At 38.7% G+C, this 72,089-nt stretch overlaps 2 protein-coding genes and 2 pseudogenes across 2 annotated transcripts; 2 read left to right on the top strand and 2 right to left on the bottom strand.

Annotated features, from left to right (window-relative positions):
• The first annotated feature begins 5,001 nt into the window (after nt 1-5,001).
• On the top strand, nt 5,002-5,582 carry LOC138308767 (activated RNA polymerase II transcriptional coactivator p15-like; annotated as a pseudogene).
• Nucleotides 5,583-10,033: 4,451 nt separating this feature from the next.
• LOC138309266 (uncharacterized) lies at nt 10,034-14,357 on the bottom strand. The gene is given in 2 exon segments (XM_069250427.1): nt 10,034-11,904; nt 11,906-14,357. Coding segments are annotated over 2 exon segments (2,244 nt in total). The 5' UTR covers nt 13,306-14,357; the 3' UTR covers nt 10,034-11,060.
• A 2,803-nt stretch (nt 14,358-17,160) lies between these two features.
• LOC138309255 (uncharacterized) lies at nt 17,161-20,621 on the top strand. The gene is made up of 2 exons (XM_069250411.1): nt 17,161-18,270; nt 19,376-20,621. The coding sequence occupies exons 1-2, from the start codon at nt 18,199-18,201 to the stop codon at nt 19,820-19,822; spliced, it is 519 nt and encodes a 172-aa protein (XP_069106512.1). The 5' UTR covers nt 17,161-18,198; the 3' UTR covers nt 19,823-20,621.
• Nucleotides 20,622-32,653: 12,032 nt separating this feature from the next.
• LOC138308766 (uncharacterized) lies at nt 32,654-49,348 on the bottom strand (annotated as a pseudogene).
• Between the last annotated feature and the right edge of the window lie 22,741 nt (nt 49,349-72,089).

Here is a 72,089-nt window from a genome sequence, read left to right as displayed (position 1 = left end):
TCATGCAAGTTTCAGCCAAATCGCACCAGTAGAACTTAAGAAGAAGTTCAAAGTATGTTTTCAAGATGGCGGCTGTGGCGACCATCTTGGATTTCGGATCGACCCGAAAAATAACAACACTTTGTCGGGACCATGTCAGGATCATTTCATGCAAGTTTCAGCCAAATCGCACCAGTAGAACTTGAGAAGAAGTTCAAAATGTGTTTTCAAAATGGCGGCTGTGGCGGCCATCTTGGATTTCGGATCGACCCGAAAAATAACAACACTTTGCCGGGACCATGTCAGGATCATTTCATGCAAGTTTCAGCCAAATCGCACCGGTAGAACTTGAGAAGAAGTTCAAAATGTGTTTTCAAAATGGCGGCTGTGGCGGCCATCTTGGATTTCGGATCGACCCGAAAAATAACAACACTTTGTCGGGACCATGTCAGGATCATTTCATGCAAGTTTCAGCCAAATCGCAACGGTAGAACTTGAGAAGAAGTTCAAAATGTGTTTTCAAGATGGCGGCTGTGGCGGCCATCTTGGATTTCGGATCGACCCGAAAAATAACAACACTTTGTCGGGACCATGTCAGGATCATTTCATGCAAGTTTCAGGCAAATCGCACCGGTAGAACTTGAGAAGAAGTTCAAAGTGTGTTTTCAAGATGGCGGCTGTGGCGGCCATCTTGGATTTCGGATCGACCCGAAAAATAACAACACTTTGTCGGGACCATGTCAGGATCATTTCATGCAAGTTTCAGCCAAATCGCACCAGTAGAACTTGAGAAGAAGTTCAAAATGTGTTTTCAAGATGGCGGCTGTGGCGGCCATCTTGGATTTCGGATCGACCCGAAAAATAACAACACTTTGTCGGGACCATGTCAGGATCATTTCATGCAAGTTTCAGCCAAATCGCACCAGTAGAACTTGAGAAGAAGTTCAAAATGTGTTTTCAAAATGGCGGCTGTGGCGGCCATCTTGGATTTCGGATCGACCCGAAAAATAACAACACTTTGCCGGGACCATGTCAGGATCATTTCATGCAAGTTTCAGCCAAATCGCACCGGTAGAACTTGAGAAGAAGTTCAAAATGTGTTTTCAAAATGGCGGCTGTGGCGGCCATCTTGGATTTCGGATCGACCCGAAAAATAACAACACTTTGTCGGGACCATGTCAGGATCATTTCATGCAAGTTTCAGCCAAATCGCAACGGTAGAACTTGAGAAGAAGTTCAAAATGTGTTTTCAAGATGGCGGCTGTGACGGCCATCTTGGATTTCGGTTCGACCCGAAAAATAACAACACTTTGTCGGGACCATGTCAGGATCATTTCATGCAAGTTTCAGCCAAATCGCACCGGTAGAACTTGAGAAGAAGTTCAAAATGTGTTTTCAAGATGGCGGCTGTGGCGGCCATCTTGGATTTCGGATCGACCCAAAAAATAACAACACTTTGTCGGGACCATGTCAGGATCATTTCATGCAAGTTTCAGCCAAATCGCACCAGTAGAACTTGAGAAGAAGTTCGAAATGTGTTTTCAAAATGGCGGCTGTGGCGGCCATCTTGGATTTTGGATCGACCCGAAAAATAACAACACTTTGTCGGGACCATGTCAGGATCATTTCATGCAAGTTTCAGCCGAATCGCACCGGTAGAACTTGAGAAGAAGTTCAAAATGTGTTTTCAAAATGGCGGCTGTGGCGGCCATCTTGGATTTCGGATCGACCCGAAAAATAACAACACTTTGTCGGGACCATCTCAGGATCATTTCAGGTAAGTTTCAGCTCAATCCCACTTGTCAAACTTGAGAAGAAGTTCAAAATGTGAAAAGTTAACGCACGGCGGACGGCGCACGGCGCACGGCGGACGGCGGACGACGACGGACGAAACATGATGACTATAGGTCATCCTGACCCTTCGGGTCAGATGACCTAAAAATGGAATTTACTATTTCATCTTAATTTTGAAATTTTCAGTTTAATTATAACTTATATGATATTGGACTATTAAAACAGTATAGAACCCCTCGGCTACAGACAAAGTGCTGTTGTACACATTTCTCTTTATTAAATACTTTCCTCCCAACTCAATCATCTTTTTCTCCAGAGCACAATAAGAACAATAAACAACAGAAAAGGAAAGTAATATACATATAGGCCTATGTGTTTTCTGTAAATATATATGATAGAACAGGCCTACATGAAAGTGAAGAATTAAATATTATCAATATTTGAGTGAATTTTCTAGTTGTAATTCTACAGCAGCAACATGAAATGTACGTTAAAGTTTACATGTACATTGTACAATACATATACATTATAAAAGTTTCTTTCCTTCTGGCTAAACATTCCTATCATCTCTCTACAGAACTTAAAAATTGTTTACAAAAAACAGAGACATAGATAATTGAATTAAATCTCTGTAAAAAACTACACAGAATAATTAAACACATGTGAATGGAATATATAAAATACATAGAGCTAATTTATTTTCACATCTTTGACAGCTACATGCATGACAGGAACGTTTTCGTGTGGTTTTAAATGGAAAATTATGTTACGATTATTTGTATTTAACCTTCATAATTCGGTTGATGTGAAATACGATGATTGCGATGCGGCAATAATTGCCCTTGCCGGGCCCCATCTCTGCATCGGCCGAATATTTGTGTCAATTTCCATGTCTAAAGATGCTTTTATCGAAAAATGATTACAAAGCATTGTTATTGTTATTAATGTAAGAGTGTTTCATTTGCATCAAATGTATCATCTCAAAACAGCAATTTACATACCGCATTAGTGGTTTATCACACGAAACGAAACTGACATGACTGAGAAACACATGTCCTTGTTGACATTTCCACGCAGCCTCGTTTTCAAAGAGTTTGGCGAATTTATATTTAGAACTGTGCTAAATTTACACGGGGCTTCCCCAAAATTTCAAAGGTCAAAACTGGACACCGTAAGCAGAACTTGACCATCATTATGGTATGTAATAACTTTTGGAAGGCCAAAGAATGCATTTAGACTGGTTTCCTTTGGGAACCTTCCTCTAACAGATATATTCAATTTGTTAACCGCAGATTTAATGTTTATAAGTAATATTTCTCAGATATCTATGAGTTAATATCCCAATCCTGTATTCTTGAAGTTACTGGACAAAATATCCATATGAGCGATACAGAAAGTTACGTTGATCTTGTTTTTCGTTGTGTTTTAGAATTTTTTTTTTCCTCCACACGACTGAGCATTCTTGAGGGAGGTTCGACAGCCGATTTTTTAGATAATCTTCTGCGGGATTCAAGAGAGTCGGAACACCTAGCGCATTTTGGTCTTGAGAGGACTGGTTTGCTGCAGGTAAATGTATACATGTTATATACGCGCTGTGCTGCCAGTCCGTAAACGTTATTAACGTCCTATTAATGACCATAGCTGTTAATAGGACGTTAATTAATCAAACAAACAAACCGTAAACGACAGCAACACCTTGCTTGACGCCAGCAAATATCCAATATATAAATTCTTCATGGTAAACTACACTATTTATTTCGCTTTATATACATCACTTATTTCTTCGCAGCGTTTTTTGAAATTTTGAAATGAAATAAACAATATGTTTATTTAGCCCCCCTGAGGAAGGGTTTAACAAAAGAATGCTCGAAGAAGCGACGTACAGAACTTTTGTTAAATACACCAGAGAAGTATTTGGTAAGTTATATACATGTTGTAGAATTATAAGTCGTTTTTTGTCTTTCCACCATCGGATTTGATATATACATAGTTTATTGCATTTGCAAATAGAAAATTGGAATGAACGAACATAACACATTACTTCGGAGTATTTTTCATGCAAAGTTTCCACATACAACTAAATTCATATCTTTATTTATAGCTGGAAGACGTTCTCCGATAACCTTGGAAAAAATACTGTCGTTTGCCACCTCCAGTGAAAAAGAACCCACACTTGGTTTCCCAATGAGGCCATCTCTACATCTTCACAGATTGAATTTTTGCGACTTCTAACACTCGCATATTTCGCATGTGTTTGCCGCTGCTTAATAAAGATAGAGGAGTGGATGATTACTTCGCGAAACTTGACTTAGCATTCGCAAACTCGTACTTTGGATTGCAATAATCACTTTTTTACCAAAACTGTAAAGTATAAATGTGAAGAATTCAGAGACCAAAAAGGACAGTTGACAGGTATTGTGTCCATCTGCTTTTTAAGTACCAGGTAATTGTATGATTCGTGATTGATAGACCTAGCTTAGTTTGGGACTTTTGGCAGTTGCTTGTACCCTTACAAGTGTTATTTTATTTAGATTTTACTGTAATTAGACTTCTGTTAATACCTACTTCTTTACAGTTTATTGTTTTATGGCACAAAGGTTTATAAAGGTACCATAGTTTACATAGAAAACTAGACACAGTGTACAAAGAAAATGGTTTTGTATCCTATACTCTTGTTTCTTATGTTGCACATACTTACTTTGGTAAAACCATGCACACATGAGGGCAGCCTTATAATTTATATTGCTTTACCTAAGGTCTGTTTTAACAATGATTTAAAAACATTATTTTAAGTTTCACAGAAAGAACATCCAATACGTTTACTTTATAACTCTCAGGTCTACAAGCCTTAAATAGTAAAATTTGAAATAAGACCAATTATCGAACACCGGCTACACTTACATTTGATCGGCATATTATGGGGCTACTAGAGCTCTATATTCAGCTCATGCGCCTGTGTCCAGGTTTCGTCCCGGCAATCCATGATAACGCAAAGTATAATCTGTTTGTGACATCCACCAATAACCCAATGTCCACACATGCCTTTAGGCGGGCTATGGCACAAATATGGGAAGAACTATCAACGGTAACAACGGCTGATCGGGTTGAGTCGGCTAAAGTCATACGTTACTAAATGAACACATCATTTTCTTTCTAAGGAAAAAACATAAGTTATCACTGACAAACATATAAGACACGGCAGAAAACGTTTTAGTGCGCTCTGGAAGCATGGACACAAAATGTGGAAACACTGACGAAAATGACCCTGTGAAATCATTTCAACAGGATAACACAGACATATCATCGAGACAATCCAATGGCTGGCGATTATTGCAGATTGGATATAGGAAACGACTGCTATGTACTCGCAAACAAATTCCGAGGGAAAATCCTTATTCACGTCAGGCTGTATGACACGTCAGAATCAGGGACAGTATTTCCTACAAATGAATGCGTGACTCTCGGTCCCCAACAATGGAAAAAACTACAGGTTTGGCACTGTAAAGACGTTGATGAAACCATAGAGATATACCTTAGGGGTGAAGACGTTGACTTAATGATACATCTGGGGCGTAATAATTGTGTGTCATTGAAGACTGGATATGCTCAGTTAACATCCGACGCTCATTCATGCTGAACTTTGACGACAATTCAAGAATTCAACCCACTAAATCGGGCGTGGTGTTAAATTTCAAACAATGGAGAAGATTGAAAGACTGCATGTTAATAATGCCTGAATTTGAGAAACTCTTGACAATGTTGAGTTTTGTGTAAAGAGAGATGACCATCAAAACCAAAAAGAATGTTAAGGTGTTTTGAATGCAATCCATATCAGGTTCTGAACCAGTGATTTTATCACAAATTTGATGTTTGTTTGTTTGTTTGTTTGATTAATTAACGTCCTATTAACAGCTATGGTCATGTAAGGACGGCCTCCCATGTATGCGGTTTGTTGCGTGTATGTTGTGCGAGGTGCGTGTTTCGGGAGACTGCGGTATATTCATGTTGTGTCTTCTTGTATAGTGGAACTGTTGCCCTTTGAATTATAAAAGAAAACGTTTATCACCCAATGGGACTAACATTAACTATGCCATATACGAGGTTTTTTTTACAAATGGAGTTACTTGCCAAATTACTACACGTACGAAGACTGGCATTACTGGATATGATCGAGTCGTCATAGAGGGATTTTTAATTCAAAATAACAAAAGAACTAGGGGCCACTCTTTGACATTGTTAAAACGACGATTTGTTTGTTTGTTTGTTTGATTAATTAACGTCCTGTTAACAGCTATGGTCATGCAAGGACGGCCTCCCATGTATGCGGTGTGTTGCGTGTATGTTATGCGAGGTGCGTGTCTTGGGAGACTGCGGTATATTCATGTTGTGTCTTCTTGTATAGTGGAACTTTTGCCCTTTTTATAGTGCTATATCACTGAAGCATGCCGCCGAAGACACCAAGCAACACACCCCACCCGGTCACATTATACTGACAACGGGCGAACCAGTCGTCCCACTCCCTTTTTGCTGAGCGCTAAGCTGGAGCAGAAACTACCACTTTTACAGACTTTGGTGTGTCTTGGCCAGGGGACAGAACCCAGAGCCTTCCTCACAGGGGCGAACGCTCAACTCAAGGCCAAAAGTGAGGCGGTGCCAAGGGAGGCATTAGGAAGGATAAAGTCAGTTAGGAAGAATAGAAAAGATAAGATCCTAAATTTAGTCGCCTTTTACGATCATGCAATAGGGGCAGCAGGTATAATTCTAACGCCCTACCTGCAGGGCCAAAGTCGTCTAAATTTAAGAAAGTATTCATTCAAGGAGCGGATCATCAATCATTGGAACTCTCTTCCCGAAGCCGTGGTTTCGTCACCATCAATAAAAACATTTGAATCTCGCCTGGATAAGCATTGGGGGCAGCAAGAATGCCACTTTAATCATGAGATAGATAATACTGAACTTATTAATAGTCGGGATGTAAAGTATGATTTGCGATCTGATTATATAGGCATTATGCCTGCGTCCAGTATTATTATTATTACATGTGTGTATATATTGTAGTCACTAGTAAATATTTTATAATGCCTGTCGAAATACAGTTTATATTTCATTGTTTTGATATTGGCAAGAGACGAATTTAATTGTGTCTTTGTTCTTTGTCACTTGTTTGTTTGTTTGATTAATTCACGTCCTATTAACAACTATGGTCGTGCAAGGATGGCCTCCCATGTATGAAGTGTGTTGTGTGTATGTTGTGCGAGGTGCGTGTCTTGGGAGACTGCGGTATATTCATGTTGTGTCTTCTTGTATAGTGGAACTTTTGCCCTTTTTATAGTGCTATATCACTGAAGCATGCCGCCGAAGACACCAAGCAACACACCCCACCCGGTCACATTATACTGACAACGGGCGAACCAGTCGTCCCACTCCCTGTATGCTGAACGCTAAGCAGGAGCAGAAACTACCACTTTCATAGACTTTGGTGTGTCTCGGCCAGGGGACAGAACCCAGAGCCTTCCTCACAGGGGCGAACGCTCAACTTAAGGCCAAAAGTGAGGCGGTGCCAAGGGAGGCATTAGGAAAGATAAAGTCAGTTAGGAAGAAGAGAAAAGATAAGGTCCTAAATTTAGTCGCCTTTTACGATCATGCAATAGGGGCAGCAGGTACAATTCTAACGCCCTACCTGCAGGGACGAGTCTCCCAAAACACACACTTCTCACAACATACACTCAAAACATCGCATACATGGGAGGCCGTCCTTACTTGACCATAGTTGTTATAATAGGACGTTAATTAATCAAACAAACAAACACAAAGTGAAGGTTTTAATTTTACACACACGAACATGAGCTCAAAAGGAATTTTGACAGTACTGTCTAAAACCATGTAATTTACATTGACAGTGCAGTCAAATGAGTACAGATTGTTGTACTATAACTTTAAATGCGTCTTTACAATGAGTTAGGATAAGTTGACAATGCAGGGAACACCTTTACGGCACATAACTTTTAATTTGCCTTTACAATGCAGGGATGGAAAATCAATCAACTTAATAAACACGAAGTAAACTTGTTTTTGGTATATAAAGAGGGTGAAATTAAACAAAACTTACTGCATTAAACAGAACCCGTTCTCCATGATATGCTGGCGATTCCGGGTTGACATGATAGGGGCTGATCTATGTCATCTGTATTCACCTGCAAATCAAGCCCCTCTGTCCCCATGATGGTCTATGCACGGTGATATCATGTCCAAATTATCCTGACCCTAAGGATTTCGCTATCAATTTGCACATAAAGTTTCACTGTTGTCATTTTTATTGTAACGTTAGAAGACAAGATGTAACGTAAACGGACAAGATGAATCTTGAGAAAGCGAGTCTTTTCATCCATTACCTCACTTATCAATATTAACCTTACGGTTCAACTATCTTCACCCCTACCCAACGCTAGAAATAATTGCATTGCTTTTGTTTAGAAGGTATAAAGCTCGAGGTTCCCCAAATATTTCTGCACTGACGAATATATCTCTTATCATATTCTTCAATTCTCTCACAAAATGGCACAGACATATATAGACTATGTGTAAGTATACGTGGTAAAGACGTAAGACTTTGGTGTGTCTCGGCCAGGGGACAGAACCCAGAGCCTTCCTCACAGGGGCGAACGCTCAACCCAAGGCCAAAAGTGAGGCGGTGCCAAGGGAGGCATTAGGAAACATAAAGTCAGTTAGGAAGAATAGAAAAGATAAGATCCTAAATTTAGTCGCCTTTACGATCATGCAATAGGGGCAGCAGGTACAATTCTAACGCCCTACCTGCAGGGTCAAACTGGGACACCAATGGTCTGTGCCCAACAAGCTGTATTGGACAGCAGAGGCCGTAGCTCAACATCTCAACTTCAAAGCAGTTTCTCTAAAGAACGTCAAGGTATTAGGTAACAAACGCCCAACAATTGTTTCAACAATAGGATACTCCATAAAGGACCTATAAAGGACGGGGTATCTCCTGTGTATTCTGCCAGGAGCGAGTCTATTCTAGGCTGCCCACTAATCATTGATACAAACACTCAATGTCGGGATTTTCTATCAGGCTGCATGTCAATTTTGTAGGACTCCTACCTTTAGTACGAAAGTGACTGCTAGAGATTTCATCTCGACCTCCCCTATTCTAGAGGAGTTACATTACCACGCTTTTAGTGTGCGGAGTCAGACTTTTGAAACTTGATCAACACATGGGAGAACCCTTATGATATCATTTCGACTACCCCCCAAAATGAATGACTTTCATCTTAAAGTTGGGAGGAATGAGCAGGGTTCACTTTTGGGCGCAATTTCGCGATATTCTCGCATTATTTTCATATAAATAGCATTAAAGTCTGATATAATGCGAGAAAAAATCGCGCTTTCAAAAATAACATAATATTTACCGATTGCAGTTCCGGAAATATAATCTAATCCTGTTTTACAGATCCTAATGATAGTGAGTCCCAATCAGTGTCTCCGCGGCGCTTGCCTCTGCATTCTCCCAATTAATTCAAACGCTTTATTAACCCTATACTGCTACAGTACATGTGACTATCGAAGTGATGAAGAACATGCACAACAGTTCTTTGCTAGCGATTTGTCAGATGTCGAAAGTAATTTTGAGGGGTCATATACTTTAGATTGGAACTAATAGATGACATCATTACATAAAATATTCCTATAAATGATTGTATGTCCAGAACATGAGGCAGACAACCACGCGGCCGGCTGCCGTGTTGACAGACGACGAAATTAACTTTCAGGGGGTGGAACGATTTACCCAAAAACACCCAAAAACACCCAAAAACTACCCAAAAACACCCAAAAACACCCAAAAACTACCCCAAAACACCCAAAAAACACACCAAACTACTGTAAGACAACCTAAGACAATGATATATATCTTGATATCGACATGCACATCTTAAATCGATCATGTTTAGCTGAATATGTAGGTAGGTCTAACGTTAGGTTTAGATTTGATGGCTTGGTCGGTATTCGAAGGGAAGTAACTCTAATTAACTTGGGCCGTTTTCGTTTATTCAGAACCGGTTCGAATGTTTGTTAGCTCATTATTTCAAGTATAAATCTTGGCAGACCAACAATTTTTATACAGCTTTGTCAAAGCTTGGCTGAAAACAATATAAAATCATCAGTTCCATTTTCAATTCATAAACGAAAACCAGTCAAACCGTATAATCGAAAACGACCCTGTGCAACAAGAAACAGAAACAACAAAGAAAATTTCATGTGACGTTTATTCAGTATAATATTCAATATTATGTATTACATCACCATTACATTAATGGTAATTTGACAATATTAACACACTTGGCTATTTAAAAACATTTGTCTCATTGATATAATCGAAATTCAACACACAGCAATATTTGCATGGGAATACCAGCATAAAACTAAATTAATTTCTATAAAGAATTTAAGATATAGAATATTATAAAATATTTACAAGAAGAAAACATTATAAAAACAACCGCCAAAGTTATCACATCTCTGGAAACAATAAATAAACCATATAGTGATATCCGTGTTAACAATATGAACATACAAAGTAAGTAAAAGTACATGTAGTTACAAAATCATCAAATTTTAAACAGTACTATAGTATACAGTTCATTGTTGTTTCAAATATGGTTATACAAAATGTGTACAAAAGTACATTGAAATATTTACAGTATTCTATTTAAATTAAATTTACACGATAACTAGAATAATATATTCAAGGCGTACAGCCTATATTATCAAAAGTATGGCTCAATATATTCAAGGCGTACAGCCTATATTATCAAAAGTATGGCTCCGACACTGCGTCAGAAAATATACACAGTATAGAAATTTAATAATAGATAAGTAATTTACATAAGAAATCAAGAAATAAATATAAACTTCTAAAATTCTTGCATATTATATTATGTATTAACAGTCTAAATCGCCATAACATATGGCTCAGACACTCAGAAACTGAAACGGAAAATATACACAATTTAGAAATATAGTTATAGACACAAAAGTTATTATGACATAAATTTAAAAAAATCTAAAAAAATAAATTGCATATTATATTATGTACATAACAGTCTAGATTACCATAAAAAATGGCTCCGACACGCGGAAACTGAGACTGTAAGTAATTAACAAACATAGGTAAAAAAAACAAGAAATGGTTCACACTATTATTTACATGTTGATGTTTGATGCAGAAACTATACAGGTAGGGTTTACTTTTTAGTGTGTGACTGTATGTCTGCCTATTCAATATTTCTAGTTTTTTCAGATCGTTGTCTCTTGCGCTGGCCTGGCTTTTTGCCGCAAGTTTGTTTTGGTCGTGAGCAGTGGAATTTTGAAGATGTTGCCGAAATAGTTTCAGTGTTGTTGTGTGTTTTTTTCACTTTTAAGAATTTGCGAAAATGATTGTCTTTTTCATAGTTTGATTTGATCTGCCAGTCGTCCTGATTTATTAGGAAGTGTGAAAATTTGGTTTCTAATTTGTAGTTTCCCCTACCATGTAAAGCTCTCCGTATATCTAACATATGTAATTTTGAAACAATAGATAGTTTTTCCACGAGAATTGGGAGTTTGTGCTGTTTAAAGTCTGCTACCTGTTTTATTCTATTGTTCATGGATTCGGCGTTATTGTTTGTCCACATTTGTTTGATTATGCCCAGTCTAAGTGGCGCGATGACATATGCCTTCAGTTTGGGTTCAAGAAACCTTTCCCAATATTTTCTAAACTTTGAATTGTCCAAATAGGTTTCCAAATCGACCCGTCGACTTAAATATTCATGATCATTTCTTGAAAAGACAAGGCCATCAGTCCCAAAAAGTATTCGAATTATTCTTTTTCTTTCAATTTCTGAAGTTCCTGTTTTTTCGAGATACCTAGTACAGTTTTCTTTAATGTGTCTGGTACATAGAAGAAAGTCTGAGTTCTTGAAGACGTCATGTAAGGCATTTGTCATCGCGCGTTCTTCATCGCTACCTATCGTCAATTTGACATCCCCAAGTTTTGACCGAATATGCTGAAAAAAGTATCTATATGTCCCTTCCTCCCCGTCCCAATGTAATAATAAAGGCCCTAACATGATTGGATTTTCCCGTCTTTTTCTTGACTACCCCTTGATTTTTGTACGTCATTGTTGTGACGAAACATTTCCCCAGATTAAATGTTCTGTCTATGCCAATTGGGCTTCTGCCTTCACCGATACAATTAGATTTCATGTCATTTAATTGTTCATCTGTGTATATGATAATATTGGGTAAGTTGTCTTCGCCAAATTCTACTCTTTTGATAGATGGGTTCGATTTTCTTTCTGACATAATCGTGAGAATTTCATCGGCCAAATTTGGATTAGAGTTAGATGTTTCTGTTGTTTGTTTTTTTTTGTCCCTATAAATTTTGTCGCTTATCTGTCTGGCACTGTTTGGTCCTAAATCACTATTGTCTAAATTTGCTGTCAAATATACTTGTGATGCGGATTTGGTTTTTGCTTGAGAAGCACATTTGGCCAATACTGCTGGGTCTGTCCTTTGATATTTCTCATTTGTTTTCGAATTGCCGTGACAGGATATTGTATCTTTCCGAATACCACTATACTCTACCAACGCAACGTTTTTTAATGCTTGCATATCTAGTGGGCATTGTGTTATTGTTGTGATTCTTTTTTTGTAAGTCTTGTCCCCTTTTAAATTTGTGTAGTATCTATGTAATTGTAACAATCTGTTTGGTTGTGGTGTACATGGTGCAAAAATGATGGAACCTTTTTCTCTTTTTTTCATACAAATTTTACCATTTTTTTCAAATACAGTTGTTAATTGGTGGTTTTCCGAAACAGAATATAATTGATTTGCCGTTGTACCTGACGAAGCACACCACACACCACGATCATCCGGAAAGTCTGATTTGGATTTGTTTGCGTTCCTTGAGTTGTCAACTACATAGAAAACATTGTTCTTTGCCCCCACAGGAATCGAGTTGAGTGGTTTAGTACAATGTAGAAGTTTTGATATGACCTCATTGTTCTGAAGGAAGCGACCTGAATTTGGTAGGCAGTTTGACGGAGATAGTTCAGGTGAGGAAATGGGTTCTGGAGTTGTACGAGTTGGTCCAACGGATAGTTCAGGTGAGGAGATAGGTTCTGGAGTTGTACAAGAAGGTCCAACGGATAGTTCAGGTGAGGAGATAGGTTCTGGAGTTGTACAAGAAGGTCCAACGGATGGTTCAGGTGAGGAGATAGGTTCTTGAGTTGTACGAGTAGGTCCAACGGATAGTTCAGGTGAGGAAATGGGTTCTGGAGTTGTACAAGTAAGTTCAAAGGATAGATCAGGTGAGGAAATGGGTTCTGATTGAGGTGACGGAGTTGAAGACCGAACAGTTTTTGGTTTCTTTTGTTTGGATGGCTTATACTGAGGCGAAGATATTTGCTCGTCTTCGCTTAGCTCCTCTACATCAAGGATGTCGAACCTATTGGGACTTTCAAAGGACTCTCTGGGCATTTTTCGTTTCTCCGGGAGCTGTATAACCTTCCGTTTACGCGGTACGTTCTTTGAAGTTTTCTTAATGGATATGTCACTCTGCAATTTCTGTCTTTTTTGTCTTTTTTCTGTAGCATTTCGCTGGGTTGGTGGAGACTGTGGATTGTTAGTTGGTGTTAGAGTTGGCGGTTTGTAGATCCGTTTTAAAGGTAGAATTGGTCTGTCTGTAGCATTTGGTGGAGACTGTGGTACATATATAGGAGTTGGTGTTGGAGTTGGCGGTGTGTAGATTCGTTCTGGAGGTAAAAGTGGGACAAAGTGGTTTGGAAACCATTCCCGGTCAGGTGTAGGGGGGGGAGACACTTGTCCATAACACTTTCAAGGTTTGTCTGCTGGATTGTGTGTTGATTGGGTTGAGTGTAGTGTTGAATTGTGTGAAATAGAAGTCTTTAACACCATTCACACATGGGTATATCGACATTATTGGATGGTCCACTACGTTGGCTAAAGCCATCATTGTCCATATTGACGAAAATCCATCCCCGTGGCCGGCACATTGTAGACATGCGTCATCGTACTCAGGGGAGATTAGCGAAAAACTTTCCTTTCGGGGATGGCTGAGAATTTTCTCTTTCCTGGTGATGAGTTCTAAGCATGTCCTATACCTTAACTGTACAGAAAGGGACTCGTTTCCTACCAATATTGTCGAAACAGAATTAAACAAGCAATCACCGTTGGTGCTAGATTTACCCGGTTTGAATGTTGGTTCAAATGTATATTTTTGCACAAGTTTGCTGGAAACGTGATCTATATCGACTTTGGTGGAATGGTTGGATGGAACTTCGCCAAGTCTATTTCTTATGAAGAAGAGCCTTTCTCTCTCAGCTACTGATTTCAGTTTGACGATACCGCTGTTAGAAGCCTGGAAGGAAATAAATGCAAAGATTAAAAAAATAATTCTGGTTTGATTACAAAAACTATCTGCTGAATAAATTCGGATATATATATATATCTCAATCTATTTGGCTGATCTTTTGTTTGGTTAAATATGCTTATCTTCTATGTTCATTAGATGTTAGGTTTATACATGTACTTTTATTCCGCTTAAATATTGCCTTGTTTGAAGATTACATATTAAATAGAATAATATTACGTTAATCTACATGTATCTATGTATATTTTATAGTAATTATAGGGATAAATTATGGATGGATATAGCCAATATTCCTGATTTTACTCCGTATATACCTTTTTAAGATATGAAGATGAAATGATATAAACTTTTTCGAAGCAAATTAGAATTCAGATTACGACAGAAAGATTTAGAAGATTTTAGAATTGTCTGTGTTATAAATATTTACAATATGTTCTGTATACAATAACTTATCTATTAGTTATTTATTCACCAAGTACTTGAATGTCATTACTATTCAAACTATAATCTTATTAAATCTAATATAAAATGATGTAATTACAACTACATGTTCAATAATAATTGCAAGTTTTCATCATTTTAATTTTCCATATTATAAAAATTATTATGAAATGGTATTGTAATCTTCAGTTAGGAGGAAATAAAGACTATTATTATAAATATATAATTTACATGTGTCTATGTATACATCTATATCAGTTGGCATTATATTTATCAAGTTCTACGTATATTTTAGTTGGAATGATAATCTACATGTATCTACAAAATTCTGTTGTCTGGGTCTATTGATTTTTCTCATGATACTAATGAAATGATATTACTTCATACAAGTAATTATATTTAAAAAAAAACTAAGAGATATCAATTGTACAAATAGTTTTATGATAATATTAAAATATATTCAAGTATTGATATATTTAAGGCCAGTGTGAGAGGGTGTGTATGTGTGTGGATGTGATATGTATAACTTAATTAATTTATTTTCTATAAAAGAGATTGCCTATTTATTACCTATTCATTTAAATATATATTTACTTATTTGTCTATCTGTTGTAAATAGTTATTTTCTTTTCTATGGCCCGCTTTGGTATGCTCCTATTATTATACTCTTTTCTTTTCATTTCTATTATATTTATATACTGAGACAACACTCTATATTTATTTATGAATAATTAATTAGTTTAGTAAAACCGGATTTCTGGAGAGGACCTATATAGACTTTGTTTAATAAAATATTTTGAAATGAAATGTATCTACAAAAAAAAATGTACGTATATTTCAGTTGGCATTAAAGTTATCACGTTCTACTTATATTTAAGTTGGCATTAAAGTTATCACGTTCTACATATATTTCAGTTGGCATTAAAGTTATCACGTTCTACATATATTTAAGTTGGCATTAAAGTTATCACGTTCTACATATATTTAATCGCGTTAACCGGCATGTATCTATGTATTTTAGTTCGCTAAATTATTATCACATTTGTTTCTGCGTTATTTCCAAAAAACGAGATCAAGCATGGTAATGAAATTACCCAGTATATAGCCTTTATTTCTTGGGCATGGGAAGTTACATACCATTATTGATCTCGACTTATGTACTTCTAGAAATAGAAGCTTTTAATTTATAATCAAATATTTCATAAAAAAGTTGTGTGGATGTATGCAATGACAGTGATAAACAAACAAAATGTTATAATTTACTATTATATATCATTAAATGAAGTGTTAACACATTGCAGTTCCACTCGAAGATACAGCTATCTGTGACTCTCGGATAATTGTCCGGGATTAATAAAACTTGTCCATGAAATGTTAGTAATTCCTATCGCCCTAACTCCTACTGTTAGTACCCCATTCTTGTAAACCACCCGCTGAGATTTGGATCCATGCAATGAGGATTGCCATCGACACCTGACTGCCGGACCGGAGCCCCGTCATGCCATGCCTAGTACCAAGGTTACGTCAAACTTGTTATACCAACTTTTTGGACAAATATGTCAAAATCGAAAATGTAAGATTAGTTTGACTACTACCCTCCTCGTGGATCCGCCTCCCAGACCCATGCGTTAACATGGACAGACAAAGTGATTAAAGCGAACGGGGGTGTAAAAGTGCGAATGGACAAATTTTACCTCACAGACAGCTAGTATCAATTATGTAGTCCGATTAACAATTAAAAAAAGATCGCAGAACAAATGCTTCAGGGAAATCAGTCACTAAATTAAACCTTTTATCATCCAAATAATTTTTAGAGTTTTATTATCTAAAAATATCACAATTATATATATTCGAAATATCTTATAACTAACCAGATTACTTATTAAATTAGCTCTTGATATATATATGTCCCGTAATACTTATCAAATTAACAACCTGATATATATATATGTCCCGTAATACTTATCAAATTAACAATCTTAAATATGTCCCGTAATACTTATCAAATTAACAATCTTAAATATGTCCCGTAATACTTATCAAATTAACAACCTGATATATGTCCCGTAATACTTATCAAATTAACAACCTGATATATGTCCCGTAATACTTATCAAATTAACAACCTGATATATGTCCCGTAATACTTATCAAATTAACAACCTGATATATGTCCCGTAATACTTATCAAATTAACAACCTGATATATGTCCCGTAATACTTATCAAATTAACAATCTTAAATATGTCCCGTAATACTTATCAAATTAACAACCTGATATATGTCCCGTAATACTTATCAAATTAACAACCTGATATATGTCCCGTAATACTTATCAAATTAACAATCTTAAATATGTCCCGTAATACTTATCAAATTAACAATCTTAATATGTTCCCGTAATACTTATCAAATTAACAACCTGATATATGTCCCGTAATACTTATCAAATTAACAATCTTATGCATATCAATTGGCATTTCAACTTAACATTATAATGTTTGATCGTAAATTATCTATTATCGAATCCAATGTAACAAAACATATAAGGAACATAGTTTTATAAATGTTATAGGAAGTGAAAAATTGAATTGCCACTTGATATGCATTTTTTCGTTTTCATTGTACTTACCGATTCGAGTCTGCTAAGGCCATGTAGAAAGTCAAATTCATCATCAGGACCGTTAGAGCGACACGTTTTACACAAGTAGGCTTCATCTGACGCCGTGAATTTCGATAACTTTGCAGCAGTGATCGATTCGCACTTAGCATGGAACCAAACGTCACAGGATTCGCACAACAAACTTTCAGTGTCATGGGTATCAAGTTTACACATACCACATGGCCATTTTGATTTTGTCAAACATTTACCACGCGCCATGGTTAGATTGTGGCGTTTGGTCCAGGTAAACGGGTTTATATTAGCACACCTACAGAACACAACAAATGCGATTGGTTGAGATAATATGTATCAGATTGTTTTCTTTATTTTTTAATTCATGTTTTATCAACTGTTTCTGAAAACAAGTTACGTAGTTTCAAAGCCATTACAGGTCTTCTTGAAATCACACAAACCAAGCCAGCCCCGGTTAATTAAAGTCGTGAAATCACACCCGCAGGCGATATCGATGACAAGGCTGTCATAAGTTCACACCTGTGAAACGGGTGGTCATTTAATTACTCCTCATGTCTGTTATATATACACAGCGATCGTAATTAGCGGCACGCGATCAATCGGGTAAACAAACAATGTTATCTGGCTGACACTCACGGCCTACTTTCAAGACACGTTGGCAATTAAAGAAATAAAATCATACTTTGCACACGATTAGGGTTTGAAAAGCAATCAGTAATATTCAAATTATTGATCACTTACCATTCCCAATTGATTAGATTGAAGTTCTGAGCATATCTATCTTAAGTTTTTCAGTCTATTTTATCAAGGACGTATAGACAACTGATAATTCTTTGAATTCATTAAATTGTTGTAAGTGTTATCCCGAATTTACCGATAAGCATCTGTATTATCAGCAATACGAATGGCGAAGTTTGCGATCCTCGGCAGCAGTTACATCTCAAGACTCAGGGACTTCTGTGAAGGTGACCTTAAGGTAAATTATCATATGCTTATTTTATGATTATGATTGACATTAAAGACAGTGCAGACAATTTCATTTCAAAAACAAAATTTATTACATGAAAACACATATAAATGGATTAGATAACAGACTTTAATCCTGTATAAATCTTCTCGGTAATGGTGTAGATAATTCAATTAATCAAATATTATTTTTTAGCTTATTAACTGCTCAAAAATACTCATTCATTCATTCTCCTTTCATTTCAACATATTTTATTAATAACAAATATTAAAGGGACTTGACAACAGGCAAGCCTATATAAGTCATCTCCCGTCCCGGAGGTTACATTGCATACATATTTACATACATAAATAGACAATATTACAGGATTAATGTAAGTGAATATATACATATAAACAATCACATACATACATGATGGCGCTAAAGTTATATCAATATCAAGTGAACTCGCATGACATCAGGAAAATAGCTATTACCGAAAATATTTGATGTGGTTAAAGCCATTACTAAATATATAATCCTTGGCATCAAATATTCAGTTCAATTTTCAATTTGGCTTTCTGACATTTAGGTCAAATAAAGCATCATAATCACATGTCTTTAACCTTTATTTCCAATGTTCTTTATGTAATAACCGTTTACTCGTTCTAAAAACAACTATTGGTTTTCCCAGTGTTAACAGTCAGACTCCATTTCTTGGTATAAGATTCCAGGCAATTCAAATTATTCTGTAGATCACCAACAACAGATGAACATAAAACGTGTGTGTCATCAGCGAACATTATAAGAAATAAATGTAGTAACTAATAACTCTGACAGTTAGAATTAATGAGATCGCTATCCATATCATAAGACCTCCCCTTGTAAAAATCAGACATGTATATCGAACATTGCATATATAATTTCCATGATCATAATTGACTATTAAATATTACTTACCCAATACCATTTCTCCAAAAATAAGGAAAAATAATCAAAGATACTCAGTTCATTTATTAACTTCACATGTTTATATGATTGCTACACATATATTCAGCAATATAATTTTGATTATTTATTCATAAAATCGTAGAAGAAATCGTTGATAATATTAGATACATTTGATTTCTTTTAGGTACCTGGGGAGTGTCGATTTTACGGCAAAGGTGGGATGAGGACGGACTCCATACCAACTAGAATGATGGTGAATCTGAAAGACTATGATGCAGATGTTGTTTTCATTCACCTTGGCGGCAACGACATTCAACAGGATTCGAACCCAAGGCACATTTTCCTCAACCTATGTACAATCGTGGAAACACTGACCGAGATGGGCGCAACAGTATACATAGCGGAGATCTGCAGACGAGGAGACTTTTCAAAGGCGCCAGGCCTAGACGAAAAATCATTCAACAAGCAGAGGAACGCCATCAACAGACTTCTTAAAGAAAAGTTTGGAAAATACATGATTAAAGTTCCACTTCAATATCCTGCCGATTATGACGATAAACTTGTACATTTCTCACACTTTGGACTTAGGAAATATTTCTTTATGGTTAGGAGAGTGTTTTTACGTCAATAGAACGATGTGATTAACCAATACAATCTGCTCTCTTCAACAAGGTTTTATACGAGACATCATATAAGACTTTTACGAAAATACTCGTTGTATGATACTTTTACTAATTATATTAAATCTGGTAGTTCTCCTGGTAAAGAATATTGGGGAACTTATGTCAAATGATATAGATTTTATTGGATTCAAATGTATTCACCTTGAAAATAGTTTGCACTTTCTTTGGAAACTCCTGTTTATTTACCGTAGTATAATAGTCATGTACATTGTATTTTGAATATTTGTGTAAACTCACGAATATCAAATTGTAGAATTATGTAATATTGTGGAATGCCCTTTAATGATCATGTTACCCATATTATTTTGCATTGTAAAAAAACAACGAAATTCGTGACGAGTACTTTTTTTGTGAATTATTTTGGATTAGAATTCATGTCATCGCTTCATAATTTACCAGATTTTATTATGTAACGCCTTTTCGGGTAAAGAATTTGCCTATGATTTTTCAAAAAGTGATTTAAAGGAACTTAGATAAGGAAATGTATTTTTTTGTGTATAGACTTGTTCATATTTTGTAAATATCAATTTACTGTTTTGTTGATTGTTTTCATGTTAAATGTCATTCGTTATGTATCTTCAATTTTGGAGGAAATAACTTGTGATTTCTTATATGTGTAATGCTAGCTATAGCCCATTATATACATGTGTACAAGTAAATTCTCAGCTTAACATACATTAGATATCTAAATTTGTTAATTGGTACTGTTTGTAACATCAAGACATGTATCGTAGTTTGTATGCACGTGGATAAACATAAAATGATTTAAAATTATGTTCACTAAAAATGATCTTTCAAAATAAATCATATATAAACTTAAACAACGAGTTGTGGTTTTTTATGATTTTTACCGTCTGTGTGTTTAAAAATGCTTAAATACTAAAGTGCAAAGTTATCAGGTACAGGCCTGGTATATATATCGCAAATATCTCCATGTGGTAAAACTTCAGAATTTGCATAATATAATTCTACATGTTATCAGTGGAATTAGACGATGGAGAATTAATCAATCAAATCCTAATATCATATTATATAAATACGTTATCAAAGTAACTGTACATGTATTATATGTATATATGCAATACCAATGCTAAAATTAAATACGATTTATATATCCCGTGAACGATGGGATTCCACGTATTTGCACTCACTTTATAAAATAACTTGAAGTTTAAGTTATTATGATATATATACGTGATCAAATCTCAAATTAAATATCCTGCCAACTATGACGACAAACTTGTGCATTTCTTTACTTGGGATATATTTCTGGTATATATTTTGATATATTATTCTGGTATATTATATATTCTGGTTATATTATATATTCTGGTATATTTAATATAATTAATCGATAATTAAAGATATGGGTGCTAACATAACTGTTCGGTAAATAAATTAACGAAATAATCTGAGATGCGACGTCCTCTAATAAATCATCTCTTAGAATTAAAGTTATATGATATCATGTAGAAATGACAACGATTGGGACTGACTTGTAAGGATTATCTCCCCTGTGGTCGAAAGCCGACGTGTCTACTGACATTTCAATTCCGATTTCATTTGAATTCATTGCTTATACACTGTTATGCATAATTTCTGTATGTTTATGAGAGTTTTTGGGTGTTTTTGGGTAGTTTTTGGGTGTTTTTGGGTGTTTTTGGGTAGTTTTTGGGTGTTTTTGGGTGTTTTTGGGTAAATCGTTCTGCCGCTTTCAGGCGAGTTGAAATTAATCCATGAATGAACAGTTTTAAATTGATTTTCAGAAGCACTTTTTGAAAGATTAAATTGTAGTCGATAATATAAATGTTCAAACAAAATAATATACTTGAAAGATATTGAAGTTTTACCGTCAATGACTGGCATGTTGAAAGAAAACCGACGGATGAAAAATGGCAATCTGTCACTTTAAATGAGATCTATGCATCATGCAGGCGTTTCTTTTACAACGACTGTGGCTAGTTTTATCCAAAATCCACCACCGTTGGTCAAATGATAATGCACTTGAAACACATTTTTTTCAGAAATAGTTTAATCAGGATCGTTTTCTATTGAGATTTTCTTGCCATTCGCCTTACTGACAATGACTTACCTACGTACATAAGAATATTGTAATTACTATGCATTTGACTTGAGCTAATTAAAATACTTTTTAAAGATAACATCAGCTTAGATAGAGATTATATGTGGTACATAATACAGATGCATATATTTGTTTGTTTGATTAATTAACGTCCTATTAACAGCTATGGTCATGCAAGGACGGCCTCCCATGTATGCGGTGTGTTGCGTGTATGTTGTGCGAGGTGCGTGTTTTGGGAGACTGCGGTGTATTCATGTTGTGTCTTCTTGTATAGTGGAACTGTTGCCCTTTGTATAGTGCTATATCACTGAAGCATGCCGCCGAAGACACCAAGCAACACACCCCACCCGGTCACATTATACTGACAACGGGCGAACTGGTCTAGACTGTGGGTTAACTAATAATTGATAAGACCAGAAATTCAGCAGGAAACCAGCTAACTTTCTTTCATGAACAACATTTGCAGAAAAAAATACAGTATACATACAATCGGCAGACAATAACAAACAATTTGCATATACCTTGTTATTTATTTTATTGACATAAAACTATGACACGCTTGTCATAATCAATCTTTAATAAGAGGACTTAACAATTAACATTGAAGATCTCTTGCAAAAAAGAAAGATAAATAAAGGAGCGATAAAAAAAAAATCCCATCCACATCTGAAAAATCTCATTGAAACAAAGTGAGGGAGATTTTTTTGTGCCAAAGGTCAAGGGTGAACCCTGAATGAGTGACAGTGCCTCCACATAAGTGGAGCCAGATTCTACTGATTCTATCAGAAGTATATATATGTGGTATACGCATATAGACGTTCTATCATCACCTATTCCTCATGACCAGTCCATCGTTTGCTACACTGGCCACGTGGTTCATACACAAGGTACCTAGTAATCCTGTGTTTTCAGGTCACCGGTTCAATTTACCATTAAACACCATTCAACCAAGTTTGCAATAGCTAAAATCCCTAAATCTACCTAATTAGTTTGTTGCTGGATATTTGGAAAAATAGTTTAACTGATTTTTTATTTTCCCCATACGCTAATGAAATCTGCATTCCATCACATACTGGGACGATTTGATTTGCGGTCAACAGTCACTTCGGCTGCACAAAAATGTGATATTATTACAACATGACTGAGTCCAATCTAGAGTAATATATTAGTAATCCCTTGGGGTATTGGTGACAAAAACTGTTGCATAAACTGTTGCTTTGTCACCGATCTCGTACACCTGAATTGCTGTAAAATTTGCATGGTCCGAATCAGTCACAAATGATGATCTGTCGTTAAACTTAAAACCATTTTGTAGTCTTACACGGTATCAGGTCGTTTCGGTAATATTGCTGAAGTCGTTTCGGTATCTTAATGGTAGAAACAAGTTGTAGTTCTGATTCCACCTAAACACATTTAATATGTAATGTTTTATTTATTGTAAAATAACATGTATTTTTAACCTGGTTTCTTGATTGTTGTGGTTTGCTCAGCTGGATAGCTTATAGCTATAGGTAGGGCTATAAGGCGACTAAATTTAACGTTTCGTTTCTTAGAAAAGCAAACTTACGTCACACTTCTTATATTTTAATTGTTTATTTATTGCCTTATCTTCATCAAATGCTAATCCTACCTAAATACAACATACATAATACATAAAATACACAGTCTATAAACCTAATCACTTTTGACAAAGACAACGTAAACGGTTTACGACGTTCGATGTTGTAAACCTGACTAACAATGTCGTAATCGTGTGACTACAGTTTCGTTTCTAAGAAAAACAAAGTTACGTCACACTTCTTGTGATTTCTAGTTGTTTATTTATTGCCTTCTATAGAGAAACATATTCCACTCTACATCAAAATCTTGAAATACGACTCACTATACGTCTTTCTAGACACAACCGAACTGAAGGTTTGAAGATGAAAAACATTGAAAATCTATCATCAAAATAATAACATGTCATACGAAACAAAATATCGCTGAAGTTAAAGTTCTAGCCTATTAATTGTGCAACACATGAAAGTACATTTCGTCAATATAACATGTCCTAATCATATTGTAAACCGGAAAAGCGTATAGCGTCCGATGTGAACTGAGAAGGGGCTATAGCATGGTCATAATGATCATAAAACATGTCTTTTGTTTTCCAGCGTCCCACATGCATAGCGGTTTCGGCGTCACAACCCGATTTAATCGCCGCATTAGCAGCCGACGGACGGAAACACTTTGATGTAAAACCTTTGTCACTTAAACCAGCCAGCGAGATTGACTCTGATAGGACCTTTATACTTACAGTGGTCGCGGTTATTCCTTTGTACGGTTTGTTCAACGAAATAAACACAGGACCTTTCTCAGTCGTTTGATCCTTAGTTCTGTTTAAGTATGTTTTGAGAGTATCAACCACATCATTGCGCGAAGGTGACGACTTGGGAATACAAACTTCAAAACCAGTTCTAGAGCTATCGTTCTTTATCCCAAAGAAAGTAACCGTTAAGGAACCGTCCTCATGAAACATAAGCTAATGCTACGAGAGGCATGACTGGGGTACATGTAGCCGGTTTCGTTGTACCCGATTTAACTAACGCTGTAGCGAGGTTTTTTATTGGTATACAGTTCATAGGGTTATTTCTCCCCAAAGAATCATACAAACAAGATAGCGAAGCTGATGCCATCTTTAACTGTGACTGCGGTCGTTCACTACTGTCCGAGATAGAACATAAGAAATCTGCGAAAACTCCCGAACTAGACGAGTCAGGTGGGAACTCGACACACTCCTTTTCACAAAATTTACAAAAACGTCTAGCATATCTATTATATTGTGCCATAGTAGATTTGGCCCAACAACGCATAAACTGTTCAATAGCTCTAGTTGACCACCCAAAATCACTTAGTCTATTGCGCCAGAGATTCTCCAGGCATAAATTTTCCACCGCCGATTTTTCAACGGTTCCGGTAATAAATTGATCGTCATGAACGTCTTTGTGTTGTTTTTTAACCGGATAGGCGGACACACTGATAGGCGGCGTAACGTTTGGAGCCATGGTTTCCCGGGCCACCAAGGGGCGATAACTGTAGCTTCTGCACGTTGATCGATGATCACACGTAAAACGTGAGGGATAATTTTGAACGGCGGATTTACAAAGTTGTTGTGTTGCCACCAATCTCTCTGACCCAAGCAGTCTATTCCTGAAGTAAACGGGTCGTAAAACAGGCTGTTGTAACACAGAATTTGTTTGGTTAAAAACGACGCGCATCGATCTATTGTATGTGGCCCCCATACTCTGTCTAGGTACTGAAATAGACCCGTGTTCATTTTCCAATCTGAATGAGACTCCAGTCTGCTTAGAAAGTCCGAATGTACATTCTGAGATCCGGCGATGTGCTTGGCTACCAATGAAACTTTGTTGTCTATTAATTCCGCCCAAATCGCTGTTGCTAACTGAGTGAGTCTTATACTGGATCCTCCCTGATAATTTATGTACGCCACCGTAGATATATTGTCCGAAAGTCGCTGTACCACCTTGTTGTGTACTTGAGAACGGAATGATTTTAGTGCTAGCAAAACTGCCATCATTTACCAAAGTCTATAAAAGTGGTAGTTTCTGCTCCTGCTTAGCGTTCAGCATACAGGGAGTGGGACGATTGGTTCGCCCGTTGTCAGTATAATGTGACCGGGTGGGGTGTGTTGCTTGGTGTCTTCGGCGGCATGCTTCAGTGATATAGCACTATAAAAAGGGCAACAGTTCCACTATACAAGAAGACACAACACGAACATACCGCAGTCTACCAGTACACTCACCTCGCACAACATACACGCAACACACCGCATACATGGGAGGCCGTCCTTACATGACCATAGCTGTTAATAGGACGTTAATAAATCAAACAAACAAACAAACAAACATGACCATAGCTGTTAATAGGACGTTAATAAATCAAACAAACAAACAAACAAATTTCGCGTACATTTGAATGCTCTAATGACTAGTGTTGTATAATCGGCAAAATTTCATAATCGATCATCGGTTGGATTCGGATAGGCTAACCGATCCGATAATCGGTGAAAATAATCGGTTAATGTGAATTTCAGAATTGAGACTTGTATAAGACTGAAATTAGGTTATTTCAACCATGTTTTCCCATTGTATGTTGCCAGACTCTTCTCTTTTACTGTATACTTTGATAAGTGATAGTTTTATTAGCTCACCTGGCCCAAAGGGCCGGTGAGCTTATGTCATGGCGCGGCGTCCGTCGTCCGTCCGTCCGTCAACATTTCCTTTAAATCGCTACTAGTCATAGAGTTCTGGATGGATTGTAACCAAATTTGGCCAGAAACATCCTTGGGGGAAGGGGAACAGAACTTGTATAAATTTTGGCTCTGACCCCCAGGGGGCAGGAGGGGCGGGGCCCAATAGGGGTAATAGAGGTAAATCCTATAAATCGCTACTTGTCCTAGAGTTCTGCATGGATTGTAACCAAATTTGGCCAGAAACATCCTTGGGGGAAGGGGAACAGAACTTGTATAAATTTTGGCTCTGACCCCCAGGGGGCAGGAGGGGCGGGGCCCAATAGGGGTAATAGAGGTAAATCCTATAAATCGCTACTTGTCCTAGAGTTCTGCATGGATTGTAACCAAATTTGGCCAGAAACATCCTTGGGGGAAGGGGAACAGAACTTGTATAAATTTTGGCTCTGACCCCCAGGGGGCAGGAGGGGCGGGGCCCAATAGGGGTAATAGAGGTAAATCCTATAAATCGCTACTTGTCCTAGAGTTCTGCATGGATTGTAACCAAATTTGGCCAGAAACATCCTTGGGGGAAGGGGAACAGAACTTGTATAAATTTTGGCTCTGACCCCCTTGGGGCAGGAGGGGTGGGTCCCAATAGGGGAAATAGAGGTAAATCCTATAAATCGCTACTTGTTCTAGAGTTCTGCATGGATTGTAACCAAATTTGGCCAGAAACATCCTTGGGGGAAGGGGAACAGAACTTGTATAAATTTTGGCTCTGACCCCCAGGGGGCAGGAGGGGCGGGTCCCAATAGGGGAAATAGAGGTAAATCATATAAATCGCTACTTGTCCTAGAGTTCTGCATGGATTGTAACCAAATTTGGCCACAAACATCCTTGGGGGAAGGGGAACAGAACTTGTATAAATTTTGGCTCTGACCCCCTTGGGGCAGGAGGGATGGGGCCCAATTGGGGAAATAGAGGTAAATCCTATAAATTGCTACTTGTCCTAGAGTTCTGCATGGATTGTAACCAAATTTGGCCAGATACATCCTTGGGGTTAACAGAATTCGTATAAATTTTGGCTTTGACCCCCCCTGGAGGAGAAAGAGTGGGGCCCAATAGGGGAATTAGAGGTAAATATCCAAATTTCTTCAGAAAAGAAACAATGAACTTATATTCAGAACATTACTTGGCATTACAAACCAGGTGAGCGATACAGGCCCTCTGGGCCTCTTGTTCTTTTACTTACGAATATATTTTTGATTTGTTTGACTTATCAATGTTGTATTAGTTTGTTTTCTTTTCGTTTAAAGTCCAATTAATGGTTGTACATGCATGTACTATGTAGCATTGTCTGATTGTCAATTATATATTATTATTATGGGCAAAATGTTTTGGTATTTATCATTTTAGACAATAAGATACTTTTCATAAATGTCAAAATGAATTTATTTTTTATTGTCAACAACTCATAAACTGTTACATTACAAACAAAAATAAAGCTGGCGGCTTGATTGTCTTGGTCTCCGGCTGTCCCGCCAACTTGTGTTCTGACTCGATATGGACTCTGAAGTTTGTTGTATTTCCTGAAAATGAAAAAGGAATTTTCAAATTTTCACAAAGTACTAACATTACAAAGTGGTGAACTCAATATCTGGGTAATGAGACTTGCAACATGTTTGGATCACTAGTAAAAACTAAGAGTGAGATAATTAATTATATCTGAGAATAACCGATACTGAAAAAAAAATCTGAGTCAGTGATCATGAAATCATTTTGAACATTATGTAGAAAAAAAATCACGTTATCATACAAAATATAATTTATAAAGACACATCAAAACAAAATAAGATGCCGGTCTCTGAATATTGCCGTTACATTTCGACGGGAAATCGTCAATTTGAGATTTGCGGTTACACAAACGCAACAACACACCTGTGTTCGTATAACTTTTTCTGCAAAGTTTGCAGAATGCCTTCGACATATCCAAATTGTTCTTATAAAGGGGTTCGCCTTTGCTTTCTTTTGAAAACCAAAGTATTTCCATACGTCTGATTTTAATTTTGTCCCCGGATGGGGGTACAGTTCGTCGTTGCGAGTTGAATTCGCCGCCTCGGGCATGTCAGGATCCGCCATTTTAGCTTGCGTAACATGGTTATGAATGCAGAGTGACTTCCCTTGGGGTGTGTTCGGTTGGTAAACCGGAGGCGCGTTCGACGATGTTTTCCTTCCGATGATCGATTATCTCATAATACAATCGATCATCGTAATCGTGAGACCTCTAACCGTCGTTGATCGATCCCTGCCGATCATCAATACAACACTACTAATGACATTTCTTGATTCCACAATCCGCGCGCTTCCTTTTGTTCCAACACCGCACCCCAGCCGGTACTGGATGCATCTGTGATTAATTGTAGGTCTATAGCCTGATGTACCACCTTTGTACCGTTCCATGATAAGAGAGCCTTCTCCCACCACTGGAGATCCTGTATAGTACCTTCATCCAATGTTAAATTATCTTGCCACGACAATCTCTGCTTTAAAAGTCTGTAAATATTTCTCAATAACAATTTTCCTGGTAATACGGCTGGCGACATAGAGACACATTGTCCTGCTATTCTAGCTAGGCCTTTAGGCAGGTATATGATGAAAACCATCTTTTATGTCAATTGTTACCAACTTATCATTTGGCTTAACAATGTCTTCAATAACCTTGATCCCTTCATAATGAAATGATTTAGGAGTAATATGTTCATTTAAATACCTGAGGTCAACAATCAATCGGAGCTTGTTATTTTTCTTAGGTACACACGAAATTGGGGAAATACAAATAGGCTTAGAATTTATACACTCGATTAAAACTCCGTAAGACACTAATCTGTCTATTTCAGAACTTAGAAACTGTGATTCTTTCACAGAAAAACACTTGTTTGGAATACAAAACTCTGTTGTTAAATTGTTAAATGGAATATCAATACCATTGGAAATCCAATTGCACACAGTTTCTGGGGCATTGATTTCACGCCAGACATCAACAGACTGTTGTAATGGACTAGCACACATGAATATGTTTCACCGTATAATTATGATGACTCGTCGTTTCTGGGATAGAAACCACGACCGAAACGCCGACCGTAAGAGTAGGAGTTGTCTCTCCTGCCACTGTACTGACCGCATCCAGGTGTGTAATAACGTATTTGCAGAGCTTGTTCTCTGTTTCACTGCAGAAATTTCAGCTGCTGTTTTCAAATTGTTTAAACTGCTGTCCGAAAATGTAGAATTATTTCGTTCCAAGTTTTTAAACAGTTTCAATGTCTCCTTATCAAACATGTTCTGTACCAACAACGCTGAATATTCGGACTGAAGAAAGTTTATTTGAGCCGCTAAAATTGTAAACAAATGACCCAAATCTTCTGTCGTTACTGGTTTTTCCTGCACATTTATTGTTTGTAACCAACGGAGAGCAGTCTCAGTAAATCGTGCTGATTTGCTTAGAGTTGCAAGATGAGCTTGATCAACCTGTTTTATTCCTGTTTCATTGTCAAACACTTTCAACTCATTTGGAAGCTGGCCCTGCAGGTAGGGCGTTAGAATTGTACCTGCTGCCCCTATTGCATGATCGTAAAAGGCGACTAAATTTAGTATCTTATCTTTTCTATTCTTCCTAACTGACTTTATCCTTCCTAATGCCTCCCTTGGCACCGCCTCATTTTTGGCCTTGAGTTGAGCGTTCACCCCTGTGAGGAAGGCTCTGGGTTCTGTCCCCTGGCCGAGACACACCAAAGTCTATAAAAGTGGTAGTTTCTGCTCCTGCTTAGCGCTCAGCAAAAGGGAGTGGGACGACTGGTTCGCCCGTTGTCAGTATAATGTGACCGGGTGGGGTGTGTTGCTTGGTGTCTTCGCCGGCATGCTCCAGTGATATAGCACTATGAAAAGGGCAAAAGATCCACTATACAAGAAGACACTACATGATTATACCGCAGTCTCCCGAAACAGGCACCTCGCACAACATACACACAACACACCGCATACATGGGAGGCCGTCCTTACATGACCATAGCTGTTAATAGGACGTTAATTAATCAAACAAACAAACATCATTTGGAAGCTTATTTTTCGCTAATGAATCACGAATGTTCTCAAATTCTCATTGAATATCGGCTGCACTAAACATTGGAGTGGGACCGACCGCACCCTCGTGGTGGAAATCGTCACCGCGAAAAAAGCGTGACTCATATTCTTTTCTTCTCCTGTCACTCTCTGACACCTCAAATTCCTTCATTCGGTCGTTAATTTTGGTTTGTGACTCCTCTATCGCCGTAGAGTTGCATTAATCTTTTCAAATTGTCCAAAAATCGAACTTTTTTCGTCTTCTTAAGACATGGTAGTCTGCCCGTGAGAATGGCACTTTTGACAAAGACAACGTAAACAATGTCGTAATCGTGTGACTACAGTTAGGATCTGCGACGTCATTCTCCGGCGGCCGGCATGGTCGCCCTCTCCAATTCGGAGGTCGATATAAAATATAATCCACCGGGCTTCCCTCCTCGACAATGGCGAGGCGTCGACACGTGGAGAGCACGGAACGTGAGAACACAAAGGATTCGATATGTGAGGTATATGTTCCAAGCGTTCTCCTGCGAGCCGCCTGAGGTAGCGTTTACGTCACTAAATTTTGTGGGCGTCGTAAGTAGACGTTACCAGTTGAGTAAGTGAACAACACCAGTGAATATGTTTCAACACTGTATTAATAAATCCCAAAAGAATAATGTACAAAGGTGACAACACGCTCAGGCCCGATCTCTCGCACACCTTTCATACAACTCCACTCTATCACAGACTCGCGCCAGACCCGCACTACACAAAGTGAAGAGTTTTATGTGCCGTCACGCTATATATAACGTTTCGGGACACGCCCGCACTAAACGAGGTGAAGAGTTTTACGTGCCGTCACGGTGTATATATATATCGTTTCGGGGCACGCGTCACACTAAACGATAATCGCTGCCTTATATATCCGTGTTTTACCCACCTAACTATTGTGGCAGATATGGGCCTCCTAAGTCGATGACTGGGCGCACAATTGGGCAAAGCTCTATTCGCCCATATTACATATTGGGCAGTTATAGTCGTTTGCCCATTTCATATTATGGAGCATGCCATGTCCCAAATAAACCATCGATGCCATGCCCACTACAACATTGGGCATTTAGACCAGTATAAGAGCTACTTACACTCAAACTACATCTAACGGGTGGATAATATTAACGCTATAGACTACGCTACACTACATGTACTATATGAAATACGCTACACTACCCCCCTCTTGGTAAAACTGAACTTCCATCGTTCAGTAAAAGAACTTAAGGAAATGATTGTTTAAATTACAAGAAAACTAAATATAGCACTTATACACGAGAAATGCTCCATACATATTTACATGTACAAAAAAAAAACATAAGTAAAACTAATCCGAATTTTGCCTAAAGGAAAAGGGTAACGTCCAAACCATGTCCGTGTTCTATTCTTACCAAAAACATCCTAAAAACTTAGTTATTGTCCTCATCTGCCTTCCGTGTGAAGAGGTCATTCACATTTCCTTTAATTTTGTCTCTAATTTGACTAAAGAATGTCATCCAATCAACTCGTTCTACAGAGGGACCATTTGTTGAAGAAAAACACTGTCTCCTTTCCTCCACCATATTTCCGTTCGATAATGTTTTTTGAACAGTAATGAGCGAAATGGTCACAGCACTGACCTCCCGCGAAATTACCTCAGGTTCCTCATTATCGCTTTCATAAATGACGCTGTCCTCTGGAGCCTCCAAACTCGAGGGCGAGTTAGATGATATCTCTACATAAGATAAGGATGGTGATTCCCTGTTGAGTTTTGTGGGGTCCTAACTGTTAAGCCGGAGAAAGTCTGATCGAAAGGGTATGTAATGTACTCCCACACGCCTCCTGGAGTTCCGTGATAAATTTATCCAAATCTTGCTCCTCAACCTGTATAGTTTCAATTAGGTTGTCCAAGGACAGGGGGCCCACGGATACATTTTTCCAGTCGTCCCCTAGGAAGTCCACTGACGCCAGCAGGGGCTCGGCAGTGTCAGCGGCGCTATAGGCAGGTACCTGCGAAAAGTTAGTGTCTCTTTCGCCTTTAACACCACTTTTCCTAAGAGTCGCTGTTCTTCTTTTCTTAAGTGAGAAAATTCCTCCCATGTGTTCTTTACCCACGACAAATTCCTAGCAGTGTTTCTGGCCTCCTCACGAAGCAGATTATGCTTATTCTTGAGGTGTCCCGTTAACTGATCGGTTTGCATAAACACATTCTTACAATTGGCAATGGGGCACATCTTAAAAGTAATATCATCCCAGTGCACTACATTTACGTGCCTCATCAAATTCCTGTGATTGGCGTATTGTTTACAACATTCCTTACAGGCGAGCATGGCCGATAGTTCAATTATAATAGTTGATTACTTGAAAACTATTTAGAAGTGAGGTAATCCCTAAGTATTTTGGAGTTTTGATATGTCCTCCGCCTCTGGATGATTTGGTGTGACCGAGATATATTTGTTGATCTTCAGGCACTGTCTTCTTAACAAAGTGTAAAAGAAGGAGGTAAGCTTCCTTTCCACTGTCTCCAGCCAATCCCCTGCAGAGTAAAACCACAAGATGACGGGGTTCCACGAGGGGTAGTATCTTCTCCAGCATGACCATCTGGTGATACTACAACTCTACGTAACCTAAAGAGTTCCTTTTGCTTTCTAATAACCTTGTCCAACCCGGAGCCGGTGTACCTCTTCTTCGGGTGAACGCCTACTGCAATAGCCATGTCCGTTGGTAGGGTCGATAGACTTTCCCAGGTAGGATAAGTCTTAGGGTCAAAGTATGATGCACATGTCCCAGCTACGACTAAATCCTTGCCCTTATCCATCGGGGTGCCATCCAACACAGCCTCGAACGTAGATATATATACAGGTAGTGTTCAGTGGTAGTCCCATGGCCTTGAGGGTCCGGTCAAAATGGAAGTGAGCATCGAATGCTCTAGGTGTCCGAATTCCTACCTCCTCAGGAATAGGGTATAGGCTTCTTCAAAAGTCTCACTCGGTAGCAGGTATCCTGGCAGCTATCAGCAGAACAACCTTCCAATGGATGAGGACGGCTATAGAGTTAACTGGGTCCATAGTAAAAATGTCAGGACCCAGTGTACTCAAATAGCCACAAAATGCCCTCATAGCCACTATCTTACTGTCTGGGACACTAACCTTCTCCGACTCCAGCAGCTGCCCTGCAGGTAGGGCGTTAGAATTGTACCTGCTGCCCCTATTGCATGATCGTAAAAGGCGACTAAATTTAGGATCTTATCTTTTCTATTCTTCCTAACTGACTTTATCCTTCCTAATGCCTCCCTTGGCACCGCCTCACTTTTGGCCCTGAGTTGAGCGTTCGCCCCTGTGAGGAAGGCTCTGGGTTCTGTCCCCTGGCCGAGACACACCAAAGTCTGTAAAAGTGGTAGTTTCTGCTCCTGCTTAGCGCTCAGCAAAAAGGGAGTGGGACGACTGGTTCGCCTGTTGTCAGTATAATGTGACCGGGTGGGGTGTGTTGCTTGGTGTCTTCGGCGGCATGCTTCAGTGATATAGCAATATAAAAAGGGCAAAAGTTCCACTATACAAGAAGACACAACATAAATATACCGCAGTCTCCCGAAACACGCACCTCGCACAACATACACGCAACACACCGCATACATGGGAGGCCGTCCTTACATGACCATAGCTGTTAATAGGACGTTAATTAATCAAACAAACAAAGACTCCAGCAGATGTTGCATGCAGACGTATTCAACCAGGTCATCAAGGTCTGACACAGCTCTTCTAAGTAGCCAAACAGCGGCCTGCAACAAAGCTTCCTTCCGTCCTCTGAGAACTGTGATCAAAGCAGGAGGTAGACGTTCGTAAAAAATCCCAGGCAAATGACACATAAAGTTGTGGGGTTTGGCGTAACTCACATCTGCAGGGCAATCAGGGATCCAAATGTGACCGAGTGGGGTATGTTGCTTGGTGTCTTCGGCGGCATGCTTCAGTGATATAGCACGATAAAAAGGGCAACAGTTCCACTATACAAGAAGACACTACATGAATATACCGCAGTCTCCCAAAACACGCACCTCGCACAACACGCATCATACATGGGAGGCCGTCCTTACATGACCATGGCTGTTAATAGGACGTAAATTAATCAAAAACACAAAAAAACAACAACGTCTTGGTCTCGTATACGATTTTTCGGTGCAGAACCTGAGGCAGAAGATATGGTTCTACTAGAATAAGATGGAGATTCGTCGACAGTGAGAGTTGACCTCTTAGCTACAGGTCCAGACGACTGGCTATGGGGTCGTTTACCTGGGCTTCATCTACGAGTAGACACTGAGGGAACCTTTGCCTAACTCCGAGCACTTCTCTGAGGAGATGAAGCATGTTTACTGGAGCTGGTGCGACAATCAGACGACGACTGGCTCCTAATGGACTTCCTGGGACTCCTCCTCCTTGGGCTGGTACACTGAGTAGAGGAAACTATCTCCAACTGAAAGCCTGGAGGTATCTTCAAACACGTCTGGGTGCGCTGAATTCTGTGTAGGAAGAGGACGATCACATGTGATTCGGGGTCGACCTTTAGCTGGCACGAGGCAGTTCTGTGACGTTCTTCCGGTATAACCAATTACCTTGTCGAACTCTCTCCGCAACACTACATTTGGTTTCTTAGGCGGTATGCTTCAGTTATATAGCACTATAAAAAGGGCAACGGTTCCAAGACTCTAAATAAAAACAAGAGGCCCATGGGCCTTAACGGTCACCTGAGTAAGAATATATAATGAAACAAATAATAAAACAAATGAAAGACATAAAAACACTGCTCTATTGCTGGGCCTTGAAGTTGGTCAGTGATTTATAAATTTGACCTTTTTAGACTATGAAGAGTATTTGCTTCCATCAAACCTGTGAACTTAGAGGTATTTTTTGAAATTTTAATCTATTTGACCCTGTTTGGTCCTGCCCATTTGGTTCCCCCAGGGGGTCATCGAGGACGGATATGGATGTTAAAATGCTATATCTTAGGCTAATAATTCTAATCAAGTTTGACTAATTTCCTACGAAAATTGGGCAAATAATGTTCACAAATATGTTTTTTCCTATATAAACTAAAGTAAACTTGACCCCTCCCCAGGGGGTAACGTAAGACCCCAAGGTCATATAACTCACAGTTTTTATAAAACACCTTAAGACCTTTCCATCTATAATTATTTGATTCTACTCTATCCAGAATTTTAGAAGATTTTTGAAGTTTTAGCCTATTTGACCCTTTTTTTAGCTCCGCCCCTCTACCCCTAGGGAGTCGGCAGGGCCAATGTGGATATGATATTAAAATGTTATCTTCGGCTAATAATTCTAACCAAGTTTGACTCGTTTCCAATGAAAATTGAGCAAAAAATGCTCATAAATGTGTTTTCCCTATATAAACTATAGTAAACTTGACCCCCTCCCCAGGGGGAAACGTGAGACCCCAGGGTCATATAATGCTCAATTTTTGTAAAGGACCTTAAGACCTTTCTATTTATGAAAAGTATTTGATTCTACCATTTCCAGAATTTCAGAAGAAGATTTTTGAAGTTTTAGCCTTTTTGACCCCGCCCCTAAGGCCCCTGGGGGTCAGTCATAGAAAATTTGTTAATATGATTAAATGGCCATCTCATACTGATAATTCTGACAACATTTGACTCATTTCCTATAACAAATGACCAAATAATGCGCAAAAAAGTGTTTCTCAATATAAAGTATAGTAAACTTAACCCCCTCCCCAGGGGGAAACTAGAGACCCCAGGGTCATATAATTCACAATTTTTGTAAAGGACCTTAAGACCTTTCTATCTATGAAGAGTATTTGATTCTACCACATCTGTGAGTAGAGAAGAAGATTTTTGAAATTTTACTCAATTTTACCCCTTTTGGCCCCTCCCACAGCCCCCTGGGGGGTGGGGACCATATAATTCACAATTTTGATTGGCCTAATGCCTTAGAAGGTTTGTGCAAAATTTCATTGAAATTGCTTCAGCAGTTTTGGAGAAGAAGTCGAAAATGTAAATTGTTTACGGACATACGACGGACGACGCACGACGACGGACAAAAGGCGATTAGAATAGGTCACTTGAGACTTCGTCTCAGGTGACCTAAAAATGCCTTCCACATGCTAGCCATAGGTCTAACTTAATCCCAATTTGAAGATTATCATAAATGAGAAAAAAATATCATGTTTACAAGTGTTACAGTAACTTTTAGAAGGGGGGGGGGTTCGTCTCAGGTGACCTAAAAATGCCTTCCACATGCTAGCCATAGGTCTAACTTAATCCCAATTTGAAGTTTATCATAAATGAGAAAAAAATATCATGTTTACAAGTGTTACAGTAACTTTTAGAAGGGGGGGGGGGGTCATTTCACCATAATGGTATTTTGACCCCGGGGTCATTCTACCATGGGGGACAAAATACCATACTACACCGGAAGTCACTGTCTTATACCGTTTAATAGATTTCGCCGTGATTTAGTGACATCTACCTGTCAGCGATGTTCTTCTACAAATTAACAAAGTGACATTAAACAGTGCTAAACACATGTTTCGTGTAAACTTGCTACGTTTCTAATAAATATTTTTTTAAATTACCCAGCCTTGCGTAAGAGAAACAGAAAACGTAAATCCCACTTGTACCTGTTAATCGCAATCGTAACGGTAAATCCTAGTTCAATATCAAAAATGAGTCGCTATATATATATAACTTCTCATGTCACAAACATTTTCATTACTGCACATTATATGGCCCTGCAGGTAGGGCGTTAGAATTGTACCTGCTGCCCCTAAATTTAGGATCTTATCTTTTCTCTTCTTCCTAACTGAAACTTCTTTAGCTCTTTCTGTTAATGGCACCTGCCAATATCCTTTCAACAGGTCAAACTTGCTTACGTACTTGGCTTTGCCAACTGTGTCACCGGGTGGGGTGTGTTGCTTGATGTCGTCGGCGGCATGCTTCAGTGATATAGCACTATAAAAAGGGCAACAGTTCCACTATACAAGAAGACACAACACGAACATACCGCAGTCTCCCAGTACACTCACCTCGCACAACATACACGCAACACACCGCATACATGGGAGGCCGTCCTTACATGACCATAGCTGTTAATAGGACGTTAATAAATCAAACAAACAAAAGTGAACTTCAAATATGCATTGATATATCGCATGGACATGACTTTATTTTGAAACAACACTTATAGTGATAACTTTTGCAAACATGAACTTTTGTTCTCAAACATTCACCAATGTGGCGAATCTTTAGGCTCCTTCAGAATAACCCAACTATACAAACACTAATTATACACTGAACTGGCCTAGCACACATTATTTTTGCTCGGTTGGGACAACACGCTCTAACTCCACTGTCGTTTGTTGGATGATTCCACATATTGAACAAAGGAGCTGTGGTTGAATTGCTTCTCCACTTGTTAAGCCCTGGATAACAGTTAGTGCTTTCTGTATATCATTTTGGATAGTCTCCACAAGTTGACGATTTTACCTCCTCGACCTTGTTTCCTAAGTTCCTATTTTGTGTTGTTTGTAGTCGCAGGAGATTGTCAAGTCGCCTCTTGTCAAATTTCATTTTAGCTCACCTGGCCCGAAGGTGGCCAGAAACATCATTGGGGAAAAAGGAATAGAACTTGAATAAATTTTGGCTCTAATCCTTCGTGGGCAGGAGGGGAGGAGTCAAATTGGGGAAATACAGGTAAATCCTTTAAATCGGTACTAGTCAGAGTTCTGCATGCATTGAAACCAAATTTGGCCAGAACCACCCTTGGGGAATTAGGAATAGAGTTGTAGCACTATAAAAAGGGCAATAGTTCCACTATACAAGAGGACACAACAAGAACATGCTGCAATCTCCCAAAACATGCACGTCACACTTCACACACGCTGCATACATGAAAGGCCGTCCTTACATCACCCTGGCTGTTAATAGGACAATAAAAACAATCAAACAAACAATCAAACTTGATTTTCCTAATGATAGTTGCTTGAGTACACAGTCTAAGGATTTCCAAGGGCTTGACTCTTGTAAAATGAATGGACAGACGATAAATGGATATCCCAATGGAAATTGTAATGCAGGGGTCTGGTGTGCTTCTTGGTCTAAATAAAGTGTGTACCTTTTCACTCTGTAATATTCTTTTAAAGAGATGGCCCAGCCGTTTTACATTTGGCAATAGATCTAGATGTTCTGGCTTGATTCTATCACCTGTTCTTCTCAATGAGTATTTATCTCGGACTAGCCACGCACAGCAACTTGGAATTGCATGCTCTGTCGCCAGCTGTTAATCGACCATGACGCCACAACACAAAATTTCTGTACATTGAGTGCCTCATTGTTTTATTGTAGTTTTCGACCCGCTGCCGGTATCTGCCATACATCTTGTTATTGTACCTTTGTTCAAGAGCGAGTACCAACAGATCCAAAACTAATTTGTTGAACTCCTGTAAAAATAATGTTGTCATTACTTTTTAATCATAGACATGTTCATGTAATTCACCTATGAAAAGTTTTTTTTGCATATTCAATGACTGTTCACAAAATTTGTAGACAAAATCTTCATGGTGGTTTGATAATATAGTTCCTGTCAAATTTGTTATAAACAGCATTTAAGACAATACATGTACATACGTTAGAATGATGTAGTCTCCCCAAAACACGCAACACACAGCATACATGGGAGGCCGTCTTTACATGACCATAGCTGTTAATAGGACGTTAATTAATGAAACAAACAAAATAATTCAAGAGCGGGTACCAACGGATCCAAAACTTATGTGTTGAACTCTTGTAAAATAATGTTGTCATTACTTTTTTAATCATAGACATGTTCCTGTAAGATAACAATAATTAACCTATGGACATTTTTTGTGCATATTCAATGATTGTTCACAAAATCTTCATGGTGATTTGATACATATAATTCCTGTCAAATTTGTTTAAGACAATACATGTACATACGTTAGAATGATGTAGTCTCCCAAAAACTCACCTTGCACAACATACACGCCACATTCACGGGAGGCCATCCTTACATGGCCCTGGCTGTTAATAGGATGTTAAAATAATTAATCCATCAATCATTGTAAGATTACAGTAATTCTATTAACAAATAGAACAATTGATAGGGAATATCTTACATGTCTCTGTGAAATGCAATTTTGTGGCAGACATCCACGCATTTTCTCTCTAGTTCAGCCGGCATATCATGGCACTTTGAGCTTTTACCCCAGGAAGGTGCTGAATTGTTGCTTTCGGGTGGCTGTGAAGGCTGTGAACTTGGGTCTCCAACCCAACTGACCAGCTCAAACACTAACCATTTTCTCTTCTTTCTAACTGACTTTATCTTTCCTAATGCCTCCCTTGGCACCGCCTCACTTCTGGCCTTGAGTTGAGCATTCGCCCCTGTGAGGAAGGCTCTGGGTTCTGTCCCCTGGCCGAGACACACCAAAGTCTATAAAAGTGGTAGTTTCTGTTCCTGCTTAGCGCTCAGTATACAGGGAGTGGGACGACTGGTTTGCTCGTTGTCAGTATAATGTGACCGGGTGGGGTGTGTTGCTTGGTGTCTTCGGCGGCATGCTTCAGTGATATAGCACTATTAAAAGGGCAACAGTTCCACTATACAAGAAGAAACAACACGAACATACCGCAGTCTCCCAAAACACGCACCCCGCACAACATACACGCAACACACCGCATACATGGGAGGCTGTCCTTACATGACCATAGCTGTTAATAGGACGTAAATTTATCAAACAAACAAACAAATCCCTGTCCACAAGAGCTACAATCAGATCTAAAAAAAAGACGTTCTTGCTCCATGTCATTAACTATCTCTTAAAATGTATTTATAATCTTTGATAGAGATAAAAAAAATCTGGAGAAGGTTTCATGTCGTTTAACTGATGAATACTATAATTAAAACAAAGTAGATTGAGTATGGCGAGAACATGTGTTTGTGCGATGTGATCTTTTTGTTTGTTTGATTATTTTAACATCCTTTTAACAGCTATGGTTATGTAAGAACGACCTCCCATGTATGCAATGTGTAGCACCCCACCCGGTCACATTATGTTGCCCCACGTACATGCATTTCACTATTTCTTGATTAATACATATTTTTTTTAATTTGAAGTTTTGTATAAACTATGTAACCATCGACAGGACACATTTATAATCTGTGAAATCTAATGTGTATCATATACTAAAACAATTATATAACATTGCATTACTCACTGTTTGCTGAAAACCAACACTCTCTCTCGGCCATGTTTGTTTTGTTTACTTTTTGTTTGATTTATTAATCAAATAAACAAAAGTTTAATCAACGTCCTATTAACAGGTATGGTCATGTAAGGACGGCCTCCCATGTATGCGGTGTGTTGCTTGCATATTGTGCGAGGTGCGTGTTTTAGGAGACTGCAGTATATTCATGTTGTGTCTTGAATAGTGGAACTGTTGTCCTTTTTATAGTGCTATATCACTGAAGCATGCCGCCAAAGACACCAAGCAACACAATGTGTGAAACACGTGAAATGCTTCTACGTATCTATCGGGCACTTATTAGATCAAAACTTGACTATGGCTCTATTGTCTATGGATCGGCTCACAGCTCCTATCTACAGATGCTTGACTCTATACAGAATCAGGGACTGCGTCACCCAAACGCTAATGTCATGTTTACAAATTAAGTATAACCTTTAAAAATGAGGTCTTCAAGTACTAAGAAAGCCATGGGTTCTATTTTGAAACTGTTTAATCATAGGTTTGAACCATCTATGTTGAAGAAAAGGTAATATGTTTTCGGTGTATTACTATTATATTATGTCTGTATGTGCTTTTGTCAAAGTCTTTCACTTATTCAGTCTGTTCATCGTTGTTTATTCAGGTCCTCAGCAATGACGCTGATCTTTTGGAGATATCAGATGATGATGATGATGATGATAACAGGCAATCAGATGATGGAGTAAAAATTCTAAAAACAGGATTCTTACGATTCATATCGGCAGTATTTGAGGTAGACCCTTATCTTTGCTGCATTCAGCTTTCATGTAACAACAAGAAACTGTATACTATTGACAATAAAGTAACTCTAGTGATGAAATGGCCTACTTGCAAGATGGAATATCGAGGAAGTAACGCGTTTGAACCATTGTTTGAAAAGTTCAGTTTGTACTGTGCACCGCTGAAAACATAAAAGTGTTTTACCTAAGTACAGAAAAAAATCAGAAACAATAGATATGTACCTAATAGAGATAAGGACAATAGCTGAGTAAATTTGGCGCATTAGAGGAGGAAATGTTGGGAGACAGAATAGTTTGTGGTGTCGCCTCGGACAAAGTAAAAGAACGTTTGTTGCACAATCTGATTAAAATACAGATCCTTATTATCACTACGTTTGATATGAGGACTGAGTGGTTATAAGGATCTGTATTTTAATCAGATTGTTTTTTGCATGACAATGATCTCGCGTTAGCCAAAACACAGTACACGTGTGGTATAAAACACCAACGGGGACAGTGTCCAGCCTATGGGAACAAAAATGTTTAAGGCGTCTCAAACTTAATCACTACCAGAAAATGTGTCGGTCAAAGGAAATCGCACAAGTTCAAACAGTATCTGAGCATTTGCCCATGAAAGATTTATTTATTGGTGCTGTACACGTGGAGTCTTCAGAAGTAAAACCCGATGAACTTTCAGTTAGTCTAAAACTAATCGATACACCGGTAAAGTTCAAAGTAGATACTGGATCTCAAGCCAACATCATACCTCACAAAACTGTCAAAAAGGTTAAACCGGATATCGAATTATCAAAGGTAAATACTGCATTGACAATGCCTTATCAGTTGGAGTTTTTTTGGTGACTAAATCTACATAAATATCCCTACTTGGATTTCAATCATCAAAGGATTTGGGTCTAATTAAAGTTGTCCTTAGCACTTATTTTAGAGTCGCTGGAAGGAAAAGATCCAATGGTATGCTTCCCTTGACTTCCGGTTGTGCAATCAAGAAGAACAGACGTACTCCAGCGAGCTCTCGTCAAATCCATTCGATAACTAACTAAGTATTGCCCATCCAACCTCCAAAAACCCATCAAAATGTGAATTAAGTTCAGATTGTATAGTTAATTATCTTATTTCTTTAATCTTTTAAACTTCAGGCCACTATTTTTGGCCTTTTCGTAAGACAATAATGTGAGCATACGTAAGCCGCCATCTTGTTTCCTTTGTCCGGTTGGTAAAATTAGTTTACACCTTACCTCCTCTACCTAGAAATGCGTAGTTTGGTTTGTTTGTTTGATTAATTAACGTCCTATTAACAGCGATGGAGTTAAAGGGTTAATTATGTGGAACCTGCCAATTACACTTATATATTTGTCCTTGTACTGGATACACCACTCGTAACTCATAACTTTACCCAATTGCTTAACAGTGTTTAGTGTACGTGGAGATGTGGTAAATAGGCTAGTCTGAGTAGGCCTTGTAATATAATACGTAAGTCATATTGGTGGATAATCATGTATGTTTTATATCACGTAACTAGTTATGTGGAGCCTGTCAAGTAAGATTTATATATGAACTTGTCTGAACTCGCTATCGTAACCTGTAACTTGACCCCATTGTTGAACAGTGTTTATAATTAATGTACTTGGAGATGTGGAAAATAAGTTAGTCTGAGTTGGCGCGGGTTGAACAGTTGTTGATATACTGAATTATAACAGTTAGTAAACATCATCATGCTTTAGTAACATACGGCTGTATCATGAAATATTTCATTATTCAACAAATTTTAAATAAACCAATAGACTAGCTTGGTGGAACATCAACATACATGAGTGATAATAAGCTAGACAAATTCCTTCAGAAGGCACGCCTTGACAATGAATCACCTCCATCTAGAACCGTGCGCGCTCAAATCATTCTGACTGATAGCAAAGGGTTCAGCTTGTCGAATTGCGGTGTCGATAATTTCCCTCTGACAAACTTGTGTGAGGCTGGAGCGAACACTGCAAGATTAGTGGACATCCTAAGAAGGAAAGAGACCGGCTGTTGAGAAGAATGGTTATGTGTTAATCTACTTTTGTGGTGGCACATGTGACCTAGCAGTTAAGAACGGTAAACAATTATCTGTACTTAGTAAAGACGATTCAACAGTCAACGAAATTGTGCGACAGTACAATATCACCTTTGACTTTGTCAACAAACAGCCCAGGGCTGTTATCAAATTCGTTGATTGTCCGTACATCTCCATTCAAATATAGAATGACTGTAAAGCAGTTCCAAAAGAAAGCGACAAAACAGATAATGCTGAGCTTCGACGACAAGTTGACCTAAATAACCACAAAAGCGAACTGAATGATAAACTTGCAGTCGTCAGTTAAAATCAACAACCTTACAAGGAAAAGTAAAGATGGGAAAAGTGTAAAAAAAAAACCACACCATTTTATAGGATCAACTTTTCTCTGTACAGAGATGGTGTACACCCCGGCCCTAAATTAGCTGAGTCCTGGATACATCTTATCTGTTAAGACATCAACAAGAGCTGCCAGATACCAGAACAGGATATTCTGCAGCTTGATACTGATGATGACAGCGAGAGCATCTAATTTGTCTTTTGTATATCATCTGGCTAGTTTCATATTGATACTAGTAGTAGGTATTGGTACTAATAGTAGTAACTGTGTTTCATTATACACCAAAATTGTAAACAAAGCAGTTACTAGAGCTTTGTTTGTTTTTTTTTTTATTAATTTACGTCCTATTAACAGCTATGGTCATATAAGGACGGCCTCCCATGTATGCGGTGTAATGTATGTATGTTGTGCTGGGTGTGTGTTTTTGGGAGACTGCGGTATATACATGTTGTGTCTTCTTGTATAGTGGAACTGTCGCCCTTTTTATAGTGCTATATCAATGAAGCATGCCGCCGAAGACACCAAGCAACACACCTCACCCGGCCACATTAAACTGACAACGGGCGAACCAGTCGTCCCACTCCCTGTATGCTGAGCGCCAAGCAGGAGCAGAAACTTCCACTTTTATAGACTTTGGTGTGAGATACTAGAGCATGAACATAATATAGATATAATTAATTTATACTATTAAGTTTAAGCTTACTGGTCGGCATAGTAACTGTGCTACCCATAATCTATATAGAATACATAATCGGATGCCTCGTGTCCTGCTCTGTTCACCGAGTGTGTAAATAGGCATCAGGCATAGCTATATCTTTTGATATCGCATATATTATATACACTATCGCATATATTATATACACTTCTGTGTGCATGGCCATGAAATTGCCCATGAAAATTTCATGAAAGAAAAATATTTTGGCTGCAGAATGAACCCCGTAGTCGTCTACACGTGACACAGTGATGGATGGTTGAGCCTATCAGTCGCTTGGCTCCAATTATCCAGAATCCTGAAGAACTTATCTTTCCTTCGGTGATGCAACACCCTTGGTGATATATACTTTCATGACAATGCCTGACCAATAGTGTGGCGATATGGGACTTCTTTGGAATGATCAAAGGAGGAACCTCAAGGTCGACAAATTTCTTCGCCGCTGCAATCCTTCCACCAACACAAAGCAAACCGTCTGAATCAAGGAAAGGTGCTAATGCAGTGATGCTACTGCTCCTAGGATTATGTTTACCTTGCTGAAGTGCATTAATCTCCTCATTAAATGCTTCGCATTGTGTCCCTTTCAAAAGTACAGCATCTGCCGCCTCAAAGAATCAAGGTCTAAGGATCTTTGAAATTGATGTCATCGCCTATGTGAATACTCACAAGGGTTTCTCAAAGATTGGACAATATGGCATAAAAGGGCTATACTCCTAACCAGCTTAGACCACTGCGAATACCTATCAACATGAGAGGGTCGATAGGTTTACGGTCGATATCCACCTTGTTCACGTCAACAACCGGTCTAACTTCTTAATCCTCAATAGAGAGAATTGCAGAATTCTTGATTGGTCTCTTAGAATCCCTTGTTTGTCTTCCCTTCGGAATGCTGGTCCCCGTAGCCACATACTTTCAGAGACCCCTTGGGCAGAGAACGCTCGAGTACCCAAGTCAAGTTTTGGTCTGCAGCAACATGCTGCCAGTGGTCAGGCTTGCTAAATGTTCGAATTCGACTCACCCGGTTTACATAAACATAAAAGCGTCTTGCCTCGTTGGTTATGTAGCCGAGTATAACTTGACTGTCGATGTAGAACCAGAAATGTCTTTGTACGAAGTTCAGCTGTTTCTTAATGATTTAAGCAATCCCTATACCAAGTACAGCCTCGCATAACTCCAGCCGAGACATTGTGTCCATTTGTTGGCGCCACATTGGCTTTTCCCATGAGGAAACCAATGTCGCTATTCTCATTATCTTACCATACCTTCAAGAAAGCCACGGCAGCTATAGCATCCTTGGAAGCGTCGGTAAAGATGTGTACTTCTCTATGAGTAGCCTCAATAAGTGAAAACTTGCAGCACAATCGAGGAATGTTAATGTTCTCTAAGTAGCGGATAGATTCGATCCAAGAAGACCAGGTTGGCAAAACGAATCTTCAAGAGGGTCGTCCCAAACAACCTTGTGTGGAGTTGAGATCATTTGTCTTAGGAGTAGCTTCCCCTGAACAGTAAAGGGTGACCCAAATACAAGAGGGTCAAACAAACTATTGATGGTTGATAGGACCCCTCTGCGGATGAAGGGCTTCCGCTTGGAAGAAGTGAAAGCATCTATATTTATGTCCCAAGACTGACCGAAACTTCTCTGAATAGGCAAGTCATTTTCACCAACATTGAAATCATTGAGGTCTTTGGCAAGATCGTAACTGGGAACTTTGACAGTACTGACTTAAGAGTTTGAGGTTATCTTGTGAAGTCTAAGCTGTCCGCCCTCTTTGAAAGCCAACTGGGTTCTCTGCATCAGGTCGACAGCAGCATCTTCTGTGAGACAACTTAGCATCCATCATCCACGTAAATGTCTCTGGTCACAAAGTCAATGACATCGGAGCCTGAGTGAGCAACTGAACGACGAAGTTCGTGTGTTACAACGGCTGGGGAAGGTCGGTTTCCAAATACATGGACTGTCTTCCTATACTTTGTTTGTTTGTTTGTTTGAGTTTTACGGCCCATCGACAACTAAGGTCATTTAGGGCCAAACTACAAGTCAGGCATTAATATCAGGATAAAAGATCAGGGTAAGAAAAGGCAAGTAAGGATTAAAACACAGATTGTAAACGTTTATTTGATAAAAAAAAGGTTTGCATGTGATAAAATAGTTTTGGCTAAAACACACGAGAAAACTCATGCAAAATGTTGATGAAACGATGAAATGTTGAGTTGATACGATGATATGATGAGAAAAACGTTCATATTTTATCTAAAATACCAATTTCTTTGAGATAATTAAAAATACTATTATGTCTCACGGCATGAAACAAAGTGTACATGTCGGAGACATCGTAGTGCTTATCTCGTATGTGCTTAAAATCAATACAGTGCACTAAGATATGCTCCACTGTGAGAGGAGAATCACATGCATGACATGTTGGAGGATCCTCCCCTCTCAATAGATAGGAATGTGTAAAATATGTGTGTCCAGTTCGGAGCCGAGAGAGAACAACTTCCTCTCTGCGGTCTCTCCGACTGGACAGTTTAGGATTAAGTGTAGGTTGAATTTTAAACAGTTTATTGTTTGTTTCGGTAGACCACCTTTGTTGCCAATGGTGTTTGATGGCTGACTGAATTGAAGGTTTGATGTCGGTGTATGGTAGTTTCAAATCTGTTTGTTTGTGCTAGGCGAAGAGCAGTCTTAGCTGCTTTATCAGCCTGTTCATTCCCCTTTATACCCACATGACTGGGAATCCAGAGATAAGTAATTTGAGTTTTAGAAGATAATTGAAATGTTCGGATTAAAAGATTTTGGATTAGAGTATTTCTAGGACATCTTGATTTCAAAGCCTGAAGAACCGAAAGAGAGTCTGAACAGATGATTGCCTTTTCAATGCGGTGTTCTTCGATGTGGGTCTTCCTATACTCCTATAGGTCCAAATTGTTCTCTGGGTGCCAAAGAAATCGTAGATTGTCTCAATGATTTATCCTCACTTTGAAATTGTGGAACAGTTGTTCAATGTATCCCGTCACCGCAACTCGTTCTCGGCGAAAGTGCAATAAAATACTCTGCAAGTTGTTTGTGATATCTGGACCTTTCAGCAGAGCTTCGTTGAGCGATATACCATTAAACTTTGCGGAGGAGTCAAACACCATACGAATAGAGTCTTTCTTCTTTGGGTGGTATACACAGAACATTGGGAGATACCATCGTTCTACAGTATCAGGTATAGGTGGTGCTTCCTCAGCATGCCCATTCTGACAAATCTTGTCCATAAAAGCAGAATCATGATCTTTTTTGGTTGGGTTGCGCCTTAAGCTGCGATCAAGAGACAATGCCCGGTTGAGAAGCCTGTGATCTGTTGTTTGGCAGTGGCTGCCTCTGAGGACGGATTTGTTTGTTTGTTTGATTTCTTAACGTCCTATTAACAGCTAAGGTCATGTAAGGACGGCCTCCCATGCACGCGGTGTGTTGCGTGTATGTTGTGCGAGGTGCGTGTTTCGGGAGACTGCGGTATATTCATGTTGTGTCTTCTTGTATAGTGGAACTTTTGCCCTTTTTATAGTGCTATATCACTGAAGCATGCCGCCGAAGACACCAAGCAACACACCCCACCCGGTCACATTATACTGACAACGGGCGAACCAGTCGTCCCACTCCCTTTTTGCTGAGCGCTAAGCAGGAGCAGAAACTACCACTTTTACAGACTTTGGTGTGTCTCGGCCAGGGGACAGAACCCAGAGCCTTCCTCACAGGGGCGAATGCTCAACTCGAGGCCAAAAGTGAGGCGGTGCCAAGAGAGGCTTTAGGAAGGATAAAGTCAGGTAGGAAGAATAGAAAAGATAAGATCCTAAATTTAGTCGCCTTTTACGATCATGCAATAGGGGCAGCAGGTACAATTCTAACGCCCTACCTGCTGGGCCACTGAGGACGGAAAGGTAGAGGAGCTTCCCAATAACCATCCGAGTTCCGTCTGAAATCCTCATCCATAAGATCAAAGAAAATAGTGTCCTCTATGAAATGGGCAGGTTTTTCATCTTGTTCAGTTTTAGCCAAAATGTTATTCTTCACCGACAGTTTGTTTTCACAAGGTTGTAAGATCAAAGAACGCCCATTATGCAAAATGTAGGTCTTGTTAACAGTTATTTTGTTGGGTAGGTGTTAGGCATTCAGACATACCATACCAATGATTAGCCACCATAGGGAAGCTTCTGAGTATAGGGCATACCACTTGCCCCTTTGCGTTGGTCCTGGCTATGTGGACATCTATGAGGTCTCTGCCGATCAAGATTTCAATTTGAAAGTCTTACATCAGATCAGAAATTCGATCCTTGATGTCGGCAAGATGATTGAAGTGTTCGGCACCTCGACGAGACGGAATTTCCTCTCTATTGTTGGGCAACTCTACACTCAATAAGAGTTGGGAGCGTAAAGCAACATTCTCCATCCAAAGACTCAACTTGAAACCCTGAAACTCTTCGTCCGGACATGGCGATAGTCCCTGAACACGACACCAAAGTATATTGGTAATCTGGCGAGTTTTGTCCAAAGGTAACGAAAAATTATGGTGATGCTAGCGAATGGTTGCTTAGATCGTCAATAAGCGCATAGACGGTTCTCGAATGCTGTTTAGAATCTTTGAGGTAGATCCTAACTGGAAAAATTGTGGCACTTGACTTGCTAGTTCCACCAGGTGCTCCACATATTTGTGTACATTAAGACGATACCTTTTCCGTGTGTTGCTCCCCTTCGTGAGTGACCATGCCCTTCTTCTCTTGGTTGCAGCAATCTTCATGCAGAGCGCCAGGGTATGGACCACCACAAACACAACATTTGACATGGTTAGTACACCGTTTCGCCCGATGTTTCGTAGGTCCGCAACATTTGAAACACATGCCCTGAGTCATGATTCTGTATTTGATTGGCCTATATCGAAATTAGTCACATTCATTCAAAGAGTGTCTTGTGTGGTGGACAGGGCACCTAGGCGGTTCACTAGTTTCACTCGAATCATGTGTCACTAAAGGCACAGTTTCAGTTTTTCTAACAGAAACTCCTGCTGAAGTCTGCGAATTACGTGAATGATTCCCTGAGGATTTTTCATGGTCAACACTGTAGTTGAAACTTGGATCGTTTTTCATTTTAGCTATGTCCTTCAAGAAACTGATGAAAATCGTAAATGGTGGATACACTGATGTTTCATGCTTTTTGAACTTTGTTGCTGCTGTGGTCAACCTATCCTGAAGAGCGGTAGGCAGTTTGACCACGAGAGGATTGATCCCTGACGGAGAATCAAAATATCCAATTAGAGAGGCATACCGATGTTGACGCTTTACTGAAGAAATTTCATCTGCTAAATCTACAAGATCATAGAGTTTCTTCACATCGTGGCTGTTGATCTTTGGAAACTGAGCGATTTGACGTCTGAGGGAGCTCTCAATCAGCTCAGGTGCACCGAAGCGTTCTTCTAGTCGTTCCCACACCAATTTCAATGCAGTTGTAGGATCATCAGCATTGCACCTTCTAATCATACATGCTTGTTTTGATGACTCGTTCCCAAGATGACGTATAAGCATATCAAGCTCCTCAACCGGCGTAGCACTCAACTCCTGCATAATGTTCTTGAAGGTGAGTTTCCAGGTGAGGTACAAACTCGGATTGTCATCATATTTCGAAATCCTTGACAGAATGAGATCCTTCTTAAGCAAAAACTTAGTCATATCTGCTAATGGTTTTTATGGAGGTGTGTATACACCTTCCATTATAAAATCATTCAGGTTCTCATGATAACCGGAACACTATACCTTGTTAATCCTATCGGCAATCTCCGTAACTACGGGAGATAACTTTTACACTATGTATTGTAACATTGTGTATTGCAAAGAGGTCAAGAACTGTCAGTGATTACCGGTTCTCACATGCTTCACATTTTCTACACATACTTTAATTGATTTGGTTTATTTAGTTTTGCGTCCTATCAACAGCAAGGGTCATCATGTTATATTATCCCCCAATGTTATATGTTATTATATTGATTATTAGACTACATTTAACAGTGAGCAGGCCAGTGTCTAGTACAAGCGTAGTATACTAGTAGTATTCTAGTATACGTAGTGCTAGATCTAGTATTGTATTTGCTTATGCTTCAGTGATATAGCACTATAAAAAGGGCAACAGTTCCACTACACAAGAAGACACAACATGAATATACCGCAGTCTCCCAAAACACGCACCTCGCACAACATACACGCAACACATCGCATACATGGGAGTTCGTCCTTAGCTGTTAAAAGGACGTTATTTATTCAAACAAACAAAAATAAACTTGATTGTTAGCATGATCAATCAGATCATCTTCATGTTTTTATATCGCCAGTATTCGTTCTACTTGACGCATGCGCGGCGGCAGTTTTTCAGTTTTACAAAAAGCTAGCGGCTATACTAGGCCTAGTGAAAGATTAAGTTTTTGCTGATCATTACTGAATAAATACTGCAATATTTTTCCAAAATTAAATATCTACAGTAATGTTGTAACCGTTATAGTCAATGTTTACATTACGGTAGCTGTTCAATCATATCGATCGTTTTTATTTCTTCAGCTGAAATACGAGATGAAGTAAACAAAATCCTAACTTCCGCAGTATGTATCCTTGCGATAACAAAACCAAAACATATATCTGACTTAATGTGATACACGATAGTCACCTAGCTTATTGTAAATAGATATCATAGCTTCCATATGCCTACTAGAACGAATTTTTAAGGGAAATGGCCACGATCTTTTGACAGTGTACCAAGGATTTGTTACTACGTCCTTGGGCAAGCAAACACATGTTTTATGCATCAAAATTTCCATTACAATGATTATAATACATAAATTATCAATTTACGCTTAAACAGTGATTTATATTTCTTATCAAGACATTGGGATAGAAAATCGAGTGCTCTGTCTCCAACGCATGCAGTATTGTAAGGAAGATAACTCTATAAGTACAGAGGTTCAATACAAAAAATACTTAATACAGTACTATTAATCAATATAAAACAGAAAAGATATCTGTATTAATATTTTGGGCATTAAAAATCAAATAAAATATGGAATAAAATGAAATATAAGATACAATGGAGGCTTATATGAAATAATATTATAAATTATCCATTATTATGATCAAATCTTATTTACATCAATAGTAAAGGTATACAGCATCATACACATTTTTCTTTTTCGAAAAATTGTAATTGCTTGGACACTTCACTTTGTAACATCTGAATCTAGTACTAGCATATAATTGTAATATTTGAATAAATTTTCAATTTTTTTCAGAATGGCTCAAGAACAATAAAGGATCTCAGGAAAACCAACTCTGGACGTGCTGGACCCTACCCTGACTGTACGGTCAGGGTGAAAGTCGCCAAAGTTGGTCATTGGGCCAACTTCACAAATGGGGAATAGATGGCGATTTTAAATTTTAGTGTGGCCTTCACAACCGATTCCATCATGGCCACACTCAGCGATCAGAAGCGCCACAAGTTAATGGCAGAAGGGATATGTCTCCTATTTAGGAACTTAGTTAAAATTAACAAGATCATTTTAACAAAATTATCCAAGCTGATGACCTGCAGCCCAATAGAAGTGCCAGAAGACATTATACAACAGGCAGTGTTCCTAATACAGCCACCTTCTACAAGAAAGAAAATAGCCAAAGTGAAAACTATGCCAATCAAATATATTGTCACAGTCACTGGCAATTTTGTGAAGGTATGTTATATTGTTATCCATGTATGTAAAATTCAAATTGCTCAAAACTACAAATCTCGGTATTGTGATAAAGATCATTTCCATTGGAAGTTATACTTTGATTTGATAAATTCTTAAATATGACATTATTCCTAAAACTTTGTTAATGGTTTAGTTTGTTTCATCCTCTAAATAAAACTTGTAGTGATAGGTACTGATGATATATAGCATATGCAAACACTTGTCTATCATCCGTACAATAAAATAAAAGTCGTGACTATGAAGAATTTAGTCTATATCGCAGACCGATACATACATTACAAACATTCAGCAGCTCAACAGTTATATCATTTGATCAACAGGCTATTTCACAGTCACTTTCCTTGGTTGAAAATAAAAAATGGCGGCTCGCTCCACTTCGGACTGCATTACTACCCTGACAACGATACTGGTAGTCGTTCCGCCTCGGTTATCTCAATTTTTATTCGAAATGGACATTATTGATACATTATCAGATGGAAAAAACATAAATTAAAAATAATTAAAGGTTTCATTGTTAGATTTCAAATCAAACTGCAGCTATAACATTCAACAATCGGAACTAGATCTTCGGTCATCCTGACTGCCGTAGTTACCAAACTTAGCAACCATCATCGTTTTAAATTTGACGTAAAAGTAGACTTATTTATGTAAATATAAAGATTGTAACGCTACATTGAATATGTCTGTATCCCATTGCGTTCATACCACCTTTAACGCAATCAAAACACTGTTCAATCTCTATTTACAGTTACAAATGTGTAACATCGAATTAAAGTAATGGATATGCTACCTTATTAGTCCCTTATATATTTGAATTTTCAAACTTCAGATGAGAATATTTATTTGATAATTGATTTTTTCTGTCTTTTTACTTCTTTTCCAATAAAATAAAGTATTGCTGCAACATACCAGATAATAAGAGATATCTAACTCCAAATGTTAGATATAGCTTTTTTTGCTAAAACGTGAGTCATTGGAAAAGATTTAATTTCCATTTGGGGCTAGCAATCAATACTGGTTATAGGTTGTGTGCCTTTAATTTGAAACATGATTGATTAGCAGCCCAAAGTTGCAAATATGGTTCTTGTAATTACCCTCTATTTTTTCTGGTGAAAATTTGCTAGCATTCAGAAACAATATATAAGGTGCATCATGTCATGAAGTATATGGTAAATCAAAAAATTTATATGATGTATATGGTAAGACAAGATGTAGAAGTATATGTAGATTTTATGTAACTACAAAGATTTACATGCAGATTATGATAAATTTGTGTAACTTATGTATTGAGCATGATAAATTGGTATTGAAAACTGTGTGAGTGTGATCTTATGACAAGATTGAGAGACCTTGTAAACAGACGATTTCTGTTTACCTCTGTATTCGGCTGGATTTATTCAACTATTTTAATGATAAATAGCGATAATTACACGCCAATATTAATTATGATGTTAGTACAATTATTGTTCTAGCTGTAGAACACGGAATTGTGTAAATCTATTCATTTTTTGATTTATAATGATTTTTCTTGTCTACTGGGTCTTTAAATTAGTTTTGCCCAGTCGCCATTACAACACTGCTACTGGTTTACGGACTTCGTTACAGTCAACTTATACAAGGTAAAATTGTAATCATATCATAATTTTAGAACTTGTTACCATATTGTGTAAAACTTCTAAGTTCATAGATCAATTACACTACTTATACAAGGTAAAATTGTAATCATATCGAAATATTTAGAACTTGTTTGCATATTGTGTATAGATCATTTTTGCATTGACAGTTTTATTACTTGCGGGTAATAAACGTCTGAACTCATGGTTTGTTCATCTTAGTCCATCCGGTTCCCACTCTCAACATGGCGAGCAATGTAGCGTCGTGAGATAACTACTTCCAAAGCGTAAAGTTCGCTTTCAGTATTTTATAGTTTATACTTGTCTATAAATGTAATAGGAAAGTTTTTACTTATATTATAGAGATACATTTTATTGTAAAACATGTATTTTAATCGATAGATTCCCGCACTATGTTGCAGAAGGAATCGTCTAGACACGGCTGTTCGGTCGTAGTAAATCCCACCACTGCCACCAGCAAGCTGGAAGTTGTCCATGAACAGATTTCGTCCATATCCACTTACAGTGGTGACAGTAGTACCAAGCAAGAGCGACACAGTGGTTCCGGAGCAGGTCGTGACGGAGAAGGGGCAGGAACTGTACGACGTTCCACCTATGGGAAGTTGTTACCCTCTCCGCACGCCTGCTCATGAAGTGTTTTTTGAGCCTCCAAGGAGTTTAGATGTGCTTGTGGACTTTCCCCTCCTCCATCTCCTCAGAGGCTGATGCTAGTTTGGATCATTTACCTTTTCTGAGGAGATGGTAGAAGAAGAGGAATTGAGAGAGACCACAATTACATTCAGCAACCCTCCTCCGGAGGAGAAGACAGACGATATTGAAGTAGCCACCCTTCCAAGCGAGTTAGGAGTAGGGATGAAACAGAGCAGGAACCAGCAGGCCCTGGAACTATCCCTCCCAACTTGCTTTGGAGAAGGAGATGAGACGGCTAAGGACAGTTTCGCAGTGCAGGCTGAGGCCATGCTACGCAGAGGAGGAATGCCTTTGTTTCCTACTGCACTGCGGGACTGGACCACAGTCCAGAAGGAAGAGGTGGAGCTGGCTTCAGGACTAAGATGGCCTCCGAAGGAATGGAGAGAAATGGATTGGGATCACCTCCTTTTAGTTTGGGAGACAGCTGCTGGCCAGCTTCTCGGAGGTTACCTCCCTCGAAGTGCTGCTGGACAGTAACAACTTCTTCATGTTGAGAGGAAGCGAAGGAGGTCGTCCATATGGAAATCAGAAAGTACTTGCCTGAAGCAGGTACTGGATGTACCAGGCCCTGAGAGAAGTGGTGATCAGTGGAAAGGACGAGGGAGATATTGTGTCACATTTAAAGACTGCGGGACGGAAAACCAACTTGGACCAAATTTTAGAAAGGATAGAGAAAGTTCCATTGCTTTTGAAATAAATTAGAAATAATCATTATTGTAATGTTCCATAGGTAGGTATTTCCTGTTAAATATTATGTAAATAGAAGATAATTTTGGTTTGTTTGTTTGATTAACGCCCTATTAACAGCCAGGGTCATGTAAGGACGGCCTCCCATGTATGCAGTGTGTAGCGTGTGTGAAGTGCGAGGTGCGTAATCTGGGAAACTGCGGTATGCTCGTGTTGTCTTCTTGTATAGTGGAACTGTTGCCCTTTGTATAGTGCTATATCACTGAAGCTTGCCGCCGAAGACACCAAGCAACACACTCCACCCGGTCACATTATACTGACAACGGGCGAACCAGTCGTCCCACTCCCTGTATGCTGAACACCAAGCAGGAGCAGAAACTACCACTTTTATAGACTTTGGTGTGTCTCGGCCAGGGGACAGAACCCAGAGCCTTCCACACAGGGGCAAACGCTCAGCTCAATGGTCTGGAGGTAGACAAGCTTCTCACGGACTTGAACACTGGTGCATTTAAGGCAGCTGAAAAGATTTATTAACTCGATGAGTCAAGTACAAAGCCAACACACAATCTGGACCCTATTCATATAACAAGGAATCTTAATAATAACATCTCTAAGTGTGTTAAACCCACAAATTAAACATTTGAAACTCGTCAACCCTAAATACCCAACTGCAGCCTCCGAAATATTTACCCCTCTATAATCTTGTGCCCAAAAGGGGATTTCTGCAGTCCCTACAATAGGACGTTAATCAATCAAGCACACAGAGCAATCATACCATGTTGGATATTATTTCAGGATGGAATGCCAATGCCATTCATATGCAAATGTATATGATTGAAGGAAGCTTGTTTGTTTGTTTGTTTGGTTAATTAACGTCCTATTAACATCTATGGTCATGTAAGGACGGCCTCCCATGTATGCGGTGTGTAGCGTGTATGTTGTGCGAGGTGCGTGTTTTTGGAGACTGTGGTATGCTCGTGTTGTGTCTTCTTGTATAGTGGAACTGTTGCCCTTTTTATAGTGCTATATCACTGAAGCATGCCTTGAAGACACCAAGCAACACACCCCACCCGATCACATTATACTGACAATGGGCGAAACAGTCGTCCAACTCCCTGTATGCTGAGCGCTAAGCAGGAGCAGAAACTACCACTTTTAAAGACTTTGGTGTGTCTCGGCCAGGGGACAGAACCGCCTGGTTCGCCCGTTGTCAGTATAATGTGACCGGGTGGGGTGTGTTGCTTTGTGTCTTCGGCGGCATGCTTCAGTGATATAGCACTATAAAAAGGGCTTACTGGGAGACTGGTATGTTCGCGTTGTGTCTTCTTGTATAGTGGAACTCTTGCCCTTTTATAGTGCTATATCACTGAAGCATGCCGCCGAAGACACCAAGCAACACACCCAACCCGGTCACATTAACACACCCAACCCGGTCACATTATACTGACAACGGGCGAACCAGTCGTCCCAATCCCTGTATGCTGAACGCTAAGCAGGACCGGGTGGGGTGTGTTGCTTGGTGTCTTCGGCGTCAATGGCTATCGCTCGCGACTTTCGACATTTGTATTGCAATTACCAATAAACTAGTTTTCTAATCGATGTCATCACAAGTATATACGGGTATAGACAGCAGCACAACGGTGATTTTTTCACTCATTATTACATTCGCTTGCGACATGTCGACACCAAAATAACGAAAGATAATTTCTGTTAGTGCAACCCTAACCAATTGGTTAGGAAAGTCACAACTCGTGATGGAAACCGAAACAGTCGACACTAACGATAGTCCTGTCAACAAAACTCCAAGTAAAATCCGTAAATCGTGTGTTGATACAAATAGAATAAACAATTTCCATGGCTTATCATCACGAAGATTAGCAAGGTACGTCCACTTTGTATTTTTATTACAATAATAATAAGCAGTGGTCATTAGATTATTTGTTTGTTTGTTTGATTAATTTACGTCCTATTAACAGCTATGGTCATGTAAGGACGGCCTCCCATGTATGCAGTGTGTTGCGTGTATGTTGTGCAAGGTGCATGTTTTGGGAGACGTTACGTCATGTCTATATCGCCCACTAGACTCAATATAAGAAAAAAATGTTTTTTAATTCTTTTTATATATGAGTAATAATTGTTTTTCTGCTTATTACATCAGAAATATATAATAACTAAGGATTCGTATTTACTCCATACGTTCATTTGCTTGTTCGGAACTTACTATTGTTAGTATTTATTTACAAAAAAATTGTAATGTCAAATAGTAATCGAATGATGTGTCCATCATAATTTTGCACATTTTGCATTTTTAGGTATGTTGTGCAGTCTCTGCACGGTCCAAGAATGGAGGAGACACATGGATAAAATACTTCTGGCACATATATAGTAAAAGAGAGTTTGAAGCGACATGCACGGTCTAGCAACCATATTGATGCTGTAGACTCAGAGGCCAACTCAAGACTCGCAGAACGAGGTCAAGGTATCGAGGCTGCTGTGGTTAAGCATAATTCTTTGGATATGGAGCTTTAGTTGGAACCTTTAAGTGTTTGTTCTGGTTGGCAAAAGAATAAATTGCACACACCACACATTACGGTTTCCTGTTGGATTTAGTCAAGATTATGGGATGTGACTACCTCAACATGCTGATGAAAGGTGACAATGTAAATTACAGAAGTCACAGGATCATGCAGGAGATGTTGGATTGTACAAGTGCCTAAATAAGAAAACGTATCTTTACCATGATCAGGGATAGTCTGTACTTTTCAATCTTGATTGATGATTTGTTTGTTTGTTTGTTTGATTAATTAACGTCCTATTAACAGCTATGGTCATGTAAGGACGGCCTCCCATGTATGCGGTGGTTGTGTGTATGTTGGCGAGGTGCGTGTTTCGGGAGACTGCGGTATATTCATGTTGTGTCTTCTTGTATAGATGGAACTTTTGCCCTTTTTATAGTGCTATATCACTGGAGCATGCCGCCGAAGACACCAAGCAACACACCCCACCTGGTCACATTATACTGACAACGGGCGAACCAGTCGTCCCACTCCCTTTTTGCTGAGCGCTAAGCAGGAGCAGAAACTACCACTTTTATAGACTTTGGTGTGTCTGGGCCAGGGGACAGAACCCAGAGCCTTCCTCACAGGGGCGAACGCTCAACTCAAGGCCAAAAATGAGGCGGTGCCAAGGGAGGCATTAGGAAAGATAAAGTCAGTTAGGAAGAATAGAAAAGATAAGATCCTAAATTTAGTCGCCTTTTACGATCATGCAATAGGGGCAGCAGGTACAATTCTAACGCCTATGAAACAACAGACATAGCTGTATAAAAACAGATGAATGGAATGATCAGATTCATGACTATCAATGAAGGTAAACTAAAACAACAACAAAAAAACAATTGTCATATGATATATGAGGAAATGCTCTTAGTTCATCTATTAAATATAAATATTTTCTCTCTAGTTAATCTATTGAATAAAATAATATTTCAGTTTCTCTTTGATAATTATTCCTCTTTATGATTTATATTATTTGATTTTTAGGTGAGAACAGTATTTCTTGGATTGGTTCACCTTCCTGACGGCAAAGCATTTACAATCATGGCTGGATTGGAGATACTTTTGAGCGAATGAATTGCCCTTAAACAAATTGATTGGCATGTGATCAGATGGTGCCTCTGTCATGGTCGGGCGGAAAACTGGGGTACGTTTGTAAAATTGAGTAATAATCTTTGATTTGATGTTCATTATTTTTGGTAACACTATATACATCAATTAGCTGCAATACAAAACAGTTAATTTGTGCCGAGTTGCACTGCGCCATGTCTCTGTGTGCAGTTGACAAATTACCATAGCGCAGTGAAGAAATCCAGGGGAGAACACTGTATGTTATGATTGTATTGTTTATGATATGATTCATATAATTCTGATTCATTATAGATATCATAATATGATTTGCCATATTCTGTGTAGAAAGCATATTCTGGACGACCAGAGTAGCCAAACTTTGGCCAAACCGGAGTTCTTCGATATGTTTGATACAAGTACTACGACAATTTCCTATAACTTGTCAACATGTAACTGTGTCTCGGTGAACACAGGCAGATGTGGCCAGGATTTTATAGTCGAACCTATAATCAATTGACAACGCTACCAACATACATCTCACGAGAGTTATAGAGTGTGGTGATATTCCTAATAATCGATCAGAAATTCCCTCTCCCAGCGGTAGCTGGTGATATCGAACAGATTCACTCGTTCAGAATACGACAAGACATAGGAACTTTGTATGTGTAACGAGCTCAAGTCTACTTAAATATTGTACCCCTCTGGTAGGCGAGGTGCTCTATAACCTTTGGTAACAAGGTTCAAACCACTGGTAGCAAGGTACAACTTACACCTTTGGTAACAAGGTTTCTATGGGTACAACCTCTGGTAGCGAGGTTTGTTTGTTTGTTTGTTTGATTAATTAACGTCCTATTAACAGCTATGGTCATGTAAGGACGGCCTCCCATGTATGCGGTGTGTTGCGTGTATGTTGTGTGAGGTGTGTGTTTTGGGAGACTGCTGTATATTCATGTTGTGCCTTCTTGTATAGTGGAACTGTTGCCCTTTTATAGTGCTATATCACTGAAGCATGCCGCCGAAGTCACCAAGCAACACACCCCATCCGGTCACTATTACGCCTTTGGTAGCAAGGCTATAGATATTTAAGTTCAACCACTCAGTGACAGAATTGACAAACTCAGTAAATCAAGTTTCAGCATTATTATTATTTTTACATGGCCATATCAACAACCAGGAGATTACAGATAACACACAGTACAATATCTAACAGTTATTATACATATTATAGCTACAGTAGAATAGATCTCAATAGTATAATTCCACATTAACTCACTTATCACAGATAAATACTATTTTCTTTATAGTAGTATCCCACAACAAATTAATACTATCACTATTTCTACTACTCTATCGTTGTACCACACTACCTGGAACTACCGCAAGTCTACGACCTTGACAGAGTTGCTAATGTAAATAAACCGAATAGAAAAGCTGTAAAATCCCTGTTCTATTAATAGTCTTACTATGACATCACACTAAATACACCGAAGCCATTTCCAAGGGAAGATAGGGGCTGAGTTGTGTAGACCCTAGGTTATCGGTTCTGAGATCGAACACGACTTACCTCATCGACTACAGGGGCGCAACTGCCTATGATACTACAATGCCCCGATGCCAAGAATTCACGCGTGGGCATCCTTCGCTACGCTGATTGGCTGGCCAAAATAACCAAACCAGAAATGTGATTCCTAACCACGGACATGTGCAACACTACAGTCGAAGCAGAAGTTTGCAAGATTTACAATGCCTAAAACGGCAAGTAACATCACTTAACGACTGTGATATAGGTAAACTCGACATCGCATAGATAAGATACAACTCGCTAGAATTGTCGTAACACGTATTGTTACTGAGGGTAAATATGACAATCTCACAATTCTAGTCACGCTACATATGTTTCGTTTGGTTCGAGGACAATGAACCCGAAACACAACTAGTTGACTATCGGATGTGCGCATCTTAGGGTAAATAAACCTTCATATCATACTGTCACAGGGGCAAGAAATTTTTTATATACCGAAAAAATAAACTGACGAACTGAATCAGGAATTCAAAGCGTGCTTTTATTTACAACATTTGATTATTTAAACGTCCTATTAACAGCCAGGGTCATGTAAGGACGGCCTCTCATGTGTGCAGTGTGTAGTGTGTAAAGTGCGAGCTGCGTGTTTTGGGAGACTGTGTTATGTTCGTGTTGCAATCTGATTCAAATACCCATCCTTTTTATCACTACATTGATAAGAGAATGTGACAAAGTCCAATTAGGGGTCACGTTCTGTTGACCTTTGGAAATGGCCAATCACATTGCTGCTGCCAGAATCTTGACTCGGGACGAATAAGTTTGCTGCCAGAATTATTTTCCTTTATACAGTCATCTCACCTAAATTTTTATCTAAATCTAAATCTAAATTTTTATGTATACTGGTCCGAAATAATGTTATCAATTGACATACCAATGTTTAGTCAATGAATTTGATCTGAAGAACACCTGGTAAAAAGGTCGTCCAAACATGACCCCTTATTGGATATTGTCAGATCCTCTATTGAACGTAGTGGTTATAAGGATCTGTATTTTAGTCAGATTGGTTCGTGTTGTATGTGTGCTACATCACTGAAGCATACCGTCAAAGACACCAACCAACACACCCCACTCGGTCAGAGCCGGTCACATTATACTGACAACGTGCGAACCAGTCGTCCCACTCCCTTTTGTTTGTTTGATTAACGTTCTATCATTATCATACAACAGCTATGGTCATGTAAGGATGGCCTCCCATGTATGCTGTGTGTTGCGTGTATGTTGTGCGAGGTGCGTGTTTTGGGAGACTGCGGTTTATTCATGTCATGTCTTCTTGTATAGTGGAACTCATTACTGTTGCCCTTTTTTTAGTGCTATAAACATACCGCCGACAGAGTTTAAAAACGTCCGCTTATACAGCTGTAGTTAGATCGGTAATCGAAATCGAATATAGCGATGCTGTATGGGACCCTTCTGTACAAAAGGATGTTGACAATATAGAAGCAGCCCAACGGCGTGCAACTCTTTAATGACTAAGCTTATACCTAGCAGAAAATCGAGCGTAACTGCCTTGATGTAGAAATTACATCTCGCTCCACTTGCAGAGAGACGACGAGAACACCGCCTCATCATGCTGTATAAAGTCATTGTAAAAGAATTAGATTTTAGATATTAGAATATATCCATATTTTAGAATTAGAAATATATATTTACAGTATAGATACCTGAACAGGAAGCTGTCCCTCATACGGGCATCTCAATTTAGGGTTAACCAAAGTTAGGGAGTAAAACCCTTGGTGATTGGATAATTGTATGTACCTTTTAGCGTAGGAGTTGGGCTTCCCTGGGTAGGGGTATAAAAAGGCCTGCTCCAGCCAGTTCTAGTCGAGTCTATGGCTTCCATTTAGCTGTGACTTTCACCTCCTCCTCTCAAAATGCCTTCCATTTGGCTGTGTCCATTAGGTTTCCCGTTGTGGGACTTTGATATTTTTATTAAGGTGGAAGTCTTTATGACCCCCTCCCCTTCTTCCAGTTGTAGTGTATTACCCCATGTCGTGTTGGTTATGGATTCATTGATAAGTCTAACTCGTTATGTGTATTAGCGTGCGTGTTTAGGGAGTAGGGGATGAAGCTGGAGGATGGTTCATTAACTCACAATTATTGTTATCGGTAGATTGGGGCTACGTGTTATAGGGTGTGTGTCGACTGGATCCGGAGTAGGGGCTATTGCGGTGAAGGTAGGCGAGCATTGTAGTCAGTTATTATATTATCCTGTCAAAACCTCAGTTACATTTAATGTCTGATAAGATATAGGTGTCCATACACATTTGCATTGCCTTTAGTCTTTCTGTCATCCATTGGTATCCTTTTTGGTAAAGCTAACAAATTAAGCCCGGACAGAACCTTGGGCCCCCGAACCTGGGTTGACCTTACACAGTGACGGTGTGTTCGTACACGTGTGGGAAATTCCTCGCACGTGTGACGAAAACTGGTACTTTTACATCATCAACGGCCTAGTAGCAATGAATCCGTAGCAATCAACCTGGAAGTTCTTGCTGCGGAGAAAGAAACCGTAGATGCCAAGGCAAATGCTGGCATGTTATGTTTAATCAACGACCCAGAGATCGACCTGATAGGGTACCGGATGCGTACCCACGTTTCCGGCAACCCATCTCCATCAGTTGCGAGCGGCTCGGTGACGCAATGAGACATCTCGCCCCAATTCATCGTGTATCTGAGACACTTCGGACTCGATAGTATTCCATCCCAGTGTGCTGATAGTGTGATTCGTTGGATCCAGAGAAGTGTTTTGGCGTCCAAATATTAACTTCCAGACAAAAGGTAAAGTCAAGGTCATTGTTAATAAGTTGGATGATTTGTTAAGTAAGCATCACATTTATTTCTTGTTTCAATTAACATTTAAGAGAAAGTTATAGGTTTAGTAGATGTTGGTGGAATAATCATTTTATTCTTTTATGTGAAGCTGCAAATGGAATATTTTAATTCTTCAAAATAACAATCTGATTAAAAAATACAGATCCTTATAACCACTCCGTTAAGTAAAGGATCTGACAATATCCCGTAGTGGGTCACGTCCAGATGACCTTTATACCACGTGGTCTTAATATAAGATACATTTTCTACACTTGTCACATCAATTGAAAACGATATTTCGTCCCAGTATACATATAGAATTAGCTTTGTTGTGTTCTTTGGGCGAGATGACTACGTAAACCAAAATAAGTGACAGCTTTTTCGAACTATTTCGTCCCCAGAAATTCACTGTCAAAATTTTGCAAGTAGCAATTTGTAATCTAAAAAAAAGCGTTCACATAAAGCACGGATTCAGTATGCATTAGTAAGAATTGATCTTATAAAATCTAAGAAACAAACGTCTATCATAAATTGATAATCAATGACTCAATCAAGAAGAGAAACAATCAATGGTATGTTATTTTTTAATTATCAAACCGTCTGGCTAGAGATTATAGAACAAGAGCATGTGCTTGTCAGAACGCAAAAAGTCGCGAGCGATCGCAGATGAAACTAGGTGAAAATCTTGTACATAGGAGTAAGTCACCAAAAGTCACGGGGTCAGAACAGCATGTACACTACTTGACGGCCGCTGCTACAGGTGTACCATCAGCGCCACGAGTAACAGATAGAGTTAGTGGATTAACGGAGTACGTAGTACTGTGGGAACTGTGGGAGATTGGAGTCCAGGAGATGAGTTGGATGAAGGGACTGGGGCAGCGGCTGGGGCAAAAGATCGAGGAGCTTCTTCAGAGTTCAGAGAAAATAAGTTAACAGGTAGCTCAATCGATAGAGCACTCGGCTAGTGTTGGGAGGGTCCCGGGTTCAAATCCTGGTCTGGCCACTACATTTTTTCCTCTCCTGTTACAGAATTGGCGCCCAACTAAATAACCCATGGTGGTTGTGTTTGGAAGGGTCTTCGAGGGCAAAGACTTCCAGAAAGGAGGGAGGAGTGTTGCGGGATTGAACTGGAACAATTATCTGTGACCAGGTAGCTCAGTCGGTAGAGCACTCGGATAGTGTTCGGAGAGACACAGGTTCAAATCCCAGTCTGGCTGCATTTTCTCCTCTCCTTTTACAGAAATTACCCACAGCGGTGGTGTTTGGAAGGGTCTTGTATGTCTTAAGATTCTTGTATGTCTTTGAGGGCGAAGACTTCCAGAAAAGATGGAGGAGTGTAGCAGGATTGGACTGGGTCGATCATTAGTGACCAGGTAGCTCAGTCTGTAGAGCACTTGGCTGGTATTTGGGGGGGTCTCTGGTTCAAATCGCGATCTGGCCGCTATGTTTTTTCCTCTCCTGTAGCACCCAGGAGATATATACACTAATGTTAATATCCCCTTGGAGCAGCCATGACCTTCATATCGAATTCCCTGAATCATTAATGAGGTGTTTTCATTGGTTTAGCTGCGCACAGCCATGGCATAATTTGACCATTCACATAAGACTTACTAGAATGAGAGATGGCGTCGCCCTTCCAGTTTTCAAGTGTGTTGGAACGGTTTGCCATTCCGGAACTAAAAGAATTTCAAAAGAAAAGTTTTGAGGCTTTATTGGAAGGAAAGAGATATTTATTGTCGGTTAAGACAGATTGGAGTATAGAGTCTGTTATCAGGTCTTTCAACAATTGTGGACAGAAAAAAATGATGGAGATTCACATTGCGCAGTATTGGTTATTTCACCACTTGTTTCAATAACGAAAGATAGTGTGACCTTTTAGAATCTCGAGACTTTCGGGCCACTTACATTGGGAAGGACTCGTTTTGGCAGAAAATTTCCAGTTCTTTTCGCATTGCCAGAATCAATTCTCTCTATTCAGAAATGGAGTGACATGATTTCTTCAAGTCACAAATTTAGATGGTCATTGATGAAGCACATACCGTCCTACATTGGTAAGTTAAAGTTTATTTCATACACTTTCGTTTTGATGTATTAGTAGCATAAACCCTTTGCCACATGCAGGTTGGTTGACATCAGCACTTGGTACAGATGGCTCAAACATACAATGTTCGTTTGCATTGTTGCGCTCACTGGAATATGTGTACACTATGTCAATGGCACTTTTTGTAAAAATTTGCAATGTTTTGGTAAATGTTTTAAAACTTAATTTTGAGGATTAAAAAAGTTGTTTTAGACATTTTTGGTTAATAACAACTTTGTTGAGGATATCCTAAATTTTAATTTTGTGCTATTTTCCAAACGCAAAAACTAAAAGACATGTCAGTTTCAGGCATGTTTTGTATACCCATAAGTATATTTAACCTGACAAATGCCTTCATTTCGGCCGTATTAGTGTCAGACCATTTTGGGTTGAACCTACTTTCGGTTTCCAATCGCCAACGCGCATAATTATTTGTGTGTCTGGCGATGGTTGTAAACTGATTCTTGTTGAAAAATAGGTAGAAAAAATGGTAGAAACAGTATCAACATCTAAATCATCGGGAATTATTGGTCCCGTTTCCTAACAAAATCATTCACATTTACTGGAGAAAATTCCGGAGACCATTTGTCATGATCATTACCTAATGGCGGTAAGCACTCCCGGCCGTACATCTTCCTCATTCTCAGATTCATCAGATGAAATATCGTCTAAAACATCGTTGAGATCAATGTCAGACTCTATATCTTCGGGACCAAAGCCCTCAAATTCAAAATCATCCTCTTCTTCGTCAAATATATCGCATAATATTTTTACTACCAACGCCATGCTTGCTCATGTTTTGACACTTTTCTACACTCGTGACACGCGTGACACACATTTTTCTAGGTAAATTTATACAAAAACTTTTGTTGGAACAACGTGTACAAATCTGATTGGTCGATGTATTTATATCTACTAAAAATAGTACTGGTGATTTCCACATAGGTGGCTCTCTGAATCATGGGTTTTTCCAGATTTAACATAGCCGTGGCATGGTGTCGAGAGTCCCTTACATTGAGATCGCGTAGAGGCGTCAAGAGGCGCTTACATTGAGATGGTGCAAGGGCGCCCAAAGGCGCTTACATGTGGTAAAGGGTTAAGATAATTCTAAACAGCATAGCCTTTCAAGTGCGACGGTAAGGCGATAGTGCTCTTTGTATGCGCTGTGTATGAAGTGTCAGTTTAACCAGCTGGAGACAGCGTTTTCCCTGTCGAATCTGTCAGAGTTGCATCACGACTAAGTAAATTACTTGTGTTTTTTCCTCCAACTATGTAAAACTCCAGCAGATAGGTTTTGCTCTTGTAACACACAACGTATGTAAGTCATCCTAGGCATCCTAGTTCGCCTCATGGTCTCTGAAGCTCTGTGTTGTTAACCTCTCTGAAGCTCTGTGTTGTCAAACTTTTCCAATTTTGGCTTGTTATAAGACTGTTCTATGTCAGTTCAGATATAACTGAAAAGTCAGCACCGTCTTTAAGCTTATATTATATTCACTTGGAAAACACCCTAGACCTGTGAAAATATCGAGCTCTTTAGTGAGTGGTTTGTTTTCGTTTTCGGCGTTGACTTTTGGCGGGTTTCTTTTTACAAGTTCCAATGTTTCACATGCTTTAAGATCAAAGATTGGTGTGGAAGCATCATCAATGATGTAGAATTCAAGATCTTTCCCGTTTATCTTGGTAATTATTAGACCAATAGATTTGACCTCATGACCACCATATGCAGTAAGTGTTGTACGGGTTTGGTGTAATTACGGTTTTCTTGTGAGTTGACTGTACTGCTCTTTAGATAGAACCTTTGTCTCGGCACCAGCACTAATTTAAAGTCTGTTGTACCGTTGTTACCTTCTATTAGCACGTATTCATTCCACACATTCTCGGTTTGAACATGCCCAATTTTGAGTGATCAATGACAGAATTTGTTTATACCTTCAGGAAGTTCTTGTATGAAGTGTACAAGAAGACACAACACGAACATATCACAGTTTCCCAAAACACGCACCTTGCACTTCACACACGCTACACACTGCATACATGGGAGCCTGTACGAAATAATCTGGTCGGACTGGAATCGGAATCTGATCGGATTTCAATGTTCAAAAATCTGCACGGATTAATATCTTCTCTTTACAGTATATCAAAATCTGATCATAATTTCCTGAATCCGATCGGGAAAACTTTTTTCTGATCGGAAAACAGGGGCGTAATATTTAAATGAATAGAGTAAGATTTTCCAAAATCCGTGCAGAAAAAAATCCAGTTGTATTAAAATCTCAGCAGATAAAATCCGACTCAAAATTCCGACCAGAATTCAGAAAAAAAATCTGATCAGATTTTTCTAAAAACCCAATCGTATTTTGAATTTTATTCCGATTGGATTTTTGAAAGAAAATCTGATCAGATTTTCTGCAAACCAGATGATAGTTTACTGTAGCCACATATCTAATCGGATTTATTAGTACACCATGGAAGTCAACAAAATGAAACAAAAAAACTAACTAGAAAGTTTGTAAGCAGGATTTTTTATTCAATAATTATCTAATATATAGAAGTTAAAAAAGTCAATTTAGTCCTTTAACCATATTATGGCTTTTAGCTCATATATCTATAATATTTCAATGCCTCTTTATATATATACACATATATATATAATTAAGTCCTTTAGATAATAAGACAATGTTTTTTTTTATTTGTCCATGATATTCTTGCTTCTCTTCGCATTGAAGATTTTTTCCTGGTACAACTGATCCTTCCTTTCATTGATAGTTTAATTTGTTGAAGTAACAAGGTGTAACTGTTCACTTTACATTGTCTGAAATACAGAAAAAAAAACCATTCAATTCAGTTTAAAAAAATTAGTTGATCTTCTCTTATCAACATCCTAATCCTAATTTTACTTTTATATTAACATTATAGTTATAATTATAAAGCTGCATCAGTATCATAAATTCACTGAAATCCAATAAAATCACAGCTAGGTTTTAGGAAAACAAGCTGGATAAAAAGCATGCATTATTGTATATATGTATTGATTGACCTCTTTGACTGAGGTTTCAAACTATTTCTGCTCTGTACATGTATTTGACATATTTTAATAGTTCAAGTGGATGCAAGCTGTAAATTATAGCATAGTGATTCAATTTATGTTACAAACAATATACTGATGCTTCATAAATTCTAATTTTTGTGCTTTGTATTGATATGACAACAATATTGATCTCAAGAAGGATTTTACTGGCAATAATATTCAATATGACAATAACATTCTCATCATTTAACTAAATATGTGTCCCACAAGTATCACAATAATTACATAGTATATATACTCTCCAAATATTTCTATGAATTTAGAACTCACCAGTATGAATATTGCTCTCATGGCTGAAATCTTCATCTCCTTCTCATTAATACATCCATAAATGCTCTTCTGTTAATGTAGTTGCATATTACCTTTTACTGAACCATAGAATCCAAAATAGCACAAGATAGTTCCATTCCTAGAACACTTTTATAGTGATATATTTCACACAAAATCACAGAGAAGAAAATAGTCTCCCTCCATCAACAGCATTCACTTTCAAAAGTGCTAGAATGTAGATTCCGGTTAGAAAAATTGGGGCACAAGAAAGGATTTTCATTCTAACTGCCATAGTAATTAAAAAGTGATTTTGTTTTTCATTTGACATATTTGATTGAAAACAACTACATTACAGACATGTTTTTATAATTCTGTAAACATAATTATCATATATTCCAGTAAATAGATTTAATAGATAAATCATACTTGTTTAGATATAAACCTATGCCCTTTGGTTGGCCCCATGAATTTTTATGACTCAGAATCCTATCCCTTGACCTCCCTAGTCCAGTGCCCAGCTGGGCCCATCTACATGATAAGAGATGTAGATCTCAGCAACATATTGGTTATACACACTGGCCTGGGATCTGGACTTAATTAGTATACATATATAATATCAAGACAGAAAAATTTAAAATTACCTAATTTACCTACCTGTTATGATAGCTATTAAATAATTAAATAAGAAGAACTTAAAAAATGAATGCTTTAATTGGAATATGTATTTATTATAATACCCGTTACATGTATTATGAAAATTGCCAGAGACTGATGGTACTGATGATCACAATAGTACAGGATATATTCTTGAACCTTGCAAAAAGACTACATTTCACCATACCAAATAGACTAGTTGCTGTTTGAATCAAATTTGATTTGGAAACTCCTTTGGATAGTAGAAAAAATTATATTGTGTAGAATTATTGATTTCAAAGTTAATTTATATGACATAAAAATTAATGTTTGCTGGCCTCTTTGCTCATATTAGTATGATGATATTACACGTGTTTTATTTCAATATCTGCTGATAAAAAATCTTAAATGAAACTAAAATTAAAAGAAGATAATTAATTGTTTTTTATGAATATGTTCAAGTGTTAAGTGAATTTGTGGGATTATATATACTCAAAGCTTGAAAATCTTTGTCTGTTTAAAGTTAAAGTTTGGAATCTGTATGTCAGTGAAAACTAAGTCAGAAAATCTGTGTCAGTGAAAACTCTAAGTCAGAAAAATCTGACTCTGTCAGTATTACAAAGTTCAGAAATCTGTGTCACGGTCGGAATATTTTTCCAATTCTCTAAAATCCAACTGGATATAGAATAGGATTTTACACAAAATCCGTGTCCGATCGGATTTTTGGTAAATTTTTAAGAATCCGATTGGATTCCAATCGGAATTTCTGTTTTTCCGATCAGAATCCGATTCTGAATTTTGTACATGGGATGCCGTCCTTACATGTCCCTGACTGTTAATAGGACGTTAAAATAATCAAAAAATTTAACAAACACATCCTGTGTCCGTTGAGCAGCGTTGATCTGAACTGTCATGCCTTCAAACCTTTCCTCGAGCCTTTCTGTAGCTGCAACTAACTGGTCTTGATGTTGATGAAGATTCAGGTTAGTTGCTTCTGACAGTTAAACCGTTTTTCGCACCTCCTCTATATCTCGAGGCATCTTTTGTAACACAAACTGTTGAAGTTCTGGTTTCCGACTGTTCAAAACAATGGTTTTGAGTTGTTTCTCGGGGAGGTCGACCTCACTAGCCAGATTTGTCACTTTTGTTATGTAATCCTCAGCTGTTTCTTTAGTTTGTTTTAACTGGTATAAATCCACATTTCTTTTCCACTAAGTGGACTCGTCTGGGCCGTATCTTGTTAGAAATTCTGTTTTTGGTCTTCATAGGAATCCTTTACATAAGGAGGCAAACATAAATACCACCTCAGGGCATTGTCATTCAATAAGATTGGTAGTGAAGCCTTTGCCTTTAGTTCATGTGTATATGATAAACTAAAGATACATCACAATTAAATAACTTTACCACATATTACTAGTTCATCCTTCTAGGACTAATTAGTGATGCAAAATCAAGGTATATAAATCCAGAAGGATGTCGAACAGAACCTTATTATACCCAAATAAGTGATAAAATCCCAGAGGAAGTTGCAGTTACCCTCTAATTTGACGGATTTCAACAATTTGGATATTTGAAATTTCGATAAAACGTATTTTAGTGTATATATTTTGAAACTTGCCACAAGAAGCGTAACCATGTTTTCTGATGTATGTATCCATGGCAAGGCTGCTTATGAAGGACGTAGTACTAGTTAGAAACTACAGTTTCCACAGTGCTTGATGTGACTGGCTTACTTGAGCAAACTCATGTTGTTTCATGTTTTTGTCAATGTCCGGATATTGAGTATGTTTGTGGTTTTCATTTTTAGCTCACCTGGCCCGAAGGGCCGGTGAGCTTATGTCATGGCGCGGCGTCCGTCGTCCGTCGTCGTCCGTCGTCCGTCCGTCCATCTGTCCGTCAACATTTCCTTTAAATCGCTACTAGTCATAGAGTTCTGCATGGATTGTAACCAAATTTGGCCACAAACATCCTTGGGGGAGGGGGAACAGAACTTGTATAAATTTTGGCTCTGACACCCCGGGGGCAGGAGGGGCGGGGCCCAATAGGGGAAATATAGGTAAATCCTTTAAATCGCTACTTGTCATATAGTTCTACATGGATTGTAACCAAATTTGGCCACAAACATCCTTGGGGGAAGGGGAACAGAACTTGTATAAATTTTGGCTCTGACACCCCGGGGGCAGGAGGGGCGGGGCCCAATAGGGGAAATATAGGTAAATCCTTTAAATCGCTACTTGTCATAGAGTTCTGAATGGAATGTAACAAAATTTGGCCACAAACATCCTTGGGGGAAGGGGAACAGAACTTGTATAAATTTTGGCTCTGACCCCCCGGGGGCAGGAGGGGCGGGGCCCAATAGGGGAAATAGAGGTAAATCCTTTAAATCGCTACTTGTCATAGAGTTCTACATGGATTGTAACCAAATTTGGCCACAAACATCCTTGGGGGAAGGGGAACAGAACTTGTATAAATTTTGGCTCTGACCCCCCGGGGGCAGGAGGGGCGGGGCCCAATAGGGGAAATAGAGGTAAATCCTTTAAATCGCTACTTGTCATAGAGTTCTACATGGATTGTAACCAAATTTGGCCACAAACATCCTTGGGGAAGGGGAACAGAACTTGTATAAATTTTGGCTCTGACCCCCCCGGGGGCAGAAGGGGCGGGGCCCAATAGGGGAAATAGAGGTCAATCCTATAAATTGCTACTAGTCGTAGAGTTCTGCATGGATTGTAACCAAATTTGGCCAGAAACATCCTTGGGGGAATGG

The sequence above is a fragment of the Argopecten irradians genome, chromosome 15, assembly GCF_041381155.1.
Source record: "Argopecten irradians isolate NY chromosome 15, Ai_NY, whole genome shotgun sequence".
NCBI lineage: Eukaryota > Metazoa > Mollusca > Bivalvia > Pectinida > Pectinidae > Argopecten > Argopecten irradians.
The sequence above is the reverse complement of the archived record's forward strand: the minus strand, read 5'-3'. Positions and strand labels throughout refer to the sequence as shown.

Bases quoted from the DNA above. Each gene is read 5' to 3' on its own strand.
- LOC138309255 (XM_069250411.1), top strand. From the start codon at position 18,199: ATGGCGAAGTTTGCGATCCTCGGCAGCAGTTACATCTCAAGACTCAGG. The intron at 18,271-19,375 runs GTAAATTATCAT...GATTTCTTTTAG, and splicing joins TCTGTGAAGGTGACCTTAAG to GTACCTGGGGAGTGTCGATT.